General features: G+C 38.8%; 1 protein-coding gene across 1 annotated transcript; it reads right to left on the reverse strand.

Annotated features, from left to right (window-relative positions):
* Window positions 1–15721: 15721 nt before the first annotated feature.
* On the reverse strand, window positions 15722–46172 carry LOC146003101 (uncharacterized). The gene is made up of 2 exons (XM_083141272.1): window positions 45544–46172; window positions 15722–17625 (listed from the first exon to the last, which is right to left on the reverse strand). Exons 1-2 carry the CDS (start codon window positions 46001–46003, stop codon window positions 17231–17233), a joined length of 855 nt encoding a protein of 284 aa, XP_082997398.1. The 5' UTR covers window positions 46004–46172; the 3' UTR covers window positions 15722–17230.
* Window positions 46173–72089: the final 25917 nt, after the last annotated feature.

Raw genomic sequence — 72089 nt, forward strand, 5'->3', positions numbered from 1 at the left:
GGAGATCTTCAACCAGTCATGGGGTGACGTGAGGTCAGCACGTCGAACCCTCAGCCGTTATAGGAGATTTCCCAGACCTGGTTACGCAACTCAGTCGAAGCTCCACAATTTCCTCGCGATGGTGGGTTGCCACCGGTCCTATACACAGGCCGAGAACCCTGAGACTGAACGCAAGAGGACTCGAACACATGCCGTCCCGCAGTCGGTGTCCAAAGCACAGAGCCTTAGACATGGAGGAGGGCAAAATGCTAAGAATTAGAAAAATTAACATTGGCTCGCACCCATATCTTTCCCGGTAGTGTAACTATACGACTTGTTATCAAACGATCCCAGGTTCGATCCCCTGTTGAAGCTCATTTGAGCCGATCGGGAGTAAAACCATATAATACACAATATGTTCAAAATTGAGTTGACATTGGATTCAGTTGGTGCACAGTTCATAGTTGCTGTACAATAATGAATTAAATTTCTTCAGTAGCCGCTGATAGCCAAAAAACACGGGAATATCTGAGTAACCCATAAGCTACAATGCAATGGACGGACTTTCACCCTTGTTTTTGTGGTTTATGACGTTTAACTTCCGAGCCTTTCATTTCATTACGTGGCTCAGATTTCACTATAAGCTGTAGGTCTCGTCCCTATTAGCATCTGTACATTCAGTGGACACTAATACAAATCCAATCGAACTCTCGGGGACTACCACGACGCCTACCTCAAACTTGATGTGACGCTCCTCGCTGACGTGTTCCAGACGTTCCGTGCGACCGCAATGAAGATCTACCAGCTGGACCCCGCCTACTTCTATAGTCTCCCCGGACTGGCGTGGTCAGCCATGTTTATGGTGACGAAGATCGAGCTGGAGCTTCTTTCCGATTATGACATGGTGCTGTTTGTGGAACGCGCTATCCGGGGTGGCATGGTCCAGGTGTCGCAGCGACACTCGCACGCCAACAATCACCACATGGCCACCGGTTACGATCCCTCACAACCGTCCAGCTACATCATGTACACGGACGTCAATAACCTCTACGGACACTCCATGATGCAGCCACTCCCCTTTAGAGGGTTCGAGTGGGCTGACCCTTCCAACTTCGACATTGAAAGCTTCGACGATTCGGAACATGGGTTCTTCGCCGAGGTGGACCTTGAGTTCTCCGAGAAGCTGCAGGATTTGTTCTGCGATCTTCCCCCTGCACCCGAGTTCAAGTGTCCACCCGATTCCAACCAGACGAAGCTCGTTATGGATTTCGAACCCAAGACGAATTACGTCCTGCACTACCAGAATCTCCGGTGGTTGATGCAGCGAGGGGTCACGGTCCACGCAGTTCACCGCATCCTCAAGTTCGAGCATTCTCCATGGTTGCGTCCATATATTGAAGTCAACACCAAACACCGCACCGCAGCCACGTCCGAGCTTGATAAGGATTTCTTCAAGCTCATGAATAATGCGGTGTTTGGCAAGACCATGGAGAATGTGAGAAATCGTGTAGATGTGAGGCTAATATCAAACAAAGCACAATGTCGCAGGCTCGTAGCAAACCCGTTATTCAAATCGAGGACCATTTACAATGAGCAGCTTGCTCTGGTGCATATGAGGAAGAACGAGGTGATGCTCAACAAGCCCATTTATGTTGGTGCCTCAGTATTAGACCTGAGCAAGCTGCACATGTTTCAAACATATTATGGGATACTACGCCAGCACTATAACGACAACATCTCGCTTCTCTACACGGACACGGACAGCTTGGTGTACCACGTCCGCTCACCCGATGCATACGGGGATATAGCCACAGTTCCATCTTTGGTTAACCTCTTCGACACCTCGGGCTATCCCCAGCCGAACCAGTACGGAATCCTGGCCCGCAACAAGAAGGTGCCTGGAAAACTCAAAGACGAGAAGGACGGTGATGTAATTCTCGAGTTTGCCGGTCTTCGCGCCAAAGCCTATGCTATTCGGGCAGAAGGATCCATCACGAAAAAGGCTAAGGGTGTGGGCAGGCAGGTCGTCCAAGAGTACCTCAAGTTCGAGGATTACGTCAAAACCCTTCAAACTAGGACGCCAATTCCAGGAGTGGAGCAGCGCATCCAGAGCGTCGACCATGTGTTGACAACCAACCAGGTGAGAAAGGTTGCCCTGGACGCACGCGACGACAAGAGGTGCGTTCTGAAATGTGGGATTCACACGCTCCCATGGGGCCACCATCGTCTAGAAACTAGTAAGATGTGCCTCAAATGTAGTAAATAGTATGTATGTATGTATGAAAAAAAAACAAAAAAAAAAAAAAACAATTCATGTAACAGAAGTTCTAATTTAATATAGCCAAGATACTAGAACAATAGTGTTTATCTTCAAATGCAAAAAAAAAAAAAAAAAAAAAAAAAAAAAAAAAAACCACAGGTGGAGGTTTGGGATTTTTAGCGGGACTAACTCCCTGCCGCGCCCTACGGGGTGAATATGGGGCACACGCAGGGCCAAAGGGGAAGTTCCTTTGTGCGTTCAAGTGTGATTTATTTCTAAAATGCATTAAAATTAATTTTTTTTATTATTTTTTTATTCCAGATTATTCTCACAAATGTAAGAAGGTGTTCCTCGCAGTACATCCTAAACATTGCGTTGCAGGTTAATCTAATGTTTGAACCTACGGTCAGTATAATTTTTTGAGAATTATGTGATTTTTTTTCTTGTACTTAAAACTGTTCGGTCACTCTTTCATTCTTGATATCATACACAAAAGACTTCTCTGCAATCAGGATGACGCTGCACAGAGTATCGGCAGGCAGCGCGTCGTGGAACTCGCACACGACCTTGATGTTGGTGCGATCGTTGACCACCACTTGCTTTCTTTTCGTGGTGTTGATGACGAACATCGGCCTGCGTGTTTTGAATTCGCTGGGCGCGTAGTACACGTCCACGCTTCCCTCGGTCACGCGTTTGTAAGCCGTGTAAGCTTCGTAAAGTTTGAGGTAATCGTCTTTGGTCATGTCGAGGTTGTAATTCTCGCGCGGGAACACTTCGTTCCTACCGTTCTTCAGATAAACGTTCTTGATCTTGCAGTCGTCGAACTTGCTGGAATCTTTTTCCTGATCGTTATTGCGTCCGGTCTGAAAGAACACAACGACGAAATCTGGCATGTCGAACTGTATGTTGTTGAACTGCGTCGTCACGTCGAATTCCATGTGACTTCCCGACGCCATCTTCTGCACGCACTGGTAACCGTGAAAGTGAATCGGCACCTGCGGACTTTTCAAGATCTCCGCTTTGTACTTGAGGGCGTAATTCGTTTCGTATTCCACCACCGGCATTCTCAATTCCATGCTCCGGATGACGCATTTCGCTGCTTCGGGTAAAGTGTTGGCTATCGGCGTGATGCCGTCCGGACCCAAAGTAGCGTATCGCATCAGTGCGTCGTTGTCGTTGGCCGCTCTTCGAAATGTGACGCACAATCCTCCCTTCCACATGATCTCCTTGTAGTCCGAGAAGAAACCCGGAAGCAGACGCATGGGAAAGAGCACCGTGTGACTTCTCGTCGATATTTTGGTCCCCGCTTCGAATCCTCCCGCTTGATAGTATGCTGCGTCCGTTTTGGATAATTTCAACGTTCCCACTGCCGTCGACGTGATGCCTGGATAATCTATTCTGTCGATGACGGTGTTGTGTTTCCTCACCTCCACCTGCGAGAACAGGTGAGGCACGAAGTTGTCCACGAGTATCAAGTTTGCTGCTGCGGGAAACGCGTCTCCGCTTTCCTTCTTCACCACGTCGAATTGAAGGTAGAGGTCCGCTCTGTGAGGATGAACAAACCCGTCACCTACGTCCACGTCGTATTCGATCTCCCTGTTCGCTTCGTTGAGATTGGCGAACGTGCGACGGTTGGGAGGGAAAGATTGCAATTCGTAACTTTCGATTTGCTCCATGATGTGTGGTTATTTATTATACGTTGATCTCCACGATGGCCGTCGTAGTGGCACCTGCGAAATCCACCACGTCTCCTTTCTCGTTCGTCACCACCAACTCTATGTCGTCTATGCTGTTGCGACATACTGGAAAATAGATCGGCGAAGAGGGCGTGTAGATGATCGGTTCCATGAACTCGGAACTTGGTTTGAAAGTGGCTATGATTCCCGTCTGCTTGTGACTTCCTAATAATCCGTCCGAAGATTTCGTGATCATGCCTTCCGCCACGTTGCAGTGTACGTTCAGAGTCTCTATGGCCAAAAATTTAGGAATGTTGGTTGCTACGTGCTTGATGCCAGCTTCGAGTTTTGGGTGGTTGTTCTCGAAACCTAAAAGTTCTCCCATGGTGCCCAGGTCCACGGTCTCCGTCGCGGATAGGATTTCCACTCTGTGCGTGACCGAATTTTGAGAAAAGTACGTGCCTTTGGGTAATTGAGCTTGCAAAGTGGAAAGATTGTATTGGCCTGGCGTGACGACGATGTGTTCGCTTCCGACGCTAATTTTGTTGTTATGCTGCGTGACGTTAGGTATGAGGTACATGCTGTAGAATGCACGCAGAGCCACGGATTTAGGATAGACGATGTCGTCGTGCAGCGTGAGTTTCAAGATTGAAGATTTGCTCGTGAGATGGAACACGCCCATCCTAGTGATGCTGTTTGAGGTTCCACAATGCTTTCTGGAAATCCTCGATCGTTGGGTTATTTATTTTAGAGAAAAACGCGAGCACGGAGAGGCAGAGATGGCCGCAGTTCACGTCTCCGAAATTTTGAATGCGTTCGTCGTTGTAGTATATAGAGGTTTTGTTCGTTTTCAGATAATGAATTAAATTTGTAGGTGGAACACCTCCGAAAGAATCGAAAACAAATGCTTTATCATTATTTTTGTGGTAACATATCCAATGCGTGCCTGGATTTTCTTGACCGTCCAAGTTGACTACTCCGCATTCTCTTCTTTTAACGCTTGAAGGTAACGAGTCGGACATGAAAACTCCTCTGAAGTGTTTGATTTGTAACGGTTCGATCAGAGATTCAATGTCTCGGTTGGTGAGTGCTGTTGTTTCTTTTTTTTAAACTTCTTCATCACGCCCTTGCCCCTTTCTTCTCCATGGCCAGGTTGTGACGTTTCTGCTCTTCCAATTCCGCTTTGTTCTTCTTCGAGTCGATGACGGTTTTCGCGATGGCGGCACTTCCGCCAGCCAAACTTCCAACAGCCCCCAATGCTGCTAGGATGGCCGGGATGCTGAATATGAAACCTCCGATCTTTTGCTGTTTCCGCGAACGCTGCAAGCGTCTCAATTGAGGTGTGCTGAGAAGTAATTTCATTCCGTGTCCTTTGCTCAAGCAAGAACGTTTCTTCTCGCGTTGTTTCTTGGTGAGTAACCCATCGAGGGCACCTAGATTTTTAAGATTGGAGTATGGTATCTGGTACACGACACCCTTGGGCTTCATGTTGATGCTCTATGTGTTATTTTCACGGTATGTTATTTATATATATATTCTGGGATTTTTTCTTGTGTAGTTTTTTTTTTTACGGTATGTTATTTATATATTTTCACGGCCTCGCAGTCGTTACACAAATTCTATTACGTGCTTCGTTTTCTTGCCAAGAAGTTCCTTTGTCCCCTTGTACACGATTCGAGTTTTGTTCTCGATTAAAATAGATAGCTTCTCGTCGGATAACATGTTAGCGTATCGATCTGGTAAAAATAGACTGTATTGTGCGTTGAGCAACAGGCGTACCTTGGGACCATACTGGGTAGAAACGATTGAACCGGAAGTTATCGTGTAAGGTTTGTCGACTTCCAATTCCTGAATTTTTACATACTCGACTGACAAATTTAGCATTTGTTTTAATGCTTGGAGATCACTCATTTTTTCAGTCGTCATATCGAAGAGAAAAATTTCAGAGTGTTAGAGAGAAATTTAATTGTTTTTTTTCACGATGTGTGTTATTTATATATACCGAAGATTATTTTTTTTCACGATGTGTGTTATTTATATATCAAGTTTTTTTTTTTGACACGTATATATATTATTTTTTTTTTAACAGAGGAAGAAAGTCCGTGCTTCGGAAAACGCGATGATGTGCGTAATAATATCTTCCGTCTCTCCTGCTTAGACTTGCGCCAATCTACTGTGTACCGTCCTCTTCCCTGCCTTGCCTCGCGAAATTCCGGCGTCGTTCTTGCTATGATTACAAGTTTCCCTACATCCTCACAATCTCCGTTTACTGCGTGTTTAAATATTTTACATAGTAGCTCGGGCGGCAAATCAGTTATACGAGACATGTTGTTATTATTATTTGTTTTTACTATATGTTATTTATATACCCCACCCCAATTTTTGTTTCGTGTTCATGGCGATGGTGGTACCCAGTGCGGCGACCCGTTCACCCAGCGATGCGTCTCTGCTCACGAACCTTTCGAAAGCTGCGTGCTCTAACTTTCTGTCTGCTTCGTGACGTGCATCCAGATCCGTCTGCGTGGTGTTGTAAGCGATGTCGTGATCTTTGCATGCGGCGTCCAACGGATTCACACCCTTGTCTCCTCTCTCCAATCTTTTCTCGAGTTTGGTACCCGGTCCGCAGTACTGGTAGCCAGGTAAATGCATCTCGAAAGGTAACTTGTTGATGATGTCGTTCACGAGTCCTTTTCCTTCGGCCACGTTCCAGAATCTCGGAGGCAGCGTGTTGATGATTTTGATCAGGTAACCTATGCCCTTGTCGTCGTTCACGATGAAGTTGGAAAGTTTCGTGCTGATCATGTCCACGATGCCAACCTTCTCGTTGTAGAAATTACGGTTGCCTGCATTCTCTTCGCCGGCTATCACCAACAATCGGTCCACGAGCTTCCTCACGTCGTCCACCCAAACGAATTCTTTGGGTAACGTGTTGTAGCGTTTGACGCCGCTGCCTGTTTTGACCTGGTTCCAAATCGGTTTGATGAGATTCCTGTACTTCTCGCCGCTGCTCGATTTCACCCTATTCTGCGAGGCATCGTTGTTTTGGTACAAGGCATCCGTCATGATCAAAATTTCCTTGTAACTCTGGTAATCTTCGTCGGTGTAATCTTTCGGCTGCTTTTTGGCAACAAGTTCCCACAGTCCCACCGTACCCGGATACCTGGTCCAACTATCCTTCTCGCCTAACTTAACTTTAATGTCGTTGCCTTCGAAGGTCACCTTCGATTTCCCAATCTTCCACACCACACCACCGCCTTCGTTGGTTTCCATGCTGGGATACAATCCGAACACTTCATCCTTGTCGAATTTCCCCGTACTCAGGTAGTCTCGTGCCAAAGGTCCCAACTCGATTTTATCCGAAGACGACGTGCTACCAATGGCTCGACGTCGTGCCGGTGCATCCTTCAGTTCGAACGGTGTCGAAGGAATGCTCGAAATGGGCGTGGGTACAGCGTAACTTTTAGCTGCGAGCGGTACGAGTTCGTTGATCAAATTTTTATTTTGTTCCGTGACACTTTTAATTTCTTTACCTAGACCGCTGATGGCATCGATCACAGGTTGATCCTGACGTTTCTTCTCTTCGTAGAATCCGCGATTCTCGGATTTCCAACCTTTGAAGCGTTTCGCGAGGTATTTTCGCAACTTGAGATTTTCGTCTTCGATTTTTCGTTTCGTCATAACGTTTATTTATATACGTCGTTTCTCACAACGTTGCAACGTTTAGAAAGTCGTTGATTTTGTTTCTGTATTTTCCGTCGTTGGGTTTCCTCGTCATGTCGATCGTCGCGAATCCGAAATCGTCACCGTTCCAGCAAGTAGAGCAGCAGCGTTCCGAAAATTGATTGTAGTTCATGTCTCCGCCTACGTAGTCATCGTACGCGTGCTTGAGGTTGGTGTGATCTTGACGAAACAAACATATAAAATTAGCGTTGTCGCGTACTAACTGTTTTGGAATTTTGGAAAACGTTTGAGCTAGGTAGAAGCAATCCATTCCTTTGTGACGGCCTTGCGTGAAAAAGTTGCGAATTTCATTTTGATTTTCCAGGATGACGTCGTCGAACACAACGACTGAATTTTCACGACAATCGTCGAGTGGTTTTATTTCCGAGGCGAACGTTGCAATGTCCAGACCATCGTACAGTTTCATCAGTTGCTGGTATTTGGATTGCTCCAAACTTTTCGAGAACACGTACAGGTGCCTGTTCTTCCAATCTAACCAATTCGGTGCGAGGAGAAAATTGTCCACGAGCAGTGTCGTTTTCCCACACCCCGAAGGACCTACGATCAGACAGCGGATGCTGTCGGGAAGCAACTCACCGTTCTTTTTTTTCCCGTTTGACTTTCCGGATCCGATAGACGCTTCACCACGTTCCACGTACTCACAAGATCACTTCGTTCGCGTCGATCCAACTCTTTTCCGGAAGTCCCAGCCATTTGACAAACAGTTTGTCACCTTTCCTACGCAATACTTTCTCGATGAGGTACGTGTCGGGGTGTTTCGTTTTAGAGAGTTCCTCTTCGTAAAATCTTCCTTTCAAAATCTCGCCGCTACTATCTTTTATTATATACGTGTGTCGGTTTCCGGGTAAAACTCGAACCACCGTAAAGAGTTCCGTGCTCCAATTTTTTGTGAACCCCTTCTCGAAGGCGCGTTTGAATTTGCTGATCCTCACCTGGTCTCCAATTTTGTATTTAGCTTTTTTTGTCGTGGGTGTGTACTTTGGACAGTAAACGGTAGAAATTAAACGCTGCTCGTCAGACTTGGTAACGTCAACTGGCTTCATGCCTATCGTTCTGTGTACCGTATCATTATAGGCGTCGACGAGTTCCGGCAGGATGTCGACCCATTTGTAATTTCCCCGAAGCGTGAATCGCTTCCACATGTGTGTTTTCAAGGTTCGATTAAATCTTTCCACGATGCTGGCTTTGATGTGACTGAAGGTCGAATAATGTCGAATCTTGTGTTTTTGAATAAACTTTTGGAATACGGCGTTGTAATATTCTTTACCGTTGTCCGTATGCAGAAACCGAGGTCGTCTGCCGCCGCTTTCGCGAAAAATTAATTTGAATGCTTCCGTGACGCACGATCCCGTTTTCGCCTTCAAAGGTAGAGCCCATGCGAATTTAGAAAATGTGTCTATGACGGTGAGGAGGTACTTGTTGCCCTTGTTCCATTTATGTACGTTTTTCAAATTGCCGCTGCTCATCTCCACGAGGTCACTTTGCCAGAGGTCGTCGATGCCCTTGGTTACCACAGCCAAACGTTCGTAGTTGCGGCGTGCAGGTTTATGCAATTCTTCGACGATGGCTTGCCTAGACATTTTTTTAGAGATTACGTTTGAAGAGAAGCACCAGCGTGATGGGATTCAAAGAGGGTGGCACCTCGCTCGTGTTTTGAATGATCAGCTTATCGCCGGCACTCACGTCGAAAACGGTAAGATCTTCGTCTTCGTGTATTTCATATATGTTGCGCGTTTCGTTCCAACGTGCCAGAGGAATGTTTCCTGCTTTCTGGACACCACGATTCGATATTAAGGTCATGGTGGGAACGCTAGCTTTTCTGCCGTGAGACCAGTACGAAAATTCGTTTATCTGAATTGTGCCATCGAGGAGAAACTTGTAGTACGGATGATAAGGATGCAACATGTACAGTTTGTTACCTTCGACGAACGTGGAGATTCTCTGTTGATTGGGTACGCTGTTGATTTCGATGGCTTGCAAGGTGAACAATTTGGCGAATTTAGTGTCGACGCCGAGCAGATTACTGTGAACGTGTCCGAGTTTATTTTCGATGGGCAGCAAATGCTCGACTATGGTATCCGTTACGGTAGAAAACGACGGTTTGATTTTCACTTCCACGTTCAACTGCTTGTAGTTTTCGTTGAGTTCTTGCAACTTGGCACCGAAAGAGGCCAGCGTCGATTCCTGCGTGGATTCCAGCACTCCAACTTGATCTCTGATGTTGACGACAATGTTCTGAAGGTTCTCGACTTGATTCAATTTCGAGCTCTTCTCGGTAAGATCGTTCACGATGCTTCGAATCTCTGTAAACTGCGTGTGAAAGTCGGCGACGCTCTGCGAAGTGGGCAGCGTCGACACCAGCGAACTAATTTCGTCTCGAATCTGTTCCACGTTCGCCGTTTCCGTTTCTAGTCGTTTCAGCATTCGAGATATGTTTCTTTTCAAAGCGTGCAATTCTTTGGAGGTGGGGAGATTGGCCACCCTACTCTCGAGATCGCTCAATGAACTTTTGATGTCGCTCGAATCGGATAGTGCCGTCACCGCCGTTTTCAATTTTTCCAAATCTTCGCTCGAAGGCACGCTCGTCCGTAACGATTCCAAGTCACCCTGTATGTTGTCGAGTACGTGATGAAAATGAGCGAGATTCGTTTCGACGTTCAAATTTTCTAAATATTTGATCTTATGCTGAACCGTGCTTAACGTGTCTTGAATGCTCGTCAACGCTCTTGCTTCAGCGTGAATATTTTTAATTTCTTCGTTGATCAATTCCAGAGACGCCTGAAGCGTAGCGATGGTGGTTTGAATGTGTTCGAAATCTCGATACGCCTCCAATTGAATTTTTATGTTCGCGACGCTTTTACCGATGACCTGAAGTTCGTCCGACGATGGTAGGTTCGTCATTGTATCTTCCAAAGTCTGCAACTTGGATTTAATTTCTTCCAACGTGCTGGTGAATTCTTCTTGTAATTTGGAAACGACGACATGCAAGCGTTCTGCGTCTATATCGTTCACGACGGTTTGAAGTTCAGAGAAATTCTTTTCTATTGCGGAAGTTCGTTCTTCGATTTCGAGTTTCAATTTTTCCAAATCTTCATTTTTCGATTGAAATTGCTGTAATTTGGCCAAATCATTTTGAAGCGAATCCACGCTCAACTGTATATTTTGAACGTTGTCGTAAGAAGGTACGTCAACATAATTTTTTATCAGCGTCTTCAGTTCGGAATCGATTTTCAGAATGGGGTCGAGACATTGCGTTTGGAGCGTATCGATTTCCGACTCTAAACTTTTGTTTAAGGTCTCCTGCAAAGCAATCAAATCGGTCCTCAACTTTTTAACTCGAATGTCCAACATGAGAATCTCTTCTGCGTGGTCTACACGCTTGGTGTTGCCGAAAATGTCGTTAGGCATTTTTGGTTAACGGTTATTTATAATAGGATAGACGATTCGTAATTCTACGAAGAGAGGAATGAGTTTGTCGTAATCTCCGAGAAGTTCCATGTAAAGATAATCTCCTGCAGAAACATCGTACGTAATGTTAGAAAGCATCTTGTCGTGCTTGATTCGAAAAATATTCTTGCCGGTAGAAATTTTGATTTCGCCTGCGTTTTCCGGATTCACGGTGATTTGAAGTTTCCCGTCGATCGGAATTTCGTAGAAATGTAAATTGTTATTAAAAACATAAAACATCTTGCCCACATCGTCATTCAGTTTCGTCCAAATGCTGTTGAGATGAACAATCAGTAAACCATTGAGTTTAGATAACACAGAAGGTAAGAGGTTATTGAAATTTGGCGGTGCAGTCTCCATGTTGATCTGTTTGCGGAAGCCAAAAAGATTCATTGTCCTTGTTAGTTATTTAAGAATACGGTCAAAGTTTTTTTTTTGTAATGACAGACAAAGTTTTTTTTTTTTTTTTTTTGTTTTTTTTTTATGAATCTTCTGTTGAAGATGGGCATATGTTGCAGGTTTTGCTTTCTGCTAAGCGATAGTGCCCCCACGGCAGTGTGTGAATTCCGCACTTCAGGATGCACCTCTTATCATCGTGCGCATCCAAAGCAATCTTCCTGACAATGTTGGTTGTCAATTTATGGTTGACGCTCTGGATTCGATACTCTTTTCGTAGAACAGGTGAGCGAGTTTTCAGGCATTCAACATAATCCTCGAATGCGAGATGCTTTTGTACAACCTGCCTACCTACACCCTTGGCCTTCTTGGTGACAGACCCCTCGGCCCGAATTGCATAGGCTTTGGCCCGAAGTCCAGCAAACTCAAGAATAAGACCCCCGTCCTTCTCGTCCTTGAGTTTACCAGGCACTTTTTTTTGTTTCGGGGGCAGGATGCCGTACTGTTTCGGTTGGGGATAGCCTGATGTGTCGAAAAGCTCGATGAAAGGTGGAATCAACGCTATATCCTTATATGCATCAACTGTGCGAACATGGTAGACCAAGCTGTCCGTATCTGTATATAAAAGAGAAATGCCACGATCATAATGTTTGCACAGTGTACCATAATGTGTCTTAAACATATGCAACTTGCTCAAGTCCAGAATCGTGGCACCAACATAGATTGGCTTGTTTAGGTGCACCACAGGTTTATCCATGTGGACCAGAGCCAACTGCTCATTATAAATGGTCCTTGATTTAAACAACGGGCTTGCAATCAGCTTACGACATCGCTTCGCATTGGTAACCGCCACAAAATAAATGCTGTGCAATTAAAAAAAAACCTTGGAAGACTAATTCTCTATAATAAAATATTTGTGGGATATGTTATTTTATATATGTAGTGGAGGAGTGTCACAAAATAAATACTTTTGCAATAAGAAAAAAAAACCTTGGAAGGCTAATTCGCTATAATGAAATATTTGTGGGGTGTTATTTTATATATTTAGTGGAGGAGTATCACAAAATAAATGCTGTGCAATAATTCGCGATGGTGCTGGGTTTGGTGTGAGTGTGCTATTTATGTATATGCTACTTCTTGCTTCTTAATGAATCCTGTAAATAATTGAAAAAAAAATAATTAAGCTTGTGTATAGAAAACACAAAAATATTATGTGTACATAATTCTACGAAACAGTCTTTTTTTTCTAACCCTCAGCCCTCTTGGCGTATGAAGTATAAATCATAATTTCAGAAAACAGAGTTATTTTAAGGTCGTCATTTTTTAAAATTAAACCATAAGCTTTGTTTATGTTTATAGTATTCGTCGAGCAATAGCAGATAGAGCAAGAATCGTTTTCCTACAACCCATAGTTTATGAATTACAAAACATCTTAGAAATTACATCTTGAAATTTTAATCCAAAATAACTCGAAAACAGCAGGCACTAGTCATCATCCCTCCAATAGGTTGTAGAGTACTTCTAATTTTGTATCGAATGCTATTAAAATTTTCGAATTAGAGTAAAAACTAAGTCGGCAAATCAAGTTTCTCAAAAAAATAAAAAAAATATCTGTATTTCCGAAACTTGAGGGGGTAGAATCGATTTTATTTGCTAGTCGAATAGTTCTCGTCGAATCCTATCCAACAAACCTAAAATCATCATCCTAGCTCAATTAGAAGCCGAGAAAATCAATGTCTTGGAAAACGTCTTAAGATTTTTGTCTTAAGAAAATTTTCTTGACAGACCGGAAGTAACATCTTGAGATACCGGAAGTCGACTTTCTTAAAGATTAAAATATTTGTCTTAAGACGTTTTCCAAGACGTTGATTCTCAAATGAGTAAAGTGAAAATTTGATGTTTTGGCGCTCTTTTCTTCGCTGCAAACATCGTAATCGCAATAAATGAGGCGTAGAACGTCGTGAGAAAGTGAGTTTTTGAGGGTTTTTTGATCCTCACTTGATGACGTTGAACCGGTGCACCTATACTACTATCCCCATCAGGGATGCTTTTTATTTGTGGGAGGGGGTGGGCGCTTCCTTGCTCACCTTCCGGCGTCCATGATCCAAACTGTCTGTTTCCTAAACTTTGTAAGTTGGTCTTTTAATTTATATTTTCATTTTTATAAGTATTTACACCAATATTTGTATCTATTTTACCACATATCAATATTATAAAAAATATTACTTAATATAAACTTAATACATATTATATATGTGTATTACGTGATGATGAATATTAATATATTGAAACCGCACACGCACACACACACACAGATTAGTTACACAAACACAGCAGCTACTAACAAAAGAAATGTATTAATTTCGAAATCCTAAAACAGTATTGAAGTAGTTAATTTATTAATTCATAGATGGCAGATGGCAGCCCAGTACATATCTGTTATTCTGGATTCATTCAAAAGAAATAACTAAAGCAATTTTCAGATTTTTTTACAAATTATGATTAAACATATAAACGAAACTTAAAAAGTTTTATGTAACTGGGATATTAACTTCTGAGTGCTGTGTGAGAAGCCTCAAAGTTAAAACGTGTTTTGTAGTAATTGCATAAAAGTTCTACATCATCCCAGTTCATTCAATTGCTACTAAAAATATTGACAATTATTTTCATAAATTTTTGTAAAGAACTTCAGAAGAGGTTCTTAATAAAAGATCGTATATCGACAGTCATAGCAACTTCGAGATACATGCTAATAGCACTAAAGTTGACTTGTCTCACCTACTCACGGCTGCACACACTTCTGGAACCACTGGTATGGAGCTTTGATATATGCCCATTCGTGGCGTCTAGTGACGGCACACTTCATAACAGTGATTGTACGTTTAAATGCCATTTGAGATGGCATATTGAAAGATAATTCTTTGTGTAGCTTGGCGAACGTCTATGTCATGAACTTCAGAGTTAGCGTGGTGGCTAATTTCCACTAATATGGCATAATAGGTAAGATCTGGTGCTTTCTGGATGCGAGGGAGAGAATCTCGTATTTGAAATGGATGCACTCGTCCTTGTATGTAGTATGGTGTCATAATGAAAGTACCGTCTCTCAATTTTCATTATTAGAGACGTCATATTCAACGTTGCAGGGCCAGATGGGTGGAATACATTGATATAGGTGCTGGAAAAATACGTTTATCTAAGAGTTACTTAGAAAATGTCAGCGGTGTGAATTAAACCCATTATAATGTAGCAATTGGGGTAATTTAATCAGAGTTTAATCTTGTATTTTTTTAGTTGAACAGTTGATCCAATTCGTTATTCAGTGCACACTAGAATCTGTAGCTTATACTACATGTCACTGATGTGAGATAATTTTTGTAGAGATGTTGGCAAGAACTAGTTGCATTTGATTGGGGTTTCGAGAATCCTCATGGTAATCACTACATTGAATAAATACATTAAAAATGGTAATTAACTGAAGTATACGCTGAATTGTATTTTATGTAATATTAAACTTTGGTTTCTGATGAGACATATTTATATTGAAGAAAGATAATACACATTTTTAAAACATGGTAATTAAACAAAATACTGGCGATATCTTTATCCCTTACAAAGCATAGCAAATATCGGCATAGCGTTGTGAGTAATTTTGTCAGTTAGTCGAATGCTGAATCTACTAAAGGTACGAAAGAGACCAAACAACATCTCTCGTGATCGATTGAAGAAATAACTGGGATATTTAGAATTTGTAATTAACCTCATTTTTATATAAATGTTCGTGAAATATAACTGCTATCGTCTCATTATCAGTGAAAGGTGCGTCAAATTTCAGATTGCCAATACAATTAGCAGAAATTGGTGGGTATAATTTGGTGGGGGTGACAACACTTTTTCTTGACGCGAGGCTGAGGTGCACACCCATAGGCCCAGATCACCAGCCGCCACTGCCGCACAGTATGTTTACGTCTTGAAGTTTTTCTGGAGATGATGATGAAGATATTCCGATGAAGTCTTGCTTATTTGTGAAGTGCATACTTTATCCTAACCTTATCAAATATTATATCTTCACATTCATTGGTTGAATATGGTGTTGACCAAATTTCCCTGACAATAATCATTCAGGACATCTCTAGCCTGTCTTAAAATATTATTACTAAAGTGCATTGCGTAACGGTATTTTTTTTATAACAGGCATAACATAATAAAAGCTCCATTTTAACATGAAATATTTATTTATGAAAATAATATATATTAATGAGACAGAAAAAGTTTGCAATTACATAGTATAAATAATACAAAATACACACTCTTACAATAATATACAAAAGTAACTACAATAACATTTACACAAAGCAAATACATATCCAAAGTAAGTTCCCAAAAAGTATTCCTAAATACAAAATTGAAAACCCTTTTTTAAAGAGTATCCACTTATATGTTTGAGAGTTGTTAAGAATAAATAAGTAATTTTAATATAATGAGTAATATTCCATCATCCAGTTATTGTGTTTTGTTTTATAAGAGAGCACATTCTGGAAGATAACGAGTTAATGTGGAAATCTCGTCAAAATATAATTTATGGTTATATATTTCATATTAATATTGTAACAGAAAAGTATAATTTAATGTTTTTCAACTCGCAAATTTCAGAGTTGTTGACATTTGAATATTTGTATTGTAAAAATGATTTGCTTGGTTATTCCATAGAAAAGAGCTCAAGTTAAAATAGAACAATTTCAAATTGACTGTATTTCTATATCCTATTATTTCTATGTGGATGATCATATTTTTAGAATGATTTGCGCAGAATTGACGTCTATCATTAAAACAAAAGTGCCAATACAAAATGTAATATATTATTTTACGTTATAACAAGATATTTTTAATATATACACTTTGTTATTGAACCGATATATGTTGCTAATATACTATATTCATCATAAGAGCAATTCAATACAGAACTGTTCACATTCAAATTTCTCATTTTATCGACCGTTAATGGAAGCACGTTTTAAGTTCAATTCATTATTGTGCTAAATTTTTATGTGCTACTAGCGTACAGAATACACCGTTATATTCCACAAAACACGACTGAAAGAGAATGTTATCATAGAATTAAGAAGCTATTAAATTAAGTTTATTTAATGCAAAATGTGTTTTTAAAATAATTTTAAAAATTCAAAAAAGTAGATACCTATCTGAGATAATTGTAATGAAACCTAAATTCATGTTTAAATTCCATGTTTAGTGTATAATATCAAGATTTATTTTTACATTTTGTGTGTGTATGAGTTATTCAGTTCTTCATCTATAATTGAAAACATGTTGATTATTTATAGGAGTATATTTCAATATAAAATATACATGTTTCATAGGACATCTAGCACACAATATGTATTACAACATGCACACATTTCCACACGTACATATACAATTCTCATGTAAAATAAATACTCCTGGCTAACGAAATGTTTAACTATTCAAGTTGCAAAGGTTGTAATCTGGACTATGTTTAGCATGCAGTTATTTTGAAACTGAAATAATTTATTTGCCTGAGTTTTTTTCTTGAGTTTCACTAGAATATAATGAACAGCACCAAACCCTTTCGTTTCTGGGAATTTACATTGCACTGAGCAAGGGTCGTTCAATAAATTATGAATTAAATATTGAGCATCTAACATCCACACTGGAACCAAACTCAAGCAGTCTTGTTGCACTCATCCATATATGTCTATTTAGGTTCCTCTTTGAAAGACACTTTCTGTCCTTGATACGCAAGTTGGTGGTATTCCTCTTCCGTGTCGCCTTTCTTGGATTCCGTGTTGTTGTCTTCGAAGGCGCGGCCGTAACCGTACCCTCCACCATAGCCGCTGCCGTAAACGCCGCCGTAGCCCATTGCTGACGGGGAAGGGCCCCCGGCGCCCCCGAGGAGGGAGGCTGCTCCTTGGCCTGCCAACAATTTCCTTATTCCAACAATGGCCGAGAGAAGCAGCGACGCCTTGCTCATGAAGAAGGAGTTGATGGCGAGGAGAGACATTCCGCCGAGGATTATGGGTATGAAGGTTCCCGCCTTCAAGACAACTCCAATCAGGAAGGGGAGGAGCAATTTCCTCAGTATCCTTCGTCCTGGAAAGACAAGACGTAGATATATAATTAACATAGCTAATTGTCAGAGGCTACGTCTACTTATGAGTAAGTAAACAAAATTCATAGCTTCCAAAACATCACAAAATAGATAATGAAACAATAATATAGACCCTACAAATTAACAGGTGAAATACATTAAAAGAGAAAAGGACAGTTAGAAAGGCATGAAAAATTAAACTAGCCACTAGAGTGAGAATTGAAAGAAAACAGGTCACCAGAAAGGTAGAACAAGCATTGCAAGAAGCAAGACAAGAAAACAGGAAGCAACGAAAAATATACTTAAAATGCAATAAGAGAAAATAAGTCTAAAATGGCAAAGAAAAGCAAATAAGTAATAGAAGAAAGAAAGAAAGAGAGAGAAATTAGTTACTTGAATTGTAAATATAAATAAGGAATGAAAAACAGTAAAATAGGTGTATGTTCATTTAGAAAATCAGACTAGAAGAATGAAACGTATTACAGTAAGATGGGTATTTACGAAGAATATATAGAGGACAACCTATTTTTGAAAATGTTCTTAAATAAAAAAAATACACTAAAGAGAAATGCTGATGTAGAAAACCACTCTAAAATTATTTACGTCGACCCAGATGCTCTCATGTAGTGTATATTACTTACGATGCTTGAAAACCAAATTGTCAAGAAGAGTGATTTCATTGAAAATTAAAAAAGATAAACTCTCCTCATATTAGGAACTACAAGAACTAAACCATTTACGCACGTACTTTAAATGTAGCAAGAAATCTGGATAAGTGCAAACATAGTAAAACATTTTTTTTATGTACGTAAGTCTTATTTTCTTCATTCTTACGTTTAACCCAAATCAGGAAAAGTTAATTGCAAATCACATTGCATTTCGTGCATAAAAATATTATAAGAGGATTGTTTCGCGAGCTGGATTTAGATTAGTTTTTTTTTACTCCTATAACAACTGCACATTTAAAGTAACAATTCTAGATTTTAGAGAAGGAAAAGAAGGAATGTTATATTAGCTCTTATAATCAATGTGACATTCAGAAACATGTCCTCAATTGCCGACATGAAATTATATTTATTTGAAAATGTTTAATTCTTGATTAGTCTGTATAAAAGCATTAAAGGTCATAATCAAATTCAATTTTCGATTGAAAGAATTTCTACTACATTATTATGAGTAGAGCCTGGATTTGTATGTAATTACATATTATTTTCCTTTATAGATACATACCTTGAAAAGAAAAATGTCAACGAATTATATAACTGACATGATTTTGCATAAGTTTTATGTTACATACTCGTATTTTTACATATTTGCCAGGATATTACATATTTTACAAATTTCCTAATTTACTTTAAATTTGTAAATTTACAACATATTTCTGTATTTTTTTCCTATCTTGATCCTTTTTCCTATATATTTGATGACATGGTGAAGAAAATTTGTAGTTCATGTGATGTCATATTTTCTAATGAATGATACCTAAAACTAACTGCCAAGTCGATAGACAAGCTGAAGACGAAAAAAAGAGAAGGAAAATAAACGGGAACTATTATTCATCGAAGGATGCTGGAATTTTTCTTCCCTTCTCTTTTCGGTTACATATTTATTCGATTGTTCTTTCTGTAGATGCTTTTTTAAAATTTGTTTCGAAAATTACAAAGAGCTCTCTTACATATTTACATATTCTACAATAATTTGTGATTAGAAAAGTAATTAACAGTTGGCAAAATTGGTATATTAAATATGTACACGTTGTTATGTTTTTATGAGTTCATAAAGTTGATACAAATTTTAATTTGAACACTTACGTCCTTAAAATTATGTTGGGGCAGTTGCTCATGGGGACGTTGCGCTTTCGGTGACTTCAACCTCTCTATTGACTGGCAAGACCCTGGCAATGGAATGCCAAAGTGTACACATTTCTATTTTCATCCCCACACCCCCAAGGAGATCGACCTCAGATTCAGAAGAAGCGCTATCTGTGAACCGAGCGCCGTGGGAGGAGATAAGACTTTCCCTCGACTCCTTCCCCTGGGGCCATCTAGAAGATGGAACCATTGACGAAGCAGCTGACCTATTTTCAACTGTCATTCAAGCAACAGTGACGGACCTAGTGCTTACAGGAAAAATAGTTTCCCATAGATTTCCGTGTTGTTTTGTTTCTGAGGTGCGGGATGTACTGGCCAACAAGAAGCGAGCCTGGCAACTTTGAAAGAACTTCTCGACTGAGCACACATACAACACCTTCGCTACTCTGCGATGGTATTCAAAGTATCTTCTCCGAAACAAGTATAAGAAATACATAAACAATATAACTGCAACAATCCCGGAAAACCCAAGAAACTTTTTCAATCTAATAAACTCGAAGAGAAACAATAACGGAATTCCTGTTCAGATTAATATAACAGTGAAAGCCCAATGGGTGACCGAAGGGCAGAACTCTTCAACGCTTATTTTCACGGTAACTTCCGACCGCCATCCTCCCTTGCATCGTTGCCAAACGTGAAGCAAGTGTGTTCCTATTATCTAACGACGCTTGCCACTACTCCCGATGAGGTGAAAATCTATTGTCATCTCTCCCAGCTCGCCGTGCTCTAGGACCGGATGATATGAACACCGCATTCCTCAGGAAAACATTGCAATCCCTGTGTTATCCCTCTGCATTCTCATGAATCAATATTTCTTGGAAGGTGTCTTCCCCATGCTTGGAAACATGCTAACATCACACCTACTTCTCCGTACTTAAGCAGAAATCAACATGGTTTTCTTTGTGGTAGCTCCTGTCTTACGAAGCTCTTTGTTTTTTCTCTCACACGCTATGAAATGTATTTCAAATAACTCACAATTAGATGTAATATATTTTGATCTAGCCAAAGTTTTTGATACTGTTAGTCATCGTCTTCTGATTCAGAAATTATGCAATAGATTCAACATTCATGGCAAATTTCTAATTCTGCTCACAGATTACATTAGCGATCGCCAACAACGTGTCGTTCTTCCAGGAACTGTATATAAATTCCTTCCTGTCCTCTCTGGAGTTCCACAGGGTGGTACGTGTTCTAGGACCTCTCTCTTGTTCATATTATTCGTTGATGACCTTGCCGATCATCTCTAGTAATTACCTTCTTTTCGCAGATGACTGTAAAATTTTCAGAGTAATCTCCACTCCCAACTATACTCACCTTCTCCAGAATGACATAACAACATTTACTTCCTGGTGTGTGACATTGGGCCTTACATTAAATCCTGTAAAGTGTACTACTCTTACTATCTCTCTCAAAAAGAACCTGAGAAAGTCATCTAATTCCGTCTCTGGCAATATCGTCCAAACAGTATCCTCTCACAAAGATCTTGGCATTGACTTCGACCAAAAGCTCACATTTCAGGAACATATTAGAGGCACCACAAAAAAAAACAAAAAAACAATGCGTCTCTTAGGTTTACTGTATCGTTTCACCGAAATTAGTGACATCTAAGCCCTCACCTTATACTTCAAGTCATTCATTTCCCCAATAATAGAATACTGCTCTCCCGTCTGATCCATGGCGTGTCCCACTCAGCTCTCTAGAATCAATTCAGTCTTTCACTTTTTCCTAGCTATAGTCCATTACAGAGTTCCCTCATTACACAATTTTCCAACACTGCATCTCCTGTTCTATCTACACTTACAGACTCCCCACCAGCGCCGTTTGCACAATGACTTCAATTATCTATACGTACTACGAGATACGGGGAAATATAAGGAAGAAGTCGAAGCAAAAATGATATATTTTAAATACTGGGTAGCACTGAGACGGGGGGACGGAACCATGCTGAAGGAGCGATGCCTGCAAGCCCAAATTGAGAAAGGGTTCCCCCGGCACTGGGTCATGGGGATTAAATCTGGGTTATATAGAACAGGACTAGGGGAACTATGGGAGGAAGAGAGAGGTTAGCGGGGTGAAGTGGAGCTGCTACAAATCATTAAGGATAGGCTCGTGGATATCAGTAAGCAGGGGATAATGGCAGAATGCAGCGAGATGATGGCGCTCATCGCAGCACAGAGTCCGGGGCTGGTCGTAGGCTGGGGTAGAAAGGGCTACATTAACTTTTGCTCAATGATAGAAAGAAGTGGACTAGCCTGGTTCCTGCCGGGTGGATGGAGGCAGAACAAGCTGAAGGGGCTGGACGGGAGTGCAATCTGCGCATTGTGTGGTGCGGTTGGGACGAGGGAGCACATTCTTGTCCAGTGTTCATGGTCAGCTCCGAACAGACAGCGCAGATGGGGAGATGAGGCTGCGAACAGGATACAAATTACTCTGCGTACGATAATTCAGAAAGCTTGCCGACGGAGGGCGCGCAGCGTGACATCAGAGCCGTAGGTATCTATCTGAACACTATATGGGAAGAACGAAGGAAAGCTTTGCAAACCTTAAGGAAAAGTGAAGGGTATGACATGACATAGGTATAGGAGGACAGCATCCGGTTCAGGAGTGACTTCTGTGATTTCCATTGTGTATAGTTGTACTACGGCAACTTTGCTCTGCTGTAGAGTGAACACGAACTCTACCTTGTATATGTGTGTATGGATATAGAGTTATTCATGTAACATTATCTCTTTACATAATTGTAAACTAACACTTGGTATACGTATGCGTACAGCCTGAGGTCTCGCATTTCAGAAATAAATATTCTATGAAATACAAAATTGTCAATGGCAAAATCCGCTGCAACACACTCCTTCAGAAATTTCACTTTCGTGTGCCTATGCACACAACACGTAACACAAATCTATTTTACATAGAAAAACCTAGACTGGAAATTCAAACAAGATCTCTCTTCTACAGACTTTCCACCAAATATAATGACCTCCCATCAAGTGTTGATATAAATATTTAATACAGAGTAAAAATAAAGATGTTGTAAATAGTTGAATGTACAGGGTGAGGCAGTCAAACGAGAACATTTTTAAAAAATCACAAAAAATAGAGGGAGCAAATATTATTTATTTTTTGAACATGAATGTACTGTATATGAGTTGAAATTACTAGTACAGTATACCTGAAAAATGTTCATTTTTTTTTAATATGGTGTCAGTAAGATGGTGTTGCACACATTGCCGGAGTCTCAGAGTAAATCCGCCCATGACGCTATCTATGTAGCATCTCCAACGGAATATTGTGGATCTCTTTGCCGAATTCGAAAAGCGAGTCTAAGCACATCCATAGACACTCTGGCAGTATAGATAGAAAAGTGTTTCCTCATCTGGGTCATAGTCATCGAGGGCAGGCAGGAAAAAGGTTTCCAATATGTCAGCATAACGTCCAGCGTTTACCTTCACCGTGTTACGGCTCAAGGTCACGCCCCCACTCTCATAACTCCCAACCACGCCCGCTAGTCATTCCTGCAATTTTTCCGTTTGCTTGCCTCTCGCAACGTCGTGGGCGGATTTACTCTGAGACTACGAGGTCTCCCCGATGGCGCAGTGGCAGCGTCGCCGCTTTGTAATCAAGGGGTCTCGGGTTCGATACCCTGTGGAGGCACATAGTGGTTCGGATTCTGTAGTTCCAGTTCGATTAGCGTTACTGTGCATAAAGTGAACTTAAAACACCAATTCTATCAATCGATCTGAGACTCCGACAATGTGTGCAAAACCAAAGACACCATTTTACTTACACCATATTCAAAAAAATTAACATTTTGCAGGTACACTAGTAATTTCCACCCATGTACAGTAAGTAAATTCATGTTTAAATTCATTTTAAAATCTTCCCGTTTGACTGCCTCATCCTATATAATGTGCCATCTTGACTTATTTTTGTTAATATTTTGTGTTATTTGGTTATTTTTCATTTTTCTTTCCATTGCCAGCGTAAAATGGCCACTTGTGCTGTATCTAAAATTTTCTCAATAAATAAATATGTCAAAATACGGTAAATATCTAGCAGATTTCTTTGAAATTACTTGGATACTCGATTATTATTAATAATACATATTATTTGATACTACATATTTATCTACATATCCTTTTGATAATACATATTTAGGTATTTTTTCAATTATTGTTACATATTTATGTACATATTTTGTACTTTGATATTACATAAAAATCCGTGGTCTAGTTATGAGTTATAGCTAGATCTTGGATTTTAGGATTTTAACCTATTTTTTCCTTTGCACGTAAATATGAAATAACAAGTTATATCAGTGTTTCATTAAAAAACGAAACAACTGACGAAGTTTTATAGTGTCTAAAATAACCTATTTTGCTTGTTAGAACCTATTTTAGGTTTATATGCCTAAATGAAACCTTTTTTAAGGTTTTTATATATTTTTTTAGGTTTTACAGGATTTTTATATTTCACAGAGATATTTAATAGGTTTGGTGGTGAAATAATTCAATGACTGGCCTGTTTGAAACATGTTTTCTGTCGATTTCCCTCCCTCCAAGTACATGATCTTTATCAAAGCATTAAACAAAACAAAAAATGTCTGACGTCACTGTTATCTTCAGGTAACAGTGACGTCAGAAAGAGTACAGTTCCCCCATACTTTTTACCCTGCACTATAGACTCTCAATTCTAAGCCTTGCTTACTAAGATAAAGTAAACTGTCCTTAACCCCCTCCCCCTCCCCATTCTCAGTTTTGGCAACCAATCGTCTCTATTGCCTACACAGTCCCAAGTGCAAACTTCTGATCTCTGCGGCCTTGCTCACTCTCGTGTCAGTTTGGTCCATCTTGGCATTCACGCCTTGCGAAGAAATGTTTCAGCATTCAAATTTGCGCTACTGACTATGTTTCCGTTGAAAGATAATTATCAGCACATGAAATGATCATCACAGACAAAAGGTGGAGTTTGAGTGTGGATAACGCAAAGAGATTCATGGTGGTCACGAGTATAATTCCTGGATTTGAAGGTGAACTTTCCGAATCTTCAAGGATACAAGCAGATGTTTTCTTTATTCCATTACGTATTACCGACTCTCACCCTCCCTTCCATATACAAAGATATTGACAATACAAAGGGTTTGTATGATTCCAATGTTTTTACCTAATCAAGATATATTATTTTGTAATAATCTTCCGTTTGTAAGATAGATTGTTCTGCAAAAGACACTAACAAAGTAAACGGATTGAGAAAATTAATTTTTATTTTCCATGTATCTTTCTTTTTCTTCATAAAACAAAGCTATACTGAGAGAAACTTGCCTCAGGGCATTAATAACCATCTATAAATTTAATGGGATTTGGATTAATAAAAGCTGCAATTTTTAACGTCTACGGAGAAAAAATGGAATAGAGAAAACATCCGCTTGTACCTTATTTCATGTTTTGCCAAAATTCATGAAGAATTTCAGAGCCAATAATTCACGCATAATTTCCGGAGCCAATAATCACGTGTAACTCCCGGAATTCGACGAATTCTAAGTAAGTGGCCACCCTGATATTGTGCAGGAACTTATACATACGTAATTCATTTTTCATATGAACAAGTAACATTTTCTAACAGCACAACTGCAGTATTATAATAATTTGTAGATAATTTTGAAAATGATAAAGAAATGAAAATTTGTTTAGAAAATTAATATTTGGTTATTACGGTTCTTGTAAAATTTTGTTTTTAACGATTGTATCTAATCAGTATTTTTCAGAAATTTTGTACCAAATTAAGTCTTTTTGCAACCCATTTCAGGATTTTTGGAACCTAATTTAAGGTTTTTAGAACCTATTTTAGGATTTTAGAGCCTATTATAGGAACCTAAAACCACACTTTTAGAACCAAAAAATCCGAGGTCTAGTTACAGCTTACTGGAAGACGTTATCTTTTTAGAAGTTAAATTCACAATTGATTATTGATTCCAATTGACATGTACGTAACGGTTATCAATACTGACATCATGAAGAGTACATGGAACACGTGTGCAAACCGGACAGGTATTTGGCGCAAGCGTGCTTCTAATGTGCATGTTTTTTCCACTCTAATTCTTATCCGCGACACAGTTACACGCAACTCAGACGTGTGAAACAAGTAAGGCATAATTACGTAGCTGTTTCCATCACGTCACGGCGCATCGAGTTTAAAAACCAACAAGGCTTCCTCGTGCAACGTCTGAAGTTTGTTTCCTTCTGCACAACGACCCGTATCATTTCTTTCCGCCAAGGAAGCGCATTGCAGATTCACGCAAGAAGGCGAAGATTGAGACTTCAGCCTAGAATACCAGTTTACAAATATCCTGCCTCCAGAGAAAAAAACAAAAAAAAGAACAATACATAATATAAATCTTCACAATCGCGTTGTCTTGTATATTTTTATTTTGTTTATTTCCCTGTTGTGTTCGTTTTACGTCGCATGTATGTATACAGTTAGGGAAACTGTAATTGGTGTCCATGGTGATAATTATGAAGTTCAGCAAATGCCAATTACAAACACGTATACATTACACAATACTATAACAGCATGATTGTAGTCTTGCAGCATGCTACACGTAGTCAAACTTCACTTCGTTTTTACTTCCATTATTGTAAAATAAACTAAAAATAGAATTGAACTGCTATGGCACAATAAGAATTTGCTTTATAACAATGGCAATAAAACATAATACCATCATGCCTAAATATCTTTTCCACGCGAGCGATAACAAAGATTTGTTTAAATGTACAGTGTCTTCACATTTTTTTTAAAATGATTATTTGATACCGATTTATTTTAAATGTTGACCACAGTTGAAAGCCTTCTACAGCAGTATATTGTATATGAATGAGGATAACATTGTACAAGATAGTATACAACTACATACAATAAAAATATACTGTACCTAGAGGGAGATTTATAAAATTTGGTCCCCTTTATTTTGTGCCCTGCTGACAATATTATTATTATTATTATTATTATTATTATTATTATTATTATTATTCGAGCACTGACGTGATCTGACCCGGATTCCTTTGCTGCCTGTCATACAGACTTGCACTCCAGTTGAAATACAGTACTAAAAAAGGGTTGTGGTTTTAAGACGTTATTTAAACTCTAGAAACTTCTTCAATGAAATAAGCAAGTTAAAGGACTTCACATTATTTTATTTTGCTATTTTCACAAATTGAAGACATTTTAATACTCGATTGTCTTCGTCACTTCTACCCCTTCAGTGTCCATTTTTGTGCGCCCCCCTGGACTTGATGTTCCTAGGCTATAGCCTATTATAGCGTAATGGCAAATCCCCTCATAACATACTATAACAATAGACTTAACTCGTATTAAGCATCTAAATGTTTCCTCAATCTCCATTTTCCTCTACAAAGTTTCCGAAAACTTTGTGAATAATGTGAAGCGTACGATGTTGTTTAAGTCCTCTTTATGCACAGAAAGGTTAACTGTGACTGAACTAAGTTTAAAATTGGACCTGCACCATTATGTGCATCCATGGGGTATGGATCGTAATTTTGACTTCTATTAATATCATCATCATGGTTCTTCTTCTTCTTTTTTCTTCTTCTTCTTATTGTGATCATTGTCAGCATTATTATTATTATCATCGTGGCCGTTTTCATCGTCATCACTGTCATCATCATAACCACAAATTGTTTTCTTTGTTCCTTCATGAAAGTCAAGTCCTTCACGTGTGTAAGGGATGACAGTTTTGGAAGGTAATCAAATACCAATCCCTTTTATATAGTGCACCATTGAAACTGCAATCCTGCAGGAAACGAGGATCTGGCACCTCGACCACAGCCAGTATAATTCTCTGTCTTGTTCAGTTGTGTTTTTGTTTCACCCTTCATTCACCTCAGCTAATCACCATTTATCCTGAATAGTCAAAAGCGAGGCAAAATACACTAAAAGAACGAGGTGCTTTACACATCTCTAGAGAAAAGAATCTGGTGAACGAGAGTAAGCTATAGAAATGATCTTAAACACTTTTGAATTACACATTTCATCTTTCACAGTTACTACTAAATGGATCAGGGACAGCTAGACAACACCTTTAATCACTCCGCAGCAACTCGGATCAGAGACTCGTAAAATTACATTTGAAAGGCTCGGGTATAAAACATGGTAACTGACATTTTCGTCATTTCTGAGTTCATTAAGAAAAAAGGTTATTACAAGCCGTACTGTAGACAAATTGTTTTCTTGTTGTGTTTACCAATTTCAGAAGGCTTCACTGAGTCCAATACAAATTGTATGACATTACAATTCACTCGAAAATTGAAATTTACTTTGTAACTCAAAAATGATCAAATTGTCACTTACCATGTTTTATACCCGAGCCCTTCATTTAACAAGGGTGATAGGTCCCATCTTTCACGCGGGTTGGTCACGCTCTATCCTCAATGGATTTGCTGTGTTTCATATAATATCAGGATCAGTGTGCGAATTAATGGTGGGGATGAAGGAGATTTTCCCCTACAAAAAATTTCATCCTCGGTCAAAAATATTATTTTTATCCCAGTCAGGGATGTTTTTATCCCTCTCAAAGAAAACTGAACTGCAAGCACGTGGTATATCATATTTTAACTATGTAACAAACACAATTGAAATATCATTCGTGTCTATTATGTAGATAGATTTTCTTATTGAAGAGTATGCATCCTTGTGAATTAAAAGAGAATGTCATTTGCAACGAACAACTCGCCGAGCTAACAGCAGATGTTCTCCACTAAAGTTTTCACTGCATAGTGCTAACTATTTTACATGAATTAAAGTTCACAAGAAATTTGTAGGTAGGTTGGCAATAGAAATTTAGTCATGTTTTCGGTATTACTAGTCACACACCCGTACAGCACACATCTCTCATGATCGTCTATAGGACGTCCACAATGTCCAATTCAGATCCATGGATATTGCTGATGTCCCATTCTGGATATCCAGAACGGGATATCCATGGGACGTCTATGCGATATCCCGACCTTTATATCCAGAGAATATCCCATCCTGGATATCCAAAGGACGTCCCGTTCTAGATATTCATGGGATATGTGGTATTACGTCCACGTGTTATCACAAATTTGACATAAGTGTTTTTATATCCGTATAAAGATCCAAATCGTAAATCAAAAACATCTCTCATAGGAATTGGTTTGCCCGTAGGCCCATTGTCTTTTCAGGGAGTCACGCATGCGCGCCAAGTAGGTGAAAGTTGCCACAAGGCTTTTTTTTGTGTCTCGTCTCGAACAAAACGGCAGTTTGCATGAGGACGTTGCCTTGCGTGGTAGTCAAGAATAAGCCCTGCTTACTATGCTTATGCGTGTGAATACAAAGCACTTTTCGGATGTGTACATACGTGTGTGTGTGAATTGTGTGCGTAAGTGCGTGTGTGTATGTGTGAGTGAGTGAGTAAGAGAGAGGGAAAAGAGAGAGAGAGAGAGAGGAGTGCTTGTTATAAGCATATGTGTACTCGAGGTTTTTGATTTGTGTAAATCTAGCCCAGGAATGTTCTTTTCGTATCCAAAGTATGTACGAAAAATATCAGCATAATGTCCAGATTAGGTACATTTTAGTCCAGAATATTTACTTATCCACAATAAAATTAAACCATCACGTTATTTCATGTCCGAAACATGTCCAAAAGTCATCCATGTAATGTCCAAAACACATCCAAAAATGATCCAAAGGATGTCCAAAACATGATCAAAAATGGTCCACCGAATGTCCAAAACATGTTCAAAAATGATCCACAGAATGTCCAAAACATATCCAAAATGTCCAAAACACGTCCTAAAAGGATCCACAGAATTTTCAAAACACGTCCTCCCTGGATGTCCTACGGACGTCCCCTGGACGGACATGTGGATATTCAGGGGACGTCCTATGGATGTCTACTGGACATTCCGGGACATCCTATGGATATCCAGAATATCGGCATGAATATCTAGAGGACGTCCATTAGACGTCTCCTGGATATGTTTGCGCTGTATGGGTAGCTGTTTCTGTGTGTGAGTTTGGTTTTATTATAATGTACATTTTTGTACTAAGTGTCTCTAATTTACATTTAAATGCTGTCATAACATGTAATGGCCTAGATTCGAATCAAAGTTCTAAGGTACTGAAAACCGCCAAACAATAACTTACGGGGTAACATATAAATATGCATACCCCCAAATGAAACCTCCATGATGAAATCACAAATACGCCACTGACGTAGCATCAACCCCCCCCCCCCCCCAGCAAAAAGCTTAATTCGCACAGTCATCAGGATGGTTACAGTAGCTGAAGCCGGACGCTCTACTTTCTAAGTAGCTTCAGCTTCGTAACAAAGAGTAACTTGGGTGGGTGTTTGTTAATAGAAGGTTCCCAAATGACAGGAGAGTAATAAGGTAATATTTTGAACCTTCACATTTCAAATTGAAAATACATGAAAGATTCAAAATAAATATCTTAGGAGAGTGTTTGGAATAGAAATATAGCTGTGAAGCAATTCCATAAAGAGAAACGATCAACTACAAAGAACATATACAGCAATGATTCCTAAATATAAGTATGTATATTTAAAAGGATTGGACTTCATCTGTGTAACAAATCATTGCTGTAAGAAGTCAGGACGTAATTAAGAATTTGATTTCTAGGGCTGAGCCGATATCACTTTGAACCGATACCGATACCAATACTCTCGCCGATACCCACCGGTACCTATTCCGATACTTGTATAATTCCAATTTAAAATAACAAAGTTTATATTATATATATACATACATATAAAATATGTATATAGCCTATTATACGTATGTGTATAATTATTATTATTATTACATTTTATACGTATGCATTTCTGACGAGGGACGATGAATAAATTAATCCACCAAACGATGCTCTGTTGCAACGACGCATCTCAAACTTATATATTTTTTTTCTTAAGTGAAAATCGATCCGATGTTTCAAATATTAGAGAAATGATTAAGTGAAGCTAAGAGTAAGGTAATCGTGTGGTCGTCGTCCTCCTCTCCCCCAATGTTGAAAAATGAGATCATGCCTCTTCAACCTCCTCTAAAACTAAGGGATCACTCTTCCCAAACTAAAATTAAATCATCCGTGAACACAAGAATAATTGGAAATTTATCAGCCCCGGACACAACGTCTAAAACTATCAGTAAAGCTGTAACGTGAAACCAATCTCGAGTCTTTTTTGTCCTTTAACAAAGAGAATAAATATTAGTAAACGAAATGTAAGGGGGAATGAAAACTTACCAGTCTCTTGCTTCTATATCAGGCGATTAACTTCAGTACAGTGATATTCCGAAGTGACTTTGCTTTCGATATGCAAATGATTTATAAGAAAAATTAAATGCATAGTTCTATCGCTTGGGAGGAAATCGAAACCCATCACTACACTTTACAGAAACTAACTGCCGTCATCTGTCGTTCAAAAAATGTATTCCCCTGCCGCGTTCCTTGTACCGAAACGCGCCTGCTGAAACCCTGTCGGGACAAACAAAAGTCTAAAGTTGCAAAGGAAAAGGGGGATTAGCCCAAGTATTTGAATTTCCAGGAAAAAGCTATGTACCATGTCTGAGACACGTCCACCACTTTCATGGGCGATGGCCTTTTTGACTACAGGAGGTCACTATAGAGAGGGATGTCCGGAAACACCAAAGAAAGTGGAAGGATTACCAACAGGTGCATCTCTGGCTTTCGGGACCTCATTGGGGTTATTGTTACACTAGACCGCATCTGTACGAACAAAGCCTGGTAGACTTCGAAGAGAACTAAACAGAAGCAGCGAAGTCCTATGCGGATAATTTTACGTTACTCTTGATTTGCAAAATACTTGACCGCGGGTCTTATCTGCGTACAGATCTTTATGTCACGCACTTGCTGTTCCCGGAATGATGATTTTATTTTTCTTCAAAACCAAAGGTAAGTTGGAATAGGTGAACGAAACTTTGAAATGGAAATAGACAATTGGTTTTGCCCGCGCCTCTAGCGACTCAAAAACAGTGGTATCGGCTAGTATCGGTGCAAAAATATCAACCGATACATACCGATATGGATCAGCCCTATTGATTATAAATACATATTATTATTATTATTATATTATTATTATTATTATTATTATTCGACTCACTATATGAGCAAAAGAGAGATAATTAATTATAGTATACGCTATATTGAGTTCATGACCTCTGTCATCCCAAAGGTTATGTTCCAGGTTCGGGTCCTGGAATGACGAGAATGTATAATTGTAAGTGTTATTCCATCAATATAATTTAATCAGCATTCATCGTCATCGTCCCGGTTAGCCAAAAGGGGCAGAAAAGAGGGTAAATAGGAAAATGTATCTAACTTGACCTTAAATTATGATTATGCAGATTAGTTAGTCGATTACAGTCTGCGATGTAAGAGGTCCTAGGTTCGAAACCTCGATAAATCATATGTTTTATTATATTTCTATCTTTATTTAGTTAATCCGTGAACCATCCTTATCAACCTGTAAAGGCAGGAAAACGAAATAAAATATCTACAAACATACATTTCGAATCCTTTGCTCGTTGCTCTATGTGAAGCTTTTTGTGTTACAAGTTTTGCGATGTTTTGGTTTGCTTGAAATCTTTAGATGATTCGGGTTTTCACATATCACCTGTTCGCTTAACCCATTTCTGTACATTTTAGGACATTTTCAATATTATATTCAATGAGGGAACATTTTGAGTCCTTCAAGGAAATCTTTAGTATGATGTTGCTCTATTAAGGTGATTAAGCCAGATATTTTGAGGTAACTTCGAAACTTGAAAGAGAGAATTGTGAAGATTACATACATCCTCTTATACTCAAATACGTTGAAAGAAATAATTAAAAAAGCACTGGAGTTAAGTAAACACACACACTCATTCATAGTGGAGATGTGAGTGGCGTGGCGGGGCTAGGTAAATACTGCTCCTCAATATTATCAGGACAGAAGATTACTTGAAACATAACCAATTGAAATGCGTTACAACTTATTTCTGACGTTACCACTGCGTCATCGGGGAAGCTCTTGAATGAATTTTGAAGCCAAGAAGTCGTTTGGAAAGAGAGAGATTGAGAGAGAGATAGAGAGAGAGAGAGATTCCTTATCCAAATTGCCAATACCCTTCCTCTATTCAACTTTAGTGTTGCTACTACGTCCACATACGTATATATATATATCTAGATTTCATGCATGGACGCCCGTTAAATTATATATTTCACATATTTTCATATTATTGTATTGCAGTCACAGTATTTTATGTTAATTATTAGAAGGGCATTGTAGTAGCATAACAATTTCAAACTGAATGAATGCTATTTGAGAGGATAACATTATCATGGTAGAAAATATCCCTGGAAATAAATTAACCTGCTTGCCCTTTCCTGTAAAACAAATCCTGCGGATGACAATGGCTTTTTAAATAATATTTCAGTCTCTCTTCTATACTTATTGCTTTGACTCTACGATAATAATGAATTACTAGTTTATTAAATCATCATGATCAGACAATCAATTGAATAGGGCAAGTTGAAATAAACGAAGGCACCCACCCTTTAACTGGCATAGCAGAGCATGAAAAAGATCGCCAATTTTCTACTGCATTCTCTTCAGTGCTAAAGCAAATATTTTAATGGTTTTGCCGGAATCGCTTGCTTGTCTCTCACAATCTTCACCCCTCAAAACCCGCATTATGCTTAATCAACGGGTGGCGATAAGCAGCTTCATAAAACCCGCCGAAGTGCTTAATCAAACCACAGATGGCCTTGATATGAAAAGCCCGTGTTGGGAATTCGCATTCCAGGGCAAAACTTAGAAACTGGAGTATGGGAACCAATTACAAGACCTGGTCTGCGTGGAAGGCGATACACGTAGCGTAACGCGGTAACACACTCCAAAAAACACACATGCTCAGGGAGCAGTGAAGCTTTCGACGAAAGTGGGGCTTTAAATTTTTCTATTGCTGCTCATTACAAGCAGTGAAGAAAATGACAGGGGTGACAGCACAGTCGCTTCCGTCTTTTCCAGTAATTCTTCTTGATGTTTATATTTCCATGGAAAATCAGGTCAGGCGACCGAAAAGAGAATTGGCCTATTAGGAAACTAGTGACATCCGTTATGGGGCCATGAATTTACAATAAAAATTTTGAATTTGGATGGCTGATTTCTCTCTTAACCTTCATAAACAACAGCAATAAAATTTTAATGAACGTAGTAGCACAAAGTAAAAAAGAAATACAACGGTTTCTTAGAAAAATCATCAGTCGCTCACGTCTTGTAGGTACGCTTGGCAACTTTAAAGAATATAGAGATATCTTTACAGCCTTGGAATATTTTAGATTAATTAATACTCGTAATAAGAACCCGTGTTTCGACATGCCTGGAAGGGTCTTGGCCTATCTTTCGACTGCCAGTCTCCCTCCCACAATCCTACCTAGAGGTGTGGAGATCTTCAACAGGTAATGGGGTGACGTGGGGTCAGCACGACGAACCCCCAGCCGTTATAGGAGATTTCCGTGACCGGATTACGCTACTCACCCGTAGCTCCCTAATTGCCTCACGATAGTGGGTTGCCACCGGTCCCATACACGGGCGGAATAACCAGAGACTGAACCCAGGCGGACTCAAACTCATGCTGTCCCGCAGTCGGTGTCCAAAGCACAGCGCCACAAAGCACGAAGGAGGGCCTTTTAGATTAAAATGTTCTGAAAATCTACGTTCCTGAATATCAGTGCGAATACAAAATTGATTCAACTTGATCAGAAGAACGTAGCAACGGCCATTTGTAAGTAAACCGTCCTCAATCAATATACATATGCATAGAATCTTCTGAATTCGTAATACTATATAAAAAATATTCAAAACAAGATACAATAAGAAGATAATAATAAAAATAGGGCTTAGCCGATACCGATGCCGGTCTATCGATATCGGTCGATAACAGTGGTGTCAGTATTGGAAAGTATTGATTGGAATTTATTTACCAATACCCGCCGATACTTTTCCGGTATTTTGGTCCTTTACGTATTCCCCAAAAATGCTGCGCGATACTTTGAGGGAGCTTAATTATCCTGGGAATTATGTAAAATTCGAAGTTTCTTTTTATTTTTCACCTCTTGCTAGTGTAAAACTGAATTTTGTGATAACATAACATGTATTTTTTGAATATTCCAAAGCTAAAACTCTTGTTAAATTGATACTTACGATTAGAGTGGAATACTAACACACTAATATTAATCAATATTTTGGACAACTTTTAAATTATTATAATATTCATGTTTTGGTATCGGTGGGAAATTGTGAGAGTATCGGTATCACTTCAAAGTGGTATCGTCTCAGCCCTAATAAAAATATGTAATAATACTTAAGCCCGCTTTAGACATAAGAATGAACTTAGCATATTTCTTAACATTTCTGCCATGACCAAAATTATGCCTTGTAAAGTGAAAAATCTTTTTGTATTTCAGATGCCATGGCGCATTTCATGGCATTTCTCAAGGATAGAACCCGTCCTATTTCCATATCATAACTAACCAGAAGCGACCTCTAGGTCACGGGTGAGGGTTTAGTGGCGGCAGCGTTAGATGTAAACAATGCATCACTTCACATTTTTAAAAGAGGACCTCCCCCATGGCGCAGTGGTAGCGTCATTGCCTTGTAATCAAGGGGTCCCGGGTTCGATACCCGGTGGAGGCACAAGTGGTTCGGATCCCACTTTAAACTGTAGGTCCAGTCCCGATTAGCCTTACTGTGCATAAAGTGGACTTAAAACAACAACTCAAACCAAACCAACATTTTTAAAAGCTAATAACTATTCAACCGAGAGGAATAACGTTTCCTATCAAACGTTATTAGGTACAAAACATACTTTACAACTTTTACTGTTCACGTATGGAAGAATATTTTAGTTGTGTCAATTGTAAACACAGTGCATTCAGCATAGATGGTGTAACTCGATGTGCCTTTCATGTTGTATATATTATACATTGTAATCGCAAAAGCTAGCCGAAAATTTACATGAAATGCTTCCGTGTAAAGTATTTTCTGCTATAAGATTTTTGGAAGCATTTACATAGCATCTATGCTAGCAGAAATGTTAAAGAAAATACTTTCGTCTAAAGCCGGCTTAACTCTTGTCATTCCAGGAGATAGCAAAGTTTGTCCGGGAAACCGGGGAGAGAGAGCTCGAATCCGGGAGACTCTGGGATATTCCGGGGGTGTTCGCAAGCCTCATTCTATCTCGTCTGAAATCAAAATGTCCTGCCTCTGCCCTGTTGCCTGCTGGGAACCCACATACCACATAGTTAACCCACATTGGACACGATTACTCTACCAGATGCTATGGGTGTCTGTAACATAATTTCGGGGAATCTAACGAAAGGAATTTAAGCTAATGCTCTCCTCAATGACGTAAATAGGGGAGGGGGTCCAGGGGATCCGGACCCACCGAAAAACTTACCAAGTAGTAAAATTAAATAATGGAAATATACATATTTAGCCTTTGTTGAATAATCGATGATTATTTATTTCCGTCGAACTTATTGGAAGCCAAGGATTTTATTGGGATAATATGGCCGTGAACGACAATGTCAAAGATTATGCGGGGTGTAAGGTGTGACCTTCCACACAGTACACCCAAATGTCAACCTCACTTCCACGTTAGTACACCCTGGACTGAAGACTAACGAGACTCTGGTGACTGGCCCCATGGCCAGTATAATTTTGTTTGTATTGTCCTGTTCTTTTGTCCTTATGTGTGCTGAGTGCCCCTTTACAGCCTCAGCTTTTAACGAAAGTCAGAACATTTTAATATTTTATGATTTGAGTTCTGCAACGTTAGAGTTGTTATTTGTAACGATAAGGGGCTGGACCCCGTATAATGTGACGGGTGCAAAATAGCCTTAGTGCTGTCGCACCCACAATTTTAAATTCAAATTCAAATTTAAAATTCAAAGATTATGCAGATTATTAACTGTAATATGCATAAAATATTAATCAAGAACTTTTATTTTCCTCAGTTGGATCTAACAGTCATTTTGTTATTCAATAAATATTCAATTCTATATCTATTTAGCATTAATATCCTCGACAAGGCAGTTGTCTTTATATAAATATTGGCGATCTTAACTACACGTAAGCTAGATAATGAATATGCGCAGTTACATTTCTATACTTATACCGTCTTTTTACATATTCATGTAATAATAATAAATGTTTAATGAATTGAAATATTTTAATTAATATTATTTTCATTTATCTCAATTTTAATATAATTATCATAATTTACAAAATTATATTATTATTTCTGAGACACTTGGCTCGGTCCCTCCCCCCTGAAATATACTTCCACATACGTGCCTGGATCTCCTTTTATTATTCCCGGCTATGATTAGGGTACTTTGTGCTTATTTGTGTTGTGTTCAATAGATACTAATGACAGTTTGTGTGAGATTTTCTGTAAGATTTCATCCCACCTTACAATTCTTGAGCAACATAGACACAAATGGAAATATTCTAAGTGAATATAAAAGTATATCTGAAGGTGATAGATCTAAAGAGAAAATTTTGTTGCGCTTGTATTTCCGTATCGATTAACAGCTTAGAGGTCTAAACCTATAAATTGTGGACGTGAACGCTGTAAAATCTTCATTTGTGGGATTCAATTACAAGACCTAGTCTGCGTGAAAAGCGACACACATAGCGTAACGTGGTAACACACTCCAAAAAACAGACATACTGTTCTAGCATTACTCTGAACCTCTTAATTGTTCATGCAGATACAAAAAAAGGACAGGAAATACAAAGGATTGTCAACGATTCCAGCTAAAGTAACCACCACAGCATTCGCCTGGGGTTACTGCTGAGTAAACATGTCAAAAACCTGAGTCTGAAAGTTTAACCAGTAGCAGGACATTATGCAAGCTACTAAATCTGTCAATATTTCTAGATCCTCTAATACACTAGAATTATTTTCAACTAACACTCAACTAAACCTTAATATTATTAACGATCACCCGTCTACAATAACAATAAATAAGAAAACTAATTTTAGGGTAATTGCCAAAGATGAGCAAAGTACCCTTATGCAGCATCTCGGTAAGTACAAGGGAGAGTCAAATGAAATCCTTCATTTGTTTTTGTTTCTTATCTAGTAGATTTAAGTACGTAGGGTTGCACAAGTTTCCTTCGTTTTAGCACTGGCCTGTTGCTGATCTACATATATTTTCAACTTTGAGTTAGTGCCTGTATACCTTAAGAAGAATAGATCTTTGGCATCCACGTGCAGTCATGAGCCATTACGAAGGCCTTTCCACCCATCTGCCTGCGAACTGAGGCCATTGTCGAACTTTCTCCTGCATTAGTAAACTTGCTGGTGTGGTAAGCATGCAGAGAGATATTGAATTTTCATTTGCCGAGAATCTTCTGTAAGTTTTAGGCTGCCAGGGGGCAAGAAATCACTCATCTTCACTCGTGCAAGTGTGTATAGGAGGCACCATCTTTAAAATAACAAAAATGGCGTTTCGAAGCTCAATTGATTAGTGTTGCAGCGTTGAGGTCGTTTTGTAAATAATAGTTGATGTGAACATGTAAATTTGAGTACAGTCTGCCTATAAATTTTATTGGACTTTTAAGGTTTTAATTAGATATATCAGACCTCTAAAGATAAATTCTGGTGCACTCTTATACGTGCTAAATAGTACTCTAACGCAGTAAATAAACTTAATTGACCTGTCTGGAGGTCGGAGACAATACTCAATATAAAGTGATCTGTCGACATCTTGTAAACGAATAAATGTTAAAATCTACAAATATTCTGAAGTTAATGATCTTGCAAATAGAAGTTTAACTCAATATAATTTTAACCCGTCTCGAAATTAAAAATAATAATTTGATAACATCTTAAAAATTGTTTGCAAATAATTTTAGGAAGTAACTCCACTTCTAAGGGAGATTGGTGATCACTGATCCAGATGGTAGAAATGAAATAACCAACCAACTGCCTTCACACAGTCTAAATAGTTATAGTTATTGGTCAATCATATGTTATAACTTTTCCAGGTTTGTTTACAGCACTTTTCGGCTTCATTAATTGTATTGTTTGAGATATTCTTAGCTGTTGTTGTGTGCGAATAATACTCGTCACAACACACGTTACGCTTCTTAAAATCTAACAATCATCTTCACAACAAGCTAGCCCTCTCTCTCTAACACACAGGCTTCAGGTTTAGAAAATTCGTATCACATACAATCGTATACGTACAGTCACGGACATTTCTTCGGTATAACAACGCCATTCACTTTCAATAGGATCATTACAACCCAGACGTGTCTCTGGCTATACACATATTTTGTTTCCACTATCGAAGTCCTCCTCTTCTCCTTATACACAGAATAATATTTCCACCACATACCAACCATAAATATCGACGCCAGGGGTCCCGGATTCGAATCCTGGCCGGGGCTGTTTGTGAGTGTTTCTTCATCAATTTAATCATATCATCATTCATCCTCATCTTCGCGATTAAGTAAAAGTGGCAGAAAAGCGAGGAAAAATAATCCAATTCAATCAATCAATCAGAAATATCGAATAATTATATCTAACATGTCAAGGGAGCCAAGGCTTTATTGTTCTGCAGACATACTATTTACGTGCTCTAGCAGTTCAACATACAAAAGTAAAATACACCATCGATAAGCGCCTTTATAAAATCGAAAGTTAAGAGATGAGATATTCACTCCCCAGCAGATTAGTTCTGGCATTGTCTACATGGGTGCCACCAGTAATTTTTGTATCCAAGAGGACTAGGTCGTTGACATTAGAATTGAATAGTAGAAATAATAATAATTATTTTAAACAAAACACGATTATTAAAATAATACAGGGTAATTTAAAGTGAAGGGTGCAACTTTACACAGGTATAATGACGTTATTATTTATTTATTATTTATGATAGAAAATCAGACAATGCATCAACATGAAGAAAAACTGTGGAAGTTTAACTCACATGATTGACTGAATTGATTGAATTCGTGTTTTAAGCCCACTTTATGCACAGTATGGCTAATCGGGACTGGACCTACAGTATAAAAGTTGAATCAGAACCACTATGTGCCTCCATATCGAACCCAAGACCCCTTGATTACAAGCCGACCACGCTACCACTGCACCATCGGGGAGACCCTTTTACTCACATGACTAACATTACAAAGATTCAACATGGGAACCCCGTGTAATGCGGTAAACATTCAAACGATAATCAAGTACATGCTATGCACGAGACAGCAAGTCATTGTCCATGGTTTCGAAGACACTAACAATCCACAGTTGTAACTTTGGCAAATCTTTCGGAAGAGTCAAACATGTGCAGTACTACCAAAACGCATGTGGAAATGTCTTTGCACCATTGTGAGTGTCAGTTCTTGATAGCTTCAACACACAATACACCTTCTACTGGTCACTAGCCATTTTGCAACACTGGCGATCCTGGTGGAACAGAGGCAAAGCAGGATAAACTCACTTAGTAAGAAGAAAACTTTCAGAGTTTTTCTATATATTGAGGCCTTGTTTGATTTTCTATCATAAATAGTTACGTCAAAATAACTTTGAAAAGTTGCACCACTCATTTTGAATTAACCTGTATTTTAAACTAATACCAATGATTTCATGTATTGCTTATTATTGATTTATTGATTGAATTAGATACTTTACGCCTCCCCGATGGCGCAGTGGTAGCGTCGTCGCCTTGTAATAAAGAGGTCCCGGGTTCGATACCAGGTGGAAGCACATAGTGGTTCGGACCCCACTTTAAACTGTAGGTCCAGTCCCGATTAGCCTTACTGTGCATAAAGTGGATTTAAAAACCAAATCAATCAATCAATTAGATATTTTACGTCGTATTCTGCCACTTTTGGCTAATCGCGACAATGAGAATAAGTGATGATGTGATGGAATTGACGAAGGGACACTCACAAAGAACACACATGTCCACGCTGGGATTCAAACCCGGCGTCGTAGCGCTCTGTGCTAACCATTCCGCCACGAGGATAGGCTACGCATTATTATTATATTCTTGGTGTGACTCTTCCACTCAATACTCAGCATGAGTGAATATTCAGATCAAATATTTTTCTTCGTATTGAGCAAATTCGTCCCGTTTATATACTGCATTGCACATTCAGGCTATCTTTAAAACCGGGGAAGTATCCTAACTTTAAAAGATTAGCTAGGTGTAGTGAAAAACATTGTTCTTAGAAATACGAAAGATAAAAGGGCCTCCCCGATGGCGCAGTGGGAGCGTCGTCGCCTTGTAATCAAGGGGTCCCGGGTTCGATACTCGGTGGAGGCACATAGTGGTTCGGATCCCACTTTAAACTGTAGGTCCAGTCTCGATTAGCCTTCCTGTGCATAAAGTGGACTTAAAATACCAAGTCAATCAATCAACGAAAGATAAAAATATAACGTTCAGGTAGTACAGTTAAATACAGATATTTCTTTTTTGTTCTCTATAAGAAATTATTACCAAATTAATGACTGCATTCTGAAACTAAACTGAAAATGTATGAGATGAAAAGTGAACTCAATCTACGTAGAATGCAAACTACAATTCAGACATCCAAGTCCAAGATCAAGATAGCAATCTAGACAGTCACAAAATCGTCCAAGTGAATCATATCTTCGTTAAACTCAGAAATAATCCATTTTGTAACAGCAGGAAATGATATTTTGTTTAGCAATGAAAGCTCTTACGTATTTCTGCATTGTCTTAAAATGGTATTCATAAACCGGAACTGTTTTAATTCGTTCTACGTAAGTTAACATAGAGTGTAGGTATTTTGGATCCTACAGTGCAATCGTGTAGAGACTTTTTTTAAAAAAAAATCGAATCTATAACAATTCTAGATTCAGTTTGGAAGTCCGCGAGAGAAGTTTGTGGAAATCCTTTCAGATTATCTAGTTTCAAGGAACTTGTGTATATTCTACATCACAACAAAAAATGTACAATGTTCTCTTTTTCATTTTTTTTATTTATCGTCGGTTTTCTGCCCTTTTAGCGAATCATAACGATTAGAATGAGTTATGATATGATTAAATTGATGAAGGGACACACACACACACACAAAAATGTTCAGGCAAGTATTTGAACCCGTAACACCTGTCATCGTAAAATTGAAGGAAATGTACACAGAAAATGGAACTAAATAACTTCAAGTTTTAGCCTATATATATTTTTAAAACCATTACGACCAACTGTAGAAGTCTATTAAAATTCTCTCTTCATAGCAACAACAAGAACAACAAATGTCCTATTTGAGAATTCCGCGAAGCCATTCACAAACGCGAAGTCCTGAACAACCTATATTCGCGAGGCCCTTAGGTAGGGTTGCTGTATTTTGGAAAAAGCAATACTGTTGCTTTTCTTGATCAAAATGGGAAAATCAAGCCAGAAGTTTCAAATAGTGTCCGCAAATCAAATAATGCATATTATTAATTGAACAAGACAATATTTGGAAATCGAGGGCCAAACCACAAATATATAAATCAGTGATAGAACCAATACTATTCTATGGAAGTGAAAACTGCCCAACAAAAGCAAATGGGCTTTATAAGATAATAACTGTTCTATAGAAATGAAGTGCTACCAAAATATAGTAGGACAAACATGAAGAGACAGAGTAAGAAATGAAAGGATAAGGAAAGAGCTGCAACAAACATCTATTGTAAACCAACTCGTTAAGAGACAAATGAAATGGTTTGACCATGTAACCAGAATGAAGGAGGAAAGGAGTTTTTGAAGGCGAGACCAGAGGGAAGAAGGCCCAGGGGTAGACCAATTAAGTCATACGAGGACATGGTGAACGAAATAGGAAGAAAAAGAAGATGGCCAAGAACAGAGGAGAATGGAAACAGTGGGTCGAGGCATCGCGACGCTGTAATGGCATGAGGGAGGAAGTAGAAAGAACAGGAAAAAGTAGTAGTTTCTATATTAAAGAATCGCGAAAAATCTACATTATTGTTCTCATTATTACTTCATCCTATTTTAAAATCGGTAAAACAAATTGCACAATTTCAAGAATAACCATAATGTGCCAAATACAGATATCATGTGTTTACGAGAGCGAATAAAACATTTTCAACAATATTATAAAAATAAATATTTGTACCCTCTTACGACTTTTGCAGTAATCGTCTGTTCCAACCAATCTTATACCTAAGTAGCGAAGTCCAATTTTGCTTTCACGCTTTCTTCGATGAATGCAGGACTTAAAAATATTTTCCATTTGTCAATTAATATCTTAATTTGTCTCATATCTCTGCTTCACCTATTCTTGGGGACGGGGTCTGGCGTGAATAAAATGCGGTCATATACGCAGTACACAATGCATATGTCAGTCCTGCGAGAGAGTATATTTGTAAATATCTACAGTTCATAAAGTAATATTACCACCGATTATTATCAGAAAGATATAAGCTTGCTGGTTTTCCTCAGTTCTAATAAAATTATAATAGTAATCGTAGTAATCTCTCGTTAAAAATAAAAATTTACCGTTTAAGAACATATATTCATAATGATGAACGTTTTCTCTGTTAGATACAAATTTATAAATGTTGGGCTTGGGTAACAAAATATCGGTGGAAGGAGATTACATGGTTGCCGTCCACAACACTGATAACATTAATTTTTAAATTTATATTTTCCCTCAGAAAATGATCAGTAAAATTAATGAAACCTTAAATTTGCATTTATGATGCAGAATTCCTTGTGCTACATACAAATTATACTCTCTATGTCTATGGCTTTACGTACGCCATCACGTTAACTAAAACTATGTACCGGAATTTACACCTAAATATCTTCGCGAAATGACAAAACATGATTCAAACGGCTTGTTTCATGATCCGCAAGATGGTAGAGTGCAGTAAGAAATTATTCCATCCAGAAATTTCGAAAAAAAATTAGATTTAATCAATTATAGTGTTTCACACATTTCGGACATAAAAATCTCGCTTTTTAAAGTATCAACCAGTATACAATATCCTTATTTGAAAGAAATGTACTATTTTAGATAAAATAAGTGTGTGTCAACAACTAATCATAACTTTTCATAAAGTTCCCGTACTATGTCGTCAATGAAATACATGTCTGTCTGTGCTAGCCACAATTACTACAGCAGAGCTAGATCTAGATGATTTCGAAATGATATAAGCATCAGCTGTCGCTATATCAGGCGATGTTTTGCTGCATACAATCATATTGAAAAGGATATTGTTTGACTGTCTTGTTTGTTTTGTATCTTTTAGAGTGCAAATTAGGAATAAATTGTTTCATGATTCCATGATCATTACTTCGTTAGTTTAATGAAAGTAACCAATTAAATGCACTACGGCATCATTGCTTTAATATTTATAAAAGTCTTTTCATTTCTTTTGTTAATCTCTGATATTTTTCTACGATTTATTTTAAGGCGCATCTTTACTCTACGCTGATATTAGCTGGGTGTGATATTTGTACATTGAAACATATAAAGTAACATTCTAAAGTAAATTTACATCTTCATTTACCCGCACATTCATCCACTTTTAATGAAAAATATGCTGGTAAGAAATGACAAACTAACTTCAGAAACATATATCACTTCCACTAAATTTGTACCCAGCAATGTTTCTTCAACAATATTGACAATTAAAAATTAAATTTACATATACAGAGGTTAGCCTCTCCATATCTCATTAATCATAATAATAACAATGACATTAAAGATGCCATATATTCTTGTTTAAAGATACAAAATGTGTGTGTGTTTCATGCAATTTCTTATTCTTTTCATTATATATCCCGTCACTTTGAATAGTGTAAACAAACATATAAAACTGACCTTCCGATGACTCCACACCAGAAATAGACTATTACAATCCATAAAAATAATACAATTTGTGACGTAAGAAAATTTTAATGTAAGTAGTATTTTGAGTGTTTGAGGCGGAAGACATCAAGAGTTCAATGAGAATCAACTGTTTAAGCGTAGAGCACATTTTATTGTTATGTCAGTTCTATTTTTTATATATCTATTATAGTTTCGGAATTACAAATCTCAACGATGCCCGGTTACACCTTAATATAAATAGTCTTCTTAAAAATTTGCAATCAAATTTGAAAGGAAATAGTTGATTTGAAAATGAATTATTAACTATATAAGTTGGTATGTACTTTAACAAATGTGTATGAATTCTAAATTCTAAATAAATATTTCTTCCATTCAAATGCATTATTTATTAGATTATTAAATATCCTGTGAGATATTAGTTATTGTTTTCTATGGAGTTCATTTTTGTTCAACCTTTCAAGAATTTATTTTGAATATTTGTCATGGAAAATATTGTATGAGGTAACCTTTCAAAGGAATCAGGATAGTTAATGACAATTGTTTAACTAATAATAAAAGAGGAATTAAGGTAAAGGTAAAGTGTTCCCCTGTGCTTAGCACCACGCCTTAAAGGCGTAGGGGGGGTGTGTGGGTAACGCCTCACACTTTCTTGATCCGGTCGTGAGTGGGGGTGATGTGATCAGCATAACGCACCTGACAGCCTTTACGCCCCAGGGTTTCCACCAGGTACCCATGTTATTCGAAGCTTAAAAAAGGAATTAAAGGTATTCATGATTCGCTTCATATAAGTATTTTTAATAGAATAACTTAGCCGTTCGGCATAAAATGTGGTTTCCTCATTGTAATTAATTCTTGCATTTCACATACATGTGCTTCTAAGAATGTAGTCTGGTTTTGTAGTCATAATCAGCTAAGAATATTACAAAATAAAGTGCATTATTAGCAACTGTAGGCATTTCTATACACTGAATTTAAAATATAAAGGGTTGAATCAATACTTTTACTATTGCTATGCATTTTGTATTGCTTGGAAGAAGTTCAATTGGTGATATACTGTGAAATACATTGTCATAAATTTTATTCTTTCAAAGGCTCAGGGAACGAATATTTACCTGTTCCGTGGCTTTGTACTGGTTCCTCGCTGATCTGTCCCGGAAGCTTGAACTCCAGAGAATGAGTGCGGATGAACTCCGTCATTTTGTCGAGAAGCATGTTGTCCAACTCCACTTCCCTGGCGTACAGGGTTCGAGGCAGAGACGCTTCGACGTCGAACTCCGTGAGCGGTTTGTGGTCCGGCTGTTCTTCAACGAGGCTGTCCTGTTTCCTCACAAAGAACACGTTTTCCGACACCTGAATGTCGTTCCTCCTGATCGCCCTGTCGAGGAACACGATGGCCTTGAGCTTCAAGCACTCCACCGTGCTCTTCTGGGTACAGTCCTCGTATATCCTGTACAGGAGACGATATTCTGGGGAAGGATCGGCCGTTGAGTTGCTACCCTCGGGAGCTGCGATTTTACCATGTCCGAGGGACCAAGACGCGGTCGAAACCAACAAAACCAACTGCCACATCATCTTCGAATGTACCACACAACCACTGTTCGGATCACACCGAAGGCAACCGTTACCACACAACACACGATCGCACACTGAAAAAATCCCCCCTGAGGAATACGCTACACCAGGGGATTTTTAACACGGGTACGTCCTTTTCCTAGAACCTGAAGACACAGTATGTGAGGTTTCATGAAACAATACACACCATTTATATGATCCTAATTGTGTTTCACCGTGACATCTGACTTTGTGGAGCATGAAGCCAAATTAAAGCTCTTTGCTGCTAAGGCATGGCTCTCTTGCATGTTGTGCCGACATGGAGACTGGCTATCAGAGGCAGGAGAAAGGGGTTGCAATTACTTCTCGTGTGCAAATCCACGGCGTTCGTCCAATGTTGCCAGCGCCTCGGTTTTCCACTATCGTGCTTTTAGGAAAGCGTGAATGCATGTATCATGTCTGATTTATTTGAGAATTTTTCATATATAGTAGCTCTTAATTGGTTTCTTATTGCTTGCAGAAAACAGTCAAGAGTGATCATCAGAGTTGAAAACTGAAAAACATACATGACAAATTATTTTGTTTACTTGCAGATATTTCATGGCCTCTATAATTATACAGCATTCATTTTCGTTCATTGTAATTCAGACATCATTAAAAATTTTTACGTGTACAAACATGGCATAAAATTTGTAAAGTAAGTACGCGTGTGTTGATTCATACATATTCACTGAATAATGAAATAACGAACTATATGATATGGTTGAGTATCTGAATAATGTCGAGACATATTTCTAAGAGCAGGAAACTTATATTAAATTTTGACAGATTGGAAAAATATGCTCACTAACAAGCATTTCTCTAAATATTATGATTGCGTAATCTAATATAACTGTTCAGCGTAGTACTGCAAATCAGGCCAATATTAGTAATTTTTAATTGCACATTTATAATTGCACCCAGGGTGCAATCCTTACGTGGGCGTGGAGACCGAGGCATACAATATATGCGGTATCAATAATGGACATTTTTCAAGTCTAAAAAGTATTAATTTTTTATCCTTATCTGATATACAGGTGTCACAACAGAAGTATTATTGTAATTACTAAACAATTAATTTGTATATTTGCTATTACCTACGAGGAATAAGCAGAAGATTATGAACCAATAGTTATGAAAGGCCAAGAGAATTTTCTAAAATAGTGTTTATTTTGTGCCACTGTTGTAACATTCATTATATTTAATTACGAAACTGGGTATGTTCAGTATCAAATATGGTAATTTCAAATTTTATCCAATAACATTCTCTATTATAATTCTCTTTCTTTTTACTTGTCAATGAATGTTGACTCTTTAGTGAACAATGTTTCATGTAAAATAATATTTTCACTTAATGATTTCATTCTATACTTAACCGAAGAATCCATATGAACTATTTATGATTCAAATATTTAAACAGCATGCAGTACTTTCTTTGGAGTATCATTTCAGTATTTTTGGATATTTTTAAGTACGTCAAAAAATAATCCATGATGTCGGAAATATCAGATTGGTTACTTAATTAGTAGCACCAGTATCCTGTAAACTCGTAATTAACCTTACACAAGCAATTATTATTATCTGGCATGGGGCCCCCCTCGGACGAATGCCACATGAAGGAATAAATAAACAATCCTTCACTATACTTCATTATAATCTGGCTTTCAACCCAGGTGATTCATTTTGATGGGCGAAAATTTCTGCAGAGTAAAAGATTCGTCCAAACCAAGGGATAACTTTACACGATCTTACTCGGACTCGCTTGGGGAATTAGGAAGGTGGATAAGTTCAACCGTTTCATGCTATTACATGCGTGTACAGTCAGCGGCAATAGAAATAGGACTCCATCCTGAAATACTCGATTTCTTGCAAGACGTCGTGTGTGTTGCCTAACTCTACGGCGATGAGTCGATTTTGATAGTAAATTTTGGCAAGTTCTGTCACCGCCGTTGAGTTAGGCAACACACATGAACGCCATACCGGGTAACTAGTATTTAAGGATCTCGATGTCCCATTTTTATTGCTGATGACTGTACAACTAAAAGTGTGGACGTTTTCGACAGTTTTGTGGTGTTATTTGCTAATATTTCGAAGAACACAACGGAAATGTGTTGTTCATGTATATGCTCACACTGTCCACTGAAATAATCAGTTCTTCGGCTAGCGACCACAAGGAAAAAAACCTTGGACGAAAAGTCCCAGCGCAGCTTTCCCTTCTTCCGTTCAGGTCTGGCCATAAGGAAGCATGCTCCACTCTCCCCCCCCCCCCATCTCGAGAGTTCGGTGCACAGGAGTCGCGGGTCTGCGCAGGTTTATTTGCTTGTGGTTCCACTATATCTACTACAGCCAGATTTCGTAAAACATAGCAACTTGCAATAACATATGGCACTCTTATTCCTTTCTCAGCTTTCAAATTTCCTGCTTTGAAGGAATCCAACCTCCTATAAATTTGTAGTACCAACTAAACACATGGCCATGAAATTAGGCGGGTGGCAGAATTTCGCGCTGTTGCCACGTCGGAGCACAACACCGTGTGTTCGGAACTTTAAGAGAATGAAAGATCTCGTTGTAGAATTGGTCTTTGTAATCCACGTGAGACAAACTGACAGTATTTGTTCGAAAGGTCAGGGATGACACAAAAGTGCCCCTGAGAGAGGTCGGTCTGACGCTCGAACTAGGCAACGCAGCCCGGTTGACGTTGCCACACAGTGCGCGGGAACCAGTGACTTTTGTCCCGCTCACGCTTTGCTTTCCCATATGTGGCACCCGGGCAATTCTGTCCAGTCGCCTATTTTAATGGCGGTGCGTTTGTGTCCCACCACACAGGAACTGACCGAAAATAAAGCCGTATCTAATTTCTAATTACGTTCAATATCGTTGCTCATCCCATTGTCCGAAGTGATGTCCAGTTTTGCAATTGTAGGTACTCTGGTATCTGCGGCACTGGTCACCCGATAATCCACCTTGGACAGATTCCAGCAAGGTGACGGGAAGTGGGAAGGTATTGGTGTTGTGTGGTACTTGGGGTTCCCGACTTGTTGGTCCATTTTTCATTGAGGGCTACTTGCTTCTGCAACGGAAGGAGATCTTACCATCCTTACTGTTCGAGGATGGGAGCTATCCTGAATGGTTCCAGCAAGATGGTGCCCCACCGCACTATGGGATGATGGTCCGTCAGTACCTGGATCAACATTTCTCTCACCAATGGATTGGTCGCCGAGGGGCTGTGGACTGGCCAGCACGTTTACCTGACCTGACACCGTTGGACTTTTACCTCTGGGCACATCTTAAAGCCATGGTGTACCATGGTGTATGCTACAAAAATCAGGATTGTGGCCCATTAGGGCACACGCATAATGGATGCTTGTGCTGCAATCTCTACTGAGGTTCTGCAGAATGTGGTAAGGTCATGGGAGAGACGTTTACACGTGTGTGTTGCGCAACAGGGACGCCATATTGAGCATATGTTATAACTTTTGTGATACCGTTATCTCTGCAACAATTAAAGTTAGGTGCAAACAAATGTCAAATTTGGTTTTCTGGTGAAGTTCTAGCCCACATTTATGTGTCGCACAACCCCCTTCACATTTAAAATTTTCACAATGGTTTCAATATGGCCGACATCAATATGGCCGCCGACCGCGCGGGTGGCGTCAATGTGGTTCCCCCTTGGCCTGGAAACGATTGGTCGTCACCATTTCCACGTTGCGCGCTGCAGTGACCTTGTACCGGGGGTGTTAAACGATTTATTGAGCCACCCTGTATATTAAACTCAATTTCCTCCTGGCTTTGTAAATTCTCAAATAACTTAAATTTAGTGTGAAGAAAGTTTTCTTATAATTGGCGTTGTGGTATGAAATCATGAGCTGTAACAATTATTCAATATGGATTCAAAGTTGTTTAATCTCTGGCTTGGTGAAGGATATTTATGATCATAATTTAAATAAGTGGAACAACGAAAGTGCTTTGCTTCCTAAATGAGATAATTTAGTATATCATTCATAACCATCATAATTTCCTTGATCAGAATGTACAAATGTTTTTTTCATTTGTTCAAGGATCAATTTTTCCTTCAATTTATTGGTATAAAAGTGTGTGTGTGAGTGGGGGGTGGGTACATAAAATTACATCACTTAATCATTGGGCTAAACAGAACATGAAAATATGTCATAGACATATCAGAAGGGCACTTGCCCAAGATGGTGGCCAGTAAAAATGAGCCGACATTAAATCATTAAACACTCTTCATAGTGGCTTCGATTTATCCGATTTTTATATCTTTCATTAAACGTGAGCTCGAAGACAAAACGTATATTTTTATTCACTTTGTTCATGTTGCGTTATTGAAATATGGCTCCTTGTAGAAACAAAAATGCTATCATATCCCATCCTACTTTTAACATTTGTTAAACCTTTTAATTTCGTCAATCGAATTTAATGTAGAAACAAGATTAATCGAACAGTTCTTTCCGTACAAGAAAACTGAAACCTCTGATGTTGTAGTAGTGCCACTTTGTTTGGATGGATATCTGAAAATTATGCCATTTCAGAAAGATAATTCAAAATTACATGCATTAAGATCCATAGTGGCTGCCATTTTTCAAATGGAAGGCGTATAATGATAATTTTTAACGGCCGTTGTGGTCATATACAGAGGTTGTTCCCTTTATATCCGACCATTGTAGATTCGGTGCTGCCACCTGGCGTATCATGATGGAACTATGGGTCTGCTGGCGGGAGCAGTGTTGTGTCTGACCTTGTAGGTGCATAGTGTTGGTAGTGAATGGTGCCGAAAATCAACCGGTATAGGTAGGGTTACGTAATGGTCTTTTCCATGCTACGTTTTCATACGTACGCATTGTAAAACTGTATGAAAAGTACCTGGCGGGTTCCAAATGGAAGAAAGTTGTCACAATGGATGAATCATATGTCCATCTCACTGCTGGTGGTCACATTCGGGCGATCACATACCGTGACATTGACGGCAAGGGGCGCAGCAACTTTGTTCGTCAGTGCAGGGAAAGTTTCCCTCGTGGCTTTATGGTTCTGACGGGATTCGGATATGAGGGTAAGTTGCTGTTACGCAAGGTGGACAAAAACGTGCAAGTGAATGCCAGTTACTTCCAAGACTCCATTCTGACACCTATCTATCGGAGAGACATCCCAAAATTGTATGGAATGGACGCGAGCCAGGCGATGATCCATATGGACAAGGCTTCGAGTCATACCGCCAGAACATCACTACGTTTTTATCAGGAAATGGCAGAGGATTTAGGAATTCGTGTCATTCCGTTTGAAGACATTCCTGTGAAAAGCCCAGATGCCAGTCCAATGGATTTTTGCCCATTTGGACTGTTGAAACGACGTCTTCAACATCGCCGCCCGCGCACCCTGGATGGTCTATGGAAAGCTTGCAGGGAGGAGTGGGACGGAATTCCCATGCCTGTCCTGCGCCGGAGCTTTCTGCAATGGAAACTGCGATGCCGGGCGATAGTCCACACTGCTGGGGGTCCAATAGAACATGATCGGTGGTGGCGGCGCGGTATCTCTTAAGGTGAGTACCCGTCAAAAATGGTCGGATATAAAGCGAACAACCTTCTGTAACAGAGTATCTCTATTGTAAGTAAAGTTGAATTCGATAGAACGAGTTATAATGTTGCTGCAACCCCACCCCCTTTGTTTACTAATTCTTGGTACGTGCAGGGGGAACATCTCAACGCACTCGGCTACTGAAACGGCATGGCGGTCGTGCATTAAAACAAGCCATGAGTAGTGACCAATGATAATCGTCAACTTGGACACAGAAGGTGTTATTCTCATTGAATTTTTGTGTGTGCGTCAAACAATAACCAACGAGGCCTAGGTCACTGCATTTAATGGAGCTGAAGGAAACCATCAGGAATAAGAAACCATAGAAAGACATTCATTCCATATAGATCTATCACGATTATTCACGACTACGCATGTCATTCATCCCAACTTAGGCAACTGCCAAAATGGAGTGGTCGTAGGTACACTCAACGGTAATAGGAACAATAGACGAATTGTCCATCGCTATTTTCATTCAGTCTATTTTCCACAATGTGATGAGAATGAATTGAAATAAAAACGTTAATAAGTAGAGTTCAACATCTCTGCTTCTGCGATCATATGGATGACTGAACAGATACGATAATACATCCACGTTTTATGCAGTTAACACCTGCTTCGAACCAAAATCGTAGCGTTCCTCTGAACGCGCGATCTTAAATAGGGATGTAACTATTAGTACTAGTTGATGGTAGAGACAGCCCTGAACGGGCAGGTACAAATATCTAACTATTCATTAAAATAGACTCATGATTCGTTTCTAGACTGAAGTGAGCAATGCAAATGGCAGAATGGGTGTAGACTAGCTTACCCTGTTCGGTTTAGAAATAAGCCCAGTAGCTCCTGCTTCTCCGATGATTCCAGATTAAAAGACCTCGTGTCGCTCTCATGCGCACGTATTTAAACACTGGCTTGGCCTCTCGTCACCTCTTGCCAAAGGCCAGTGTTCTTACCATTTCCTGTAGAATGCTTATTCTACACATTCTGAGCAGGAGCTGACAAGGTCTGCCAGGGTCAATATTTCTTAATCGAACGGGGTATGGTACGACACTCCCTCTTGCGAAACAATTTCCAAAATTGAAATTGTAATAATTAAAGTTTAAATTGAACCTTCTGCCATTCACCAAAATTTAAAAGGTTTTGTTTATTACATGAACAAAAGGATACATAAAATAAAATACTAATAAAAAAAAATGTCGGATACCCTTCACCGAAAATTAAATGAAACAGAATTAAGCTCAAGCTTGAATGCTGAAATAAAGTCCTATGTTTACATTAGCCACACGCTGGAAGAGTCTTTCGTAATCAACAATGCTGACGGTTGGTCAACATGCGATATAAAGTGTTGTTTGCAGGTCCGTGGAGTCAGCGGAAAGTTCAACACACTGCATCGTAACGCGATACATGCGACTTGCTTCTGAACAAGTGCTAAATAAGCACAGAACGTAATCCGTAAGAAACCTTAAGGCCGCATGCTCGCAATCTTCCGCCTCATCAGGATGACAGTTCGAGGCGAGAGCAAAAAGACTGTGGTAAACACCAAGCTCTACTGGACTGAGCACAACCACACGAAGATTAAAAAATAGATGAAGGTTATGTTTGCACTTGCCACTGACGTTCTTAGCACACTATGTGTGCACACTATGACCTGAGAAATGAGACGGCAGGGCAGTCCAAATACATTCCAACCCCGGAGTCCTGGGGTACGAAGCACTGTTCTGTGACATACACGGTCCTTGACCGATCATTTTCACTGGGGGACCGGATTCGAATCCCGGTGTGGAAAGTTTCGGAATACTGGTCAGCAAAGGTCAGATGAAAAGACGTGGGCCGTGGGGCGGGCGAACACAGGGTAGTCCATGGGAAGCCACTCCAAGTAGCGGTTCCAAGCCCCAAAAATATGCCTTGTCCAATGGCGAACACTGGGGGGATGTTAGGATAGGCCCCCGAAAGTTCACAGCAGACGCCATTGCATACAGTAATTATGGCCACTGGTAGGATGAAACTGTTACAGGTGGCCTGGCAGGTTGCTGATCCACAGGGGTGGGTCTCAACACATTTGGGTCGTTGACTGTACCCGGAAAGTTCCAATATGTGGCAAAGAGCAAATAGGAAGAGGAATAGAGTACCTTTCATGAACTTTTGGTTCTTGATGTACCTGGATTTCATCGAGACAGAGAACCAGAGGAAAATAAAAAGAAGGAGGGGAAGCTTGCTCGGCGCCCCAGGCTAGTACGAACTCGGTTGCCTAACGGCTAGGGGAGTGCGTGGAAAAGCAGCTTGATTATATGTCGTCATAAAACATGTTTTGAATGAAAGGGACAATTGGTTCAGAGTGGGGCTGGGGGTCGTCGGTTCGAGACACATCTACGTTTTGTGTTTTCACCGTAACTCCTTTAACTCTTTTTACTTTAACAGGATTAGTTTGAACAGAGCGAGATGAGGTGTTAACATCATCTAACTTTAATGGATTAAGAGTTTGACATGCAACATTAAATGTATCTAGACGGACGGGAGGAATTTCAAGTGGGATAATTACGTTTGAAGTATCTGCTTGGTCATAAAAGGGGTCTGGAAAGGTAAAAACTGACTCAAGATTTCGACATGTAACGGGTTGGGTGGGACCACTGTCCCAAGAGTCGCTATCCGACTGGGATATATTTAAAAATTGTACACTTGAAGACATATTTACTCGTTCCATTTCCCTTGGGCAATTATTTTCCAAAACTGTTAACTTTTTACATCTTCGCTGACAACAAATGAAAGCAATAATTAACATACAAATAAAAACTAGTGTTAACGTAATTACTGAACAAATGATGTACGGGTATTGGAAAGATCTTATGACCACTTCCTTGAAGGATAGGGAATTGACATGAGAGATAAATGCAATTAAAATTAATAAATATAGGAAAAACTGCATCTTGTTGAAATATGTAGCAATTATTGAACCTAAACTTGCTAAAATGACCACAACTGTTATTTTTTAGTTATTAGTGAGAATAAATGAATTGCTTTACGGCCAATGAATATCAAATCAATAAATTTCATAAATCACCTATTTTTACACAAAATAAATTTAACTTAAAATTTTCTCGGGTATTTTAGTTAGTTTTTAGAAACAATGCAATTAGTGCAATGTAAATAGGAATTATTCAAGGAGGGGTCAAGAAGATAAAGTCAAACTGTCGGCCAGGAATAATTTTAACTGAAAATAGAGAAAAAAAAATATCTCGTCAAACGTATGAAACTTCACACCTTGCTTATTATTAGCACAAATTACATGGTCTAAATGAGAACTTGGTTCTCTGCTTCATTTTAGTCGGCTTACGCAGACTTCTTTCTTTATTTAAGGCTAAATGTCACGGGGACATTAACATTTCTTACGTTATTAACTATAATAACGGGTCTTTCCACATACTACCGGTAGGTTTAATATACACAATAGAAAAGACAAATATACACTAGATAACGCTCGTGCCGCACTTTCGTTGCTTTAATTAACTAAGTGAGCTCACTGACAACATATTTAATTCTTTTTATAATTCATGCATGGATGGAAAAATGCACATATATTTCAGAGCGTGTTTATAAATAACTTCATACATAAAACATGCAACTGCCTAACAAAATAGTTTTACTTCTACGAGAAAACAACAATGGTGCGCACATTAGGTTTTATACGTTTGGCGAGAAAACGAATTGACGTATTGATACTTTTAGGGAAATGGAACGAAAAATAAAATTAAACTAAAATATAAAAATTATAAAAATAAGGTCCACACAGAAGGTAAACAATTACGACATGTGCTTTGGGCTACGTATAGGCGGTTACTGGTTCGAAATCTTCTTCTTGAAGAGATACGATATTCGTTTCTTCCTCACCCCCTGAAGGGCGGTGATAGCGTTTTAACCTCTGTACAGCCACTAAATCGGACACAATCTTGCCGCGTTTGTTTTCATATTCCACTAAATAGGCATTGTTATTTTCCTTTCTTACTATTACCGCGGGCCCAAAATAAACACCTGAAAAGCACTTAGCCGTTTTTGCCTTCTGAGTGGGGTTATATAATAATACCAATTCACCAGGAGCGTAACTTGTTGATTGATGACGTCTGTCATAATACTTCTTTTGGGACTCAAATCGTTTACGTAAATTTTCTTGAGCTGCGTCTCGTGCCTTGTTTAGTCTTTCAAGTTTGTCTGTGTTCGCACTATTTTCGCAGGGATCTGCGTGAAGCATACTTTCCCAGGGCAGACGGGCTTCGAACCCATGCATGAGGTAAAACGGACTAAAGCGAGTGGAATCGCCGCGCGTAACATTATACGTAAACACCGCTGGTTGTAGATAGGTAATCCAGTCATCATGTTTCGGGGTTACAAAATGCTTAATTATACTTTGCAAAATACCGATACCTCGTTCCTCTAAACCGGAAGTATTATGGTGATACGCAGTAACAAATTTTAACTGAATACCGAGTTTAGCACTAAGTTCTTTAAATACAGAGGAATTAAATGAGCCACCCCTATCACTGTTGATAATTTTCGGACAACCAAATCTTAATATTATGTGCTCGTACAGAAAGTTAGCAGCTGTTTGAGCAGTGGTATCGACCACAGGAGCAGCAATCATATATCGGGTACCAAAATCCATGCATGATAAAATGTATTTACATTTATTTGGGCCACTGGGAGGGAAAGGTCCCGCGAAATCTATAGCTAGGCGTTCAAAAGGGCGACAGCTTGGAAAGGTCTGGAGTTCACCTTGTGGCAGCCCTGTAGGGCGCTTGTTTGTTTGACAAGATAGGCACTGGCGACATTTGTCCTGTATAAAACGTTTCATATAGGGAAAATATATGCGATTGAGCGCATTGTAATATGTTTTAGTAAACCCTAAATGACCACCACCACACGGGTGAGAATGTAGTTGTTCAACTACAGCATGACGTAATGACTTAGGTATACAAAGTAATTTCTTACTTCCCCCACCCATCTTATGGTTCCTGTATAAAAGACCATTTTCCAGCACATAATAAAAAGCCTGTCTTTCGAAGGGGGATTGGGCGTCATCTGCCCCCTCCAAAACTTTTATGATTTCTGAAAAAAATGAGTCGTCGCGCTGGTGTTTTCCCACATCTATTGATTCATCCTGGAGGAGAAATATACGAGGTTCGCCCAATTCTGGCGATTCGTCGTCCGGGGGGTTGGTTGATTCCCTGCTAATAGCGTCGGAAATATTTTGTGTAGATTTACAATGAACGACCGTGAAGTCGTATGAATCAAGTTCTGCACTCCACCTCGAGAGCTTCGAACTCAAATTACGGGTGGTACGCAAATAACTGACTGCTTTATTATCTGTTACAATTTCGAAATGTTTCCCAATTAAATAAAACCTAAAGGTTTTGAGGGCATAGAGAACCGCTGATAGTTCTAGTTCCATGATGGATAATTTTTCTTCCCCTTTTTTGAGTGTTCGACTTGCATATGCTACAGGAAGGAAATCATTATTTGCATTTGGCTGTGTTAAAATAGCACCAAGGCCTTTCAGACTTGCATCACAGTAGACGCGTGTTTCTTTAGAAGGGTCATAGGGTAGCAAAACTGGTGCAGTTATTAAAGCGTGTTTTAAGTTTGTAAAAGCTGTTTCTTGGTCCTCCCCCCATACAAATTTTTTGCCTTTGCCCAAAAGGGACTGGAGAGGTTGGGCCTTCTCTGAAAAGGATGGGACGTATCTACGGACATATGAACATAAACCTAAAAATCGTTTAACTTGTTTTGTGGTGGAGGGGGTGCGGTAAGTCTTAATGGAAGAAATAATACGGTCACTCAAGCGTAGGCCATAACGACCCACCAAATGTCCAAGGGCGAGTATCTCAAAATAACCAAATTTACATTTGTGTGGAGAAATTTTCAAGCCAGCGTTTTGTAGACACTGAAACAATTTTTCCAGTGTTGTCAACATTTCATTAAAGGTATGGCCCCAGGTAAATAGATCATCCATATAGAAGGCGAAGTTATCACTTTGCATTCCGCTACAAGCCAATTGAAGTGTTCGATTCATCGCTGCTGGCGAGGTAATATGACCTTGACTTAAAACATTAACTTCAAAATGACCTAGGTTGGGAATAGAGAAGGCTGTGTACTGTTTACTTTCTTCTGTGAGTGGTATTTGAAAAAATCCTGAACGTAAATCGCAACTAGAATAGTACTGCTTTCCCCCCATATCGTGCAAGATAGACTGAATGGAAGGCATGGCCATCGCATCGAACACAGAGCGTTTATTCAAAAAGCGACCGTCTTGAATAAAACGGTAACTTCCGTCACGCTTTTTCACAAGAATAACTGGTGAGTTATAAGGACTTGTACTATCCCGGATTATTCCCTGTTTTTTCAAATTCTCAATTTGTTTCTTTATCTCTGTTCGCAAATGTACCGGGATCGGATATTGCTGCTTATGGAACGGCGTAGGATCAGAAAGCTTTATCCTATGTTTGTAATTGGTGGCAAGACCCATGTCATTCTCGGACCAACTGAAAACATTTTTGTATTTTAACAAAAGTTCTAAAAGTTGATTTTTCTCATGTTCCTCCAATTGAGGATTAATGTCAAATTTGGATATATCCACTTGTGGGATATCGTCGTTTTCTAATTCTTCCTTTGTTAAATTAACTGTTACAGAACTGTTTTCCTGATCCACCGTTGCCAACTCACAAGATTCTGCGCCACCGATCCGAGTACCTTTGCGAATTACAATTCTATAATTCAAAGGGTTGGATACCCAAACAAGTTGTGTAGCAGGGTTGAGTATCGACCTTGGTACCATTATGCCAGATTTAGCCTGAAAATTTGCATCCGGCTCAAGTAAAGTTAAATTTTGATTTGCTGTATTGACTAATTTTAAAGGGATGCACAAATGTGATCTTGGTTTCACAACAATTCGTTTAGAAGCCACATATTCAGGTTCAACAGTATGTACCAGCAAACCTGCCAATTTAACGGAAACATCAAAAGCTTTCTTCGATTCAAACCGAATGCGGTTGCGTGGGGGAGTGCCAAATCTGCTCAAAGCCAATTTATTGTTTTCAAAATCTAAAGTTGCACTTTGGGCTTTGAGAAAATCATTACCAAGGATGGTATTATGACCAAAATCTTGTATCACCCTGAAGGGGTGCCTAAATGTAAATCCATTTAGAGAAAAATCTAAAAGTACAATTTCTTTAATTGTTAGACAATTATTCGTGACACCTTTAACTAGAGTGTTGATTTTAAACCTCTTAGCATGGGCAGGAATACCCTTATCACTTGTTACACTTATTTGGCTCCCACAATCGACAATAAACCTTTGACGTTCCCCGTTTACATTGGCATTTATATAAATGAGGTCTTCAGACGGGAAAGTAGAGACTAAAATCTTTTTACTGCCCGCAGGTATGTCTCCATTACTTGCGGTTAATTGGCGTTTAAATCGTCTGGATTCTGAAGACAAAATTCTTGGTGGTGATTAGGAAAACCACATTTATAACAAAGTTGTTGGCCACGCCGGTCACCTTGATCGGGACGACCGCGGGAGGCTGGTGAACCTCGCCCCCGACCACGCTGAAAATTGGAGCGATTCTGAAACCGGCCGTTGTTTGAACGGTAGCCTCTACTTCCCCTGCCCTGAAAGCCTCGTCTGTTGTTTGAACCACGATTGTGATTAAAATTACCCCTTTGATAATTTTGGCCTACAGTTTGAAAATTTTCGTGATCGTGTGACTGTATAACTTCCTCGACTTTTAACGCTAGGTTGCTAACCTGCTTAGCCAAAGCTTCTACAGCGGACGGTTCTGAAGTTGGGAGAGACGTTTGTTGTCTTTTGACAAGGTCCAATTCAGCTTGCAAGGCTTGCAGCTGATTAGTCATGTCTTGATTAGCCCGAGGTGCTGATTCCGGAGCAACCGCCGTAGTGCTAACTACGGGGTTCTGGTGAGGAATGCGCAACTCAGCAGGAGACGGAAAAAGAGTTTCCTTTTGAGCCGAATGCAAGAGCTCTTGCACCGTTCTACGGCGCATAAGGAACTTTGCTTTTTCATATTCCTTGAGGTCTTTCAAAAGCTCCGGAACTGAATTATATTGTTTTTTGTATATCTCCCTGATAAATTCCGGTTGAAGACCTGCGTTTATGTATTTAAGCTGCTTATTAACAGCCATGTTAGGGTCCATCTTAAACAAGAGGGTCTGCTTGTCCCTAACATAAGATGATACCGGTTCATCGTCCCTGTGGAACCGATATCTGATCTGCTCCTCGATCTGCAGCTGATCAAGGGAGCCTGTGAATTCTTCAATAAGTTTTTTCTTGACGTCCTCATAGCTGACTAAATTGACGCCTGGTTGCTGGCTAATTGCATTAAACCAGCGGAGGGCTGGGCCACATAACAACGCCGGGAAAAGTTGCCGTTTTTTCGTCTCGTCCCAATTGTTCAGAATCGCCGCACTTTCGAAACGGTCTATGAATTTAGAAACATCCTCCCCCGAGGCACCCTGAAACTGGATGCTCTCAAACATGAAGGGATGAACAAAAGGTATTTGAGCCATGGTGGGTGGGTCCACAAGAACTGTGGGACGATTATCAACTTGAAAGTGAGCCTGCGCGCGTGCGCGGCTTCTAGTTAATGGAGGACTTCTGATTGGGGTGGATGAGGCACAAGGTAGGCCCTCCACATCAAAAGATGGACCAACAGCATTATTGGCGAGAATGATGAGCCTATCCAATGTGGTATCAAGCTCGTCCTCCAACTCTATAAATGACATAAGGCATTACTAACAATGGTGACGTACCTTATTTTTTTAAAAAATAACCCCCCGTTAGTAAAAAATTCCGCGAAGAAACAAGTCTAACATGATATTAATGCATTTCGATTTGCATTTATTTCAGAGTGAAATAAATGAAAAATTCCGCAGCCTACCCTTTTAATTTTCATGTCTGTTTAGGAAAACAAGGCATGACGCTTTTCATTTCCAAAAGAAAATGAAAAGGCCCGCATCAATCCACCACGTAGCGTTCCTCTGAACGCGCGATCTTAAATAGGGATGTAACTATTAGTACTAGTTGATGGTAGAGACAGCCCTGAACGGGCAGGTACAAATATCTAACTATTCATTAAAATAGACTCATGATTCGTTTCTAGACTGAAGTGAGCAATGCAAATGGCAGAATGGGTGTAGACTAGCTTACCCTGTTCGGTTTAGAAATAAGCCCAGTAGCTCCTGCTTCTCCGATGATTCCAGATTAAAAGACCTCGTGTCGCTCTCATGCGCACGTATTTAAACACTGGCTTGGCCTCTCGTCACCTCTTGCCAAAGGCCAGTGTTCTTACCATTTCCTGTAGAATGCTTATTCTACACATTCTGAGCAGGAGCTGACAAGGTCTGCCAGGGTCAATATTTCTTAATCGAACGGGGTATGGTACGAAATAATTCCATTTCTTTAAATCACACAGGATGTAGAATAAAAAAAGGAAAGAAAGATGAAGAATTTGCCTAGTATTATCTTTGTTGCTGGCTGCACCTCATCGGCCTTACTGTCCTGATTTAACCTCTTCTATGTATCCTTCTATCTCTTTGGGCCTATGATGGACAGCCTTTTGTATCTGTAAAGTCATGGGTACGAAAGCAACCACAAGAGTTTTATCAAACTGGATTTCAAAACTTATTTTTGAATGGTGTAAATGTGTTGAAAGTAATTATGATCATGCTAAACAACAGTTTACTGGTATAGACGACTTCAGGCTACAATCCGTGTAGCTATATATTGTGTTTTGATCTATATATTATTAATGTCTTGGTAATGTAGAAGGCATTGCTTTTTGATTACCTATTATAATATCAACTGATAGGCTAGTTAATATGTTGATAATTATGATGAGATATTTGCGTCATTTCAGGAGTTTTTTTGTCTATTTTTCGGTGCAGCAATCTTTCCGTCTTCCACGAATTGCACTCTTGTGTCGTGTTTCAGGAATTTTAACATTCAAATGTAAGTTATACGAAATGGTACAGTCGCGGTAATAAACAGCATTTATGATTTCAGTAAATACTCACACCCATGGGCGTATATATAGTTTACGTAAAGGGGGGGGGGGTCAACTTTTGGTATGATTAGGGTTGCTATATTTCATAACTAAAAATCCGGGCCACCGCCGACTTGTTGGGGAGCGTGGGGGGGGGGGGGAGTGCTGGACCCGACAAAGTTGCGTGTATGTACATATCCATTATCATATTATTTACACTTCTTAAAAAGAAACAGAAATATATTTCGAAGTATTTAATTAATATTGCAATTCCTTTGCGGTGCTATAATGAACTAAGCTGCTATCTCACTATGTCGAAACTTTATTTGAGAACTGCGGACTCAACAATGCGGGCACCCTAGCACTGACTGTTTATAGTAAACAGCTTACTATGCAATGGAAGAGATTTGCAACTGAAATTCATTGATGCTAGCAGACGGCGGCGCTATCGTGAAGTCAAATATCTTTGCAGCATCTTCTTGTAACTCGATAACTCTTGTATTTTCGAGAGGGAGCTGTTCAATGTGCTAAAATGAACATTTCAAAATTACGCATTTGAATATAAATAAAGTTGAGGAAAGTATGGTCTTAATCATTTCTTGTTTCCCACCCGATTCCAGGACATTTGTGCATCCCGAGGAAACTATTCGGGACACAGGACAAATTATATCATTCCGGTATTGTCCCGGAAAATCCGAGACATATAGCAGGCCTAGGCTATCAAAATCCAATCTATCAACCAGGCCAACCAACATTTTGGAAGTAAGTTGCTGCAATTTTACAATGTGTTGACTGTGTTCAGAGAAACGTGAGTTCAATTCTACTACAAAATGGTCCAAAATGGAGAGCGAAGGTTTACCTAGTAATACAGGGTGGAGCATTTTCGACTACACAGTTTGAGGTTGGCAACACTGCAAAACAAATGCATTGGGAGGGCGGTTTCCTCCTGCCTCGTGTACACTGCGACTTTGGATTTCAGTAGGAACGGAACGTTGGCCTCTACAGCAACGTATATTTTGTGTGGAGCAGTTCGTGTTGACGAAGTCAATTGTAGCTGTGCAGCTTGCATTCCGCAGGGAGTATGGTGATCAACAATGCCGTGGACGAGTTCCTAACAGGAAAACAATCAATGAATGGTGGAAACAATGGCGTGAAGTTGGAAGTGTTCAAAATAAACCGCATGGGAGAAAAAGAACAGTCAGAACACCAGGGAACATGGGTCATGCGTAGCTTTCAAGACAGTCTTGCACAATGTGTTGCCTGCCAGGGTCGTCATTTGAAAGATGTTATTTTCAAGAAATAATTGTGTGCACATGGTTCATGTATACATTTTCTGTAATCCAAAGGTGCGACGTTTGTTCTAGAAATGAAAAATGGAAGTAAATGTAATCAGCAAATCATCTGTCTTCATTATAAATTAGGTAGTCGAAAATGCTCCACCTTGTATTATTGTGTGCTCTCAGCTGGTGCATTGTCCCCTCAGATTTGACGGCTGGGTGTTTGTTCTAGGTCACTTCGTTTATTCATTATAGTCTCTAAGTAATTTCTCTGCTTTGGGATAAATTTCATTAGCGTTACAAGAATTCTTAGTTTTCTTTTAATTTCTTTATTAGAATACTGTCATATTCACAGTACTAACAGTCCACCTTTCGAGGTGCCCAACATAATCTTGCACTGCATGAAAACAATTTGATTAGAGCAAGTGGAAAAGTTTCAAACTCCCCGCAGGTTACACAGTGAAGAAACTGAAGAGCTTGCTGACATATTTCTCTTCTAGTAAATTGTAGTCTGTAATGTTTCTACAATTACTGAATACATTTCCACAAGCCACGCTACTTAGTATTGATACTTTTCTGCTGTTGAATAACTTGAGAATGTTACGGTGTTTCCCTGGTTTTCTTGCACTGCGTTTTTGAAAACCGAATTCCTTTAAGAAGACTCGAAGGAAAAAAAAATAAACTGCCTTGACAGTCCAAATGCAGTTTTCATCACAGAAATTCTGTAACTATCAGGAAATAAAGACATCTCGCCTGCATTCCCATCTGGTGTGTGGAATTACGAAATTTCCTTCTCATCCGTATGCCGTCCTTTACGTCTCGAATTTAGGAGAATGAAATAAGTCCGAAGAAATTTCTATGAACAATTTGATAGAACAGGTAATCTGGTAATTTTACTGAACCATAAAGGGGGTTGGACCAGTTGAACCCACCTTAAATACGCCCATGCTCATACCACACTTAGAGTTTAATATTGATAATACATAAATAAATCATAAGGTATCTGTAAATAATGTATAGAAATATATATCTGATTGTTGATTAGGTAGCCAAAGTTGACAACCATGAAATTGCTTTCTGCGGTATACACCCTCATCGCCATCGCATCTTGTACACGTGCACGGAACTAAAGCATCATTGTTATCAGGACATGACAGGGTGTCAAGTACGAGTAATGATTCTGTGGATGATGCTGCATGTGCATTGGAGATGCTCCATATCTCACAGACGTTTCGTGTCTCAGATTGCATAACGAATTTCTCATTGTAAGAAAAAATCTTCGAAATGAATTAAATATTTTTTTTCACTCAACACGCGTTGCACGTACACGCGCCCACTGCACACACGATATAATACCGTGCTGTGTAGATAATTTCAGTTCTCAGTAGATGAGAACCAGTATATATTATAAATTAGACAGCACTAATATCATAATTAGAAATCTAAATTTGTAAGACAGGAATAATTGTATGTAGTTCCATTCTCCTCGAAGGGTACTGGTAGTAATCACAACTGTGTCTCGAGTTCACTTTATGCACAGTAAAGCTAATCGGGACTGGACCTACAGTTTAAAGTGGGATCCGAACCACTATGTAGCTCCACCTGGAATCGAACCCGGGACCCCTTGATTACAAGGCAATGACGCTACCACTGCACCATCGGGGAGACCATCGACATTATTGTTACACAAGCCGCTGGCTTTGTTTGAATCGTGTTTGGTTTAACACTCTCTCCCAGAAGCAACGCCAAAAATTGGCCATAGTGGTCAAACATCCACATTGCTGCCCAACGTAATGAAGTTTCTCTAAGTGAAGAAAATGAAAAGCAAAAAGGTCATCAGGTATTAATTCAATCAACATTTCAAAACCCGTAATATTCACAAAGTATTTTAAATAGCTATCTGTTAAGTCACGGAAAAGTATTAGTTACTATGCGGAAATTTATTAACTTTTATATTTATAAAACGATTTTGTACAAAGTTCCTCCACTTAAAAGGCAGACAGTGGAGCCAACTTATATGGGCCAGTACCAATAATTTGTCGTGTTACTATATTAATAATAATGATTATTATTATTATTTATGCTTCGTGAATTTCTTATTGAAATTAATAAATAACATTTTATTAAACAATTGAGAATATATTGTTGGTGTGAACTTGATTCGTATCTCGCAACCGCCTGTCACATGGTCGCTTTCGAGAAGCGAGACTGCCGGTCCAGTTGGCCCCCCGTGGCGGAGTGGTTAGCACATTGCGCTAAGACGCCAGAGGTCCCGGATTCGAATCACGGTCTGAGCATGGATCTTTGTGAGTTTTCATTCATCAGTTTCAACATGTCATCCATCACTCATCCCAAACTTCGTAAATTATCCAAAAGTGGCACAAAAGGCGAAGTAAAATAAAGCAAATCAATCAGTTGATCTGGCGCGCGGGACGGCGGTAACAATGAACAAGTGTCGATATTCTTGATGTTATTCTTGCTGTTCTTCTTTTCTTAGTATTCTTTACCATGGGTAAATTTGTAATCAAGCTACCGCGGTGGACAATCCTCTGGACCAGATGCTTTAGATTTAAATTCGGTTCGGAAATCGACTATTACTGATTTATCAAGATCGTCTTGAATTCGGTGGATTCTTTGTTGCAGCGACATTTCTCTTCAAGAACACTTGAAGAAAAGTTGGAAATAAAAGCGCTAGAACGGCCGTTGCCAGATTTGGATCTATCGCAAAATGCAAAGGGTGGCAAGCACGCTACGTATAAAAGGCGATTTAATAGAAAACTGTACGATATTGAACCATGGCTTTGTGGGTGTCAAATTCGAAATGCATTATTCTGTTTTCCTTGCATAATTTTTGGAAGTAATGATTCGTGGTCTAAAGGAGGGGTAAAAGATCTAGGACATGTATGTGAATATATGAGAAAGCATAGTGAAAGCAAAAAGCACATGAATCATGAGTTAAATTTTGTCTCTCTCGGAACTGTCAACGTAGCAACGCAGTTAAGCCACGCTTTTCTAGAATCGCATAATGAGCAAGTTGAAAAATATCGCCACGTCTTGTCAAAAATCATAGACTGCATCAAGTTCTGTGGAGCTTTTTCGTTGGCCCTGCGTGGCCGGCTACGATGAAACAGATTCCTCCGCAAACCCTGGGGTATTTTTATGGCTCCTTAATTTTGTCAGCAGTTTAGACAGCGCTGTTAAAGAACATCTTGACAACAGCACTGTATTTAAAGGCCACCCTTTAATTTTCTTCCGCGCATCCTTCAGCACCCTATTTTCAACGGAAAACACTATTAACGCTTGCAGTGAAATCTCACTATTATGACTTATTAAAACCATGTCGTCAAATAGAGCTTAGATTGTAAGATACTGAAGTGAAACGGATATTATTGTATACAACAGGCAAGCCATTGGTATTAATCTGAAAGAGAAGCTGCATTTAGTTTCCTATGCATGTGCTTCTTGTGGTCAAGGCAAGTAAAAATGCAACGTTTCACGAGTTGTTATCAGTTTCTTGTGCATATTTTAAAGAGGGCCTCTGTTTGAATTTGAATTTTAAAGTTTGGGTGCGTCAGCACTTAGGCTATTCTGCACCCGTCACTTGATATGGGGTCCAGCCCTTACCGTAACTAAAATAACATAACTAATGTCGTGTAATTAAATCATTAAACTATTCTGACTTCGGTTAAAAGCTGAGGCTCCAAAGGGGCACTCAGCACACATAAGGACAAAAACAGGATAACACACAGAATTATACTGACCATAGAGCCAGACGCCAGAGCTTTGTTAGTTTGCCAAATGCAGTCCAGGGTGTACTACGTGGAGTGAGGTTGACAATTGGGTGTACTACGTGGAAGGTTATCCCTTACACTCTTCAAAAATACCTCAAAAGTTCATTGGTATTAGGTGTATGGACCATTCATCATGTTTCATGTTCTCTTATTTGTCAGCATCGTACCTGTTACATTTAAGTCTGCACCCCTTCAGCACAACTCGATGATTAATTTTAACGCATTTATACTCAATGTTTCGGAACACATAACTCCAAGCATATCGAGTTTATAAGTTTCTGAAAACTTACTTTTAAATAACCTGAAAGAAAGGTTGCCTATTGCTCTACCCGTTAAGGGTATGAACAAATCTTCCAATTATAAATTCTTATTTTATATTACATTTCTGTATCAAGCTTCCTTAATCAAGCGACGATTATAACACAAGTTTTAAAATTAAATGAGCTAAAATTATATAGGTGGATTTTTAATATAATCAGAATATAAGAAAATTGTCTTGAATAGTTTGAAAGAAGTCGTCGATTACATTTACTGAGTTCTTTTTTTTAAGTATACTAGTAATGCTCCATATGTTCCCCTATTCTCACCCCGCAGTTAAATCAATCTGGCAGACCAATTTCTGCCATGTTATTGGTAATGGTTTGGATGGAATCAGGTTAAATTCGTCGATACTCTTGCTAGAATGGGGTAAAACTACACCTTCACATAACTCCAGAGGAAAATCGCACATCAAAGTGAAAACTAAAGAACACAGAAGACTCTTCATTTATTCATAGTATATAGTCATTTTTTCATATTATTCATGAAAAATATTTGCAACATTTAAAATTGGACGTTTAAATATTTAATGAACTATAATTCTTATTTATTTATCATGTATTTGTGCTTATATTCTTCTTCTGAATAACAGCTAAAGAGCACAGCAGTATGTAGCCTACATGTAAGAATATATACCTAACTAACTGTCTAGCCTTCTTAACCCGAAGGTTCATGGCTGCAGTAACACAGGCCTTCCATCTGTCCCTATCTTGAGCAAGATCTATACACTCTTTTCCATTCCTACCGATTTCCTTTAGGTCCATCCCAACATTGGCCCTCTATCTTCGTCTTGGCCTTCCTACTGGTCTCTTACCATCAGGTTTCCCAACAAGAATCCTGTAAACTCCTCTTTCCTCTCCCATTCGTGCCACATGACCTGCCCACCTAAGTCTTCTTGATTTAATTATTCTAATAATATCTGGACATGAATACAAATTATGTAGTTCTAAATTATGTAAAATTCTCCACTCACCTGTCTCCTCATCCCTTTTAGGTCCACATATTTTCCTAAGGATCTTATTTTCAAATATTCTCAATTTATGTTCCTCTTTCAATGTAAGGGACCAAGTTTCACATCCATATAATACTACAGGCAAAATTGTTGTTTTGTATATTCTAACTTTTAGTTTCTTAGATATTAAACGAGAAGACAAAAGTTTATGAAGAGAGAAGTAACATGCATTTCCTGAATTAAGCCTACTTTTTATTTCCTCTTTAATATAATTTTCATTTGTTAATATTACTCCTAAGTATTTGAATTTGGAAACTGGTTGAAACGAGTTGTTATCAATAAATAGATCTTGATTTTTACCTAAAACTTGGTTTCGGCCTGTAAGCATATATTTAGTTTTCTCTTTGTTAACTTCCAAACCTATCTCTTGAGCAGTTTAGAAAAATATTTTAGCATTATTCTTAATTGTATTTATATCATCCTCTAATAAGTCTACATCATCTGCATATGCTAACAACTGAGCCACACCATTTAAGTTTAGTCCTTCGTTAGTTTCTTTTACCTTCCTAACAGCATATTCTAAGGCAAAATTAAAGAGCAATGGAGATAATGCATCTCCTTATTTTAACCCATCATGAATTTTAAATTTGTCAGACACATTAATACCCACACGAAATTTACTTTCTGTTTCACTGGTGCGTACTTTTATTATATTAACAACCTTCTTAGGTATTCCAAACTCTACTAATATATTATATAATTTATTTCTTTTGACCGAATCATATGCTTTTTTGAAATCAATGAATAGCTGATGGACATTTTGATTATATATTCCCACTTTTTTTCAAGTGTCTGTCTGATGTGAAAAATTTGATCTGTAGTTGATCTGTTACGTTTAAATCCACATTTATAATCACTATAATTTCATTAGCATATGGTTTAGTCTTGTTAAAATAATGTTAGATAATATTTTATATGTTGTTTAGAGTAGAGAAATTCCACGGTAATTATTGCAGTTCATTTTATCACCTTTTTTAAACACATGAACAATTATGGATTCTTTCCACTGTTGAGGTATTTCTTCTTTATTCCATATTAAACAAATTAATTTATGAATATGACATATTAACGAATTTCCACCATATTTAATTAACTCAGCTAGTATTAAATCAATGCCAGGTGATTTGTTATTCTTTAGCCTTTTAATAGCATCTTTAACTTCAGCTAAGTTATGTTCTGGAACTTAAGGTTCTGCTGTGTGTACTTCATTTACTTCTGATTTATCTCCTACATGAACATTTAAAAGGTCATTAAAGTAGTTCTTCCATCTATTTAGAATATCGCTTGGGTTAGCCAGAAAATCACCGTCTTTATCTTTTATCAAGTTTACTTTAGGTTGCCACCCCTTTCTAAATTCATTTATACCTTTATATAAATCTCTGATATTTTTGTTTTTGCTGTTTGTTTCAATTTCGTTAATTTTGCTTTTCAAGTAATCTCTTCTTTACTTCTAAACGTGCAGTTAACTTCTCGTTTTATTCTATTATAATTGCTTAGATTTGTATCATCAGAGTTATTTAACCACCTAAGTCTAGCCTGATTTCTTATTTCTATTAGATTATGACATTCGTTATCAAACCATGGCTTACTTTTTCTCGGTTTATGGTATCCTATACTTTCTTTAGCTGCTGATTCTATTGCATTACATATGTGCTCCAAATTCTTATTTAAGTCTGTTCCATTTATATTTTCATCATCATTTAAATCCTGCAAAACATCAAATCTATTTGACAGTTTAATTTGGTAATCTTTCTTAATTCTTTCATCAGCAAATTTTCCTGTATTATATTTGAGAACTTTTAGATTTTGTTGCGTATGATTTATCACTGCGAGTCTTTCTCTTAATTTAGAAAATACTAAATAATGGTCACTGGCACAGTCAGCACCTCTATGTGTACGAACGTCAATTATACTAGTATGCCTTCTCTTATCAATGAGAATATGATCTATCTGATTATGAGTTTTACCATCTGGAGAAGACCAGGTACATTTATGGATATCTTTATCTTTAAAAGTGGTACTTTTCACAAATGCTTTGAGGTTGCAAAAGTAATCAATCTTATACCATTATCATTACTTAATTCATTAAGACTTTCTCTTTCATGTAAGAATATAGGCTATATGTAACATATTTGTAATATACTATATTTGTTAATGAGTTAATACCTAAAATGTAAAAGAGCGATACAAAATACATTAAAAGGTACATGAAATATGCATAATAAGACATTAAAAAGTACATTAAATATACATAATAAATACATTACAATAAATTAATATATGTAATAAATACATTAAAGATACATTAAATATACATAATAAATATATTAAAATACAATGTGATCGTAACGCGCAACAATATGCACAAATAAGAGTGATCAAAAAGTCACGTAACCCATGGAGGGACTATAAAAGATGTTAAAAATCGCCACCATTTAGTTCCTCATACATGTGCACCCTTTTGATCATGTTCCTGAAGACCCTCTGGAGTGTATCACATGAAATGTTGTCCACAGTACTTTGAATATTCGTCTTCAGTTCATCCAAAGTGTGTGGATGCGTTACGTAGGCCGCAGACTTCAGAAATCCCCAGAGCAAAAGGTCCGTCGGAGTCAGATCGGGAGACCTGGGCGGCCAGGTAACACAGATTCAAGACAATAAAAAACAAATGTTACATGGGTTGCGTGATTTTTTGATCACTCGGTATTTTGAGCGTCATTATAATAAATGTTTAGATTGGCATTGATTGATTTGGTTTATTTTTCATCGCAATTCGGCCACCATTGGCTAATCGTGAATGTGAGAATGAGTAAGATTAACATTACATCATGACTACAGGTAGGTGCCTTTTTCATTTGTGCAGCAGGTCGTCCAGCCTACATCACGATGTACTGGAACCGCTCTCGTCTTGTAATAACGGGGTTCCGTGTTCGATCCAGGGTGGAGGCAGATTGCATATTTATTCGGATCCCACTTAAAAACAATAAATTTAGTTCCTAGAAACATATCTGAGCATAAAGTTGAACAAAATTCGACTTTATAAAAAAACTGTACGTCCAGAAGCACATGTGTCCAAGAAGATGCACAGGTTTCTATATTGTACTATTTTCCCACTACACGTTGAAAACTCTTGGTTACGTAATTGGCTATAATACATCTCCCGCTTTATATCTTGATTTGATGTTTTCTTAAATCCACTTCATGCACAGTAAGGTTAATCGGGACTGGACCTACAGTTTAAAGTGAAATCCGAACCACTATGTTCCTCTACCGGATATCGAACCCGGGAACCCTTGATTACAATGTGACGACCATCGTGGAGACACCCGCTTCATATCATCAGGGAATATGATTATTATGAAAAAATACAATAATAGTAGATTTGATCAGTCTCAATGGCCACTCAATGCTGCTAAACCAGTTGGTATGTGATATATTGAAAATTCTCACAGCCATCATATGTCACTTTTGTTCAGATTCAAAAGAAGATGTGCATGAACTAGGAGAGTGGATGGGACGTTCGGAGTACAAATAGCTCTCACATGACATTCAGAACGAGATCATTGATATATTAGTGATATCTGTTTTGCGCTCCGTCTTAGCAGATATTAAAAGTCGGGAATATTTTGCTATTATGCTTGATGAAACTTGTGACATATCCATCCGTGAGCAATTGACATTTTGCTTTCGAACTGTAAATGAAAATTTTAATATTTTGGAGGAATTCATGGACTTTTACGAGATTTCGAACACTGAGGCCAAAACTTAAAAAAGAGAGGGAGTGAGTCATTCATTAATTTATTTGAGTGATCAGAGCCCACCCAATAATTTTGACAATTCGGCGCCCCTGAGCCAGTGGTAGAAAAAAAATCATCTGGCAACTGAATTTAAAAATGCAGTTATATATATGTATGTTTGAATGTATGTATGTATGTATGTATGCATGCATATTCCTTCTTTTTGATAATGAGTACAGTTTTTGTTTTTTAATGTTTGTGTGTTTCCTGTTGCTATCAGACTTTTCAAATTTAC

The sequence above is a fragment of the Lepisma saccharinum genome, chromosome 19 (genome assembly GCF_977018435.1).
Source record: "Lepisma saccharinum chromosome 19, izLepSacc3.1, whole genome shotgun sequence".
Classification (NCBI taxonomy): Eukaryota; Metazoa; Arthropoda; class Insecta; order Zygentoma; family Lepismatidae; genus Lepisma; species Lepisma saccharinum.

Excerpts from the sequence above, each read along its gene's own strand:
- LOC146003101 (XM_083141272.1), bottom strand. The coding sequence starts at position 46,003 with ATGATGTGGCAGTTGGTTTTGTTGGTTTCGACCGCGTCTTGGTCCCTC. Across the intron at positions 17,626-45,543 it reads AGTACAAAGCCACGGAACAG|GACGAAGGATACTGAGGAAA; the intron begins GTAAATATTCGT and ends TTGTCTTTCCAG.